Genomic DNA, 72089 nt, shown 5'->3' on the forward strand with positions numbered 1-72089 from the left:
CAGTTTACTTTAGGGATTTTGCCTTGGTTTTAGCTGAAAAAGGGGTATCTATCGGGACATTTAACATAGGTTGCTTTCCTCCCTTGCTTCTGAGGGTATATCCCAAAGCCTGGGAGCCTTGAGTCTCTTTTTCTGACATATACAAATCAGGGACTGATGAAACTGTTTCCGCAAAGTCCTACTTAGCCCATTGCATTGTGGACTTGGTGGTTTTAATTTTGTAGTTTCAATGTTTCCCCCTAAACAGAAAAACCTATATCTATACCCAGCTCTTCTCCCCTTCTTAAGCTCATGCACTGCTTTTAACCATCGTATCAGCCCCTGTTTTGAGGCATTATGTAATCCTACCTTTGGAATGCAGGGAACAGTTTGTGAGAGAAGAGGAGTTACGGCTTCCGCCGTGTCAATATGGATGTTCCTCTCCAGACTGCCTTAATTGCCGAATTCCAGCAAGGAGAAAAGAAAGAATATCAGGCTACAATCAGCTGAAAGCCGGTCTGCTTCCTCACAGTGCAGGTTAATCTGTTTCACCACTCGCTGCCGCCTCTGCCATCAGCGCCGTAACCGTCTTGTGCTTCGGGCTGCAGACCCGCCTGCTTTCTATCAGCTCGAGACCGTTTGTCTGTTAATTCGTAGCGGCGGCGGCGGCTGAATTACTACGATGTTCGCGGCCCATGTCGAAATGCACCAGGAGTAAGTGAGCGCATCCTCTGTAGTTCTCTGCCGATCAAACAACCAAATTTCCGCCGTAATTCACCGCTCTCGCCGTTTCTGCCTACATTCCACACAAACGAACACCCGAGCCTCCGGAGTCTCGCGACTAGCCTCGCCTGCTAGCCGCCATGTTCTCCCTCCCTAAATCTCATCAATACTTGCTTACATTTATCTACATTCTAATCTCTACCTCTCAAAAACTATATTAAGAAATCTACACCTCTACAAAAGGCTCTTCACTCAGTAAACCTTGTGAAGAACACCTTTACCAACGTTTATAAAACAAATTATTAAACACCTGAATGTGAAGTTCTCTCTTAAATACAGATGAAGGCACCAGTCTCTTTCTTCTTCACATAAATTCACTTCTGCTGAGCAGAACTCAAACAGACTTCCTTCTTCTCCGAAGCACCAAGGACAAACTGAACTATCTCTGGCTCTCCACCCAATCACATCACAGCATTTCTTCAACCATGTATTAAGAATGGTAATTATTGGTTGAGCCCTTGCTTTTTTTTTTATTACATTTTCTTATGCGGTCTTATGTGACTCTCACAGGATCGTAAACCGCCTTGTGGCAAGCCCAGCAACTTTCCTTGTGAGTCTTGTGAAAGGCTTGTATCTTGCAAGATCGCATGAGCCTCATACGGCAAGCCTCACTCCCTGACGCCTTAACTCTACTTTCTCAAGATTCACACGGGATTGTAGCATAATTGTAGGGAAATAGTAGTATATGGGAAGCACTAGCCTCTCCACTAAAAACCTTTGTTGTATAAATAATGTGCATACTGAAGTATGAGAAGGGACTACCCTCTCCTTTTTTTCAAATTACAACCATGTGTAGTAGGGCATGTGCAGGGACTAGCCTCTCCGCTGACAACCCTCTCTTGCATAAATGGGGGTACATAGTAGGGTGTGTTGTGGGACTGGCCTCTCCTTTCAGGCCTCTTTCTCAGATAATAGGTGTGAATAGTAGCTAGTGGGGAGGGACTGGCCACTCCTTTTAGACCTCTCTCTTTGATGATGGGTGTGCATAGTACGGTGTGAGGATGGAGTAAACTCTCCTTTGAGACCTCTCTCTCAGATTACAGGTGCGCATAGTTGTCAGTGGGGAGGGACAGCCCTCTCCTTCCAGACCCTTCCCTCAGATGACAGGTGTGCATGGTAGAGTGTGTGGAGAGAGACTGGCCTCTCTGCTGGGACCTTTTTTCCTAGATGATGGGTGTGCGTGATAGGGTGTGTGGATGGACTGGCCTTACCGTTCAGAGCTCTGTGTCAGATGACAAGTGCATATTGTAGTGTGTGGAAAATGGCAGGCCGGTCTTTTCACACCTCTTTCTCAGATGACAGGTATGCATATTAGGGCATAGGGAGGGACTGGCCTCTCCTGTGACACTTCTCTCTCAGATGATGGATGTGTGTATTAGGGAGTGAGGAGGGACTGGCTTCTCCTTTCAGACCTCTCTCTCAGTGGACAGGTTTATGTGGTAGGATATGTGGAGAGAGACTGGGCTCTCCGCTTAGACCCTTCTCCTGAATGACAGGTGTACGTAGTAGGGTGTGTGGATGGATTGGCGTTTCCTTTCAGATTTCTGTCTCAGATAACTGGTGTGCATAGTAGTGTGTGGAGAATGACAGGCCTTTCCTTTCAGAGCTCTCCCTCAGACAATGGGTATGCATAGTAGGATGTGTTCAGAGACTGGCCTCTCTGTTGACACCTTTCTCTGAGATGACGAGCGTGTGTAGTAGTGAGTGGAGAGGGACTATCACCCTTCTCTCTGATAATAGGTGTGCACAGTAGGGTTTGAGAAGAGTCTATACTCACAACTATTACCAAGCCGATGGGGGTAACTAGTACACTCTGATATACACCATCTACAGTAATGCTCCTTCCTATATTAGCAAGTGTGCATAATACAGTGCATTCAAAGGTCACCTACTCCTTTCTACTTTTCTCAACGCCACAAGAGTCTCGCAAGATCGTAACTTATTTATTTAGAATGAAGCTTCTAATCATCACAATACTTTTCTCTTACACGCTTTCCCTCAAAAACAAGGAACATAATATGCATTCCTACTATTAGAGTGTATTGGCAACTCACCTTCTACTTTTTACTATTCACTATCCCTCAAGAGTCCACAAGATCATAAAAGTGAGTTAAAAACAATATACTTTTATTTTCTTCACAGTAGTTATACCTTAGAAACCTCCTCTCTAAATCAAGGGGGACAGCATGCCTTTCTGCTGCCCTCTTATATAGCTTTTTTACTTCATTTCCACAACACATCCAATTTTTCACAGAAAACAATAATGGCAGCCATTCCATTTCTGACATTCCAGTAGGCAGCCAATCAGAGCGATTGCTTTCTGAAGACTGGAGGAAGCCTCTCGCTTCCCTGAGAGCGTGAAGACTCACTGGAAAAATGGGCCTCTTGGCCAATCACAGATCTTCATTTGTAGGTTGAGCCTAGCAAAGTGGCACATGCGGTGCTCAATGGGAGGCTTCTTGTGAGCACTCTAAACTTCCCCGTGTGGGTCTCACTCCTCCCACACATTTGATTGGTATTGGATTGGCCTTTGCGTGTGTCTTTCAATAATGAAAGCACGCAAATGGCCAAAGCTGGGTGCATGTCCCACCTCTTCTCCAAAGGTTCACTCACACAGCCTTTTTCTCTCTGGAGCGAGCAGCGGCACGCAGGGTTGCAGCTGCACTCCTCCCTCGTCGTGGATCAGGTTACTAATTAAACACAGCACGATCGCATTCACTTTCGCGGCCGCGTTAGTTTAATTTCCTGTTGCTTTGCTCCCGCCCCCCCACCAGTTGTCCATGTTCACAATGCTCCCAGCCCCTCCCGTTGTCCTCATTCCCTTTCTTCCTAATGGCGACAGCTTTTTTTATTTATTATGTCTCTCACACGCTGATACCTAATAGGTTTAATTCCTGAGCAGAGGAGGTTAGACCGCAATTTAGTTTATATTACTTCTTACTTCTTACTTGACCCTTTCATTTCCGGTTAACTTTATTTTCCCACTTTATGAGGAGGTACTAAGACACGTTTACACAGAGGTCTTCCATACCTAAACGTGATTTGTTTAAACAACATTTTTGTTAGTTCCTGTTGTAACGTTTCGACTTGAATTTGGATCCAGTTGCTAGAGAACGCAATGGAACTAGAGGGAACAACATGGTTAATCGCAATGTGTATTGGAGTACCTTTGTTCTTGTCCCTTAACATCAATTTTATTTTTGTTTGAAAAAAAGCCAAAGAACATTAGAAGTGGACTGAGCATGGTGTACTTATTATGGATTTTATTTCACATTTTACTTTTAGTAACAGTAAAAACAGATCATCATTGCATAACGTGCAACTGGCTTCACGCTAATATTCGAGCGCGCAGCCTTCTGTGTGTTAGTAGTGGGGTTCCCCACACGTTGTTACTTTTAGCCTCCCCTTCTCCGTCTATGCTATATTTAGATTGTGGGACAGTAGAGAAGAATAAAAAGCTGTACTCTAGACTGGGCCAGAGACTCCTCTCTCTTTCTCAGTACATCACGTCGGGGACAGCTGCCCGCTAGACTGCACCAGAGATAGCTCTCTCTCTCAGTGTACTGGGGTAGCTCAGACGTGGGTCCCAGAGCCTCCACACCACTGGAGTCAAGCTAGCCGGGCTGATGAGAGGTGTTACCTCGAAACCGGTCCGATCCTCGGATGCTTGATTCCGGTCTGGGAAAGATATGGCTGTTGTAGTTCGGACTGGACTGTTTCCATGGGACACAGGGTCAGAGCTGATTTGCATAAAGCCATTATCTGACCCAGGGTGGTGTGGAGTGCAAAAAACGATGGATTTAGGCCCAGATCCTTGTACTGGGGTGAATGTAAGACATTGATCTACATTCTGTCCATCAAATTGTTTTTTGTAATTTTCTCCCTGAGTGTACTGGGGTAGCTCAGACGTGGGTCCCAGAGCCTCCACACCACTGGAGTCCAGCTAGCCGGGCTGATGAGAGGTGTTACCTCGAAACCGGTCCGGTCCTCGGATGCTTGATTCCGGTCTGGGAAAGATATGGCTGTTGTAGTTCGGACTGGACTGTTCCCATGGGGCACAGGGTCAGAGCTGATTTGCATAAAGCCATTATCTGACCCAGGGTGGTGTGGAGTGAAAAAAACGATGGATTTAGGCCCAGATCCTTGTACTGGGGTGAATGTAAGACATTGATCTACATTCTGTCCATCAAATTGTTTTTTGTTTTTTGTAATTTTCTCTCTCTCAGTACATCACGGACAGCTGCACTCTAGACTGTCCCAGAGACAGCTCTCTCTCTCTCTCAGTACATCATGGACAGCTGCATTCTAGACTGCACCAGAGACAGCTCTCTCTCTCTCAGTACATCACATGACGTACAGCTGTACTCAAGCCTGTGCCAGAGACAGCTCTCCCTATCTCTCACAGTACATCACGTCACGGACAACTGTACTCTAGACTACACCAGAGACAGCTCTCTCTCAGTACATCACGGACAGCTGCACTCTAGACTGCACTTTCAAGAGTAAGCCAGAATTTTGAGCGGCATGGCTAAATACTTATAAGGCCCCAAATGCGAGACCTATTGGCTATGCCAATGCTTGTTTAGTTTATACTCTTGCGGGATGCCCACATGACTCACACAAAGCCAACTGCCAAAATAATATACAATTATTTTTGACCCTTAATATCTCAAGAATTACTGAACAGATTTATACCAAATCACAAAAGGCACAATCTGCGGGCCAAGATCTAGCCTCCTGCCGAACATAATGTAATTCCCTTCACAGATTTTGATGTAGCCTCGCCTAAAGAAACCTATGGAAAATGCATGGGGATTTTGTGTTTTAGAAATCCCTACTTTCTCTGCCCACGCTTGATGGTTCACACCAAAACTTTCTATGCACAAACTAGTTAGAAGATAGAATCTTTTTGGAACGTTTCGTGGAAATTCCTCAAATGGTGTCAACGTTTTTAACAACACAAATAACCCTTCCTAACTATAACTACCTAGTGGTATCGCCACTAGGTTTTTTAGAAGTTGCTGCCTCCAAATCATGAGGGTAGGTCTCATGTTTAAATGCAAAGTTCCAACAATTACAGACACTCTTGGGATTGCCAGAGTTATAAATTTTTTCTATGCAGACGTGTTTCAGCAATATGCCTTCCTCAGTGATTAAAATGTATATAGAAGTCGCACATAATTCAATTAATTAAAAAAGTGAATACTTCATTCTCATTGGTACTTTAAAACAAGCATTGGCATAGCCATTAGGTCTCGCCTTTGGGACCTTTTAGGTGATTAGCCATGCAGCACATGCATACACAGGAGGAAAGACACTGAAAAAACCATACTAATATGCTAAAAGCAAAAACAAAAAACAAGGAAATGCCATATTTAGAATGTTGAGTTGAGCCTCCGTCCCTATACCACACATGTATCATCCCCTATAGCTTTGTCAGTCTTAGCCACCTCGAATAAATTATCTACCTGTCTGGCCATCAAGGCTCTGTTCCCGACATACACCTGAACCTTCCTTGTATTATTTTATGCATTAAACTCAGTTTATGTGACCGTAATAGAAAACAGAATGGGCCAGATGCATCAAGCATCCATTTTGCGATTCCTTATTAGCGAAAAATAAGGAATCGCTAATAAGGAATAGCAAAATGGAATGCACCAAGCAATCACTATAAAAATAGCGATTCCTTAGAATTCCTTAATTGCGACTCGCAAATTGCGAGTCGCAATTAATGAATACCTCCCCATTAATTCCTATGGGCCTAGAGGCCCATAGGAATGAATGGGAAGACAATCTCAATTTGCGAATCGCAATTAGCGATTCGCAAATTGAGATTGCGAGTTCAAGGGTGCAGGGGTGTCCAAAGGACACCCTGTTACACCCCTGAATGTGATCTGTGCACATATGTTGCGCACACACATGCCCTTAGGGCATGTATGTGCGCAACATGAAACTTTGAAAAATGCACAAAAGTGCATTTTTCAAAGTTTTTGCAAATTACCATGAAGTTGTACTTCATGGTAATTTGCGTGCCCTATTAGCGAATTCGCTATTTTTGATACTTTCATGCATTGCATTTAAGGAATCTCAATTTGAGATTCCTTAAATGCAAACAATCGCATTTTAGCGAATTCTCTATTTGCGATTTTTGCATTTGGGATGATGCATCCCAAATGCAAAAATTGCACTCGCAAAGGGCCAGATTCTGAGAATCTGGCCCTTTTGCGAGCGCATTTCGCTTGATGCATCTGGCTCAATATGTTTCATGCTAAAAACTAGAGGTGACCGACAGGTGGCAGTAGTCCTTAATGTTCTGTTGGATGTCTCGACCAGGGCATTTTCCATTACTTTGCCAATCATTCAAATGACAACATTAGGATGATGTCATGATGATGCAGTACTTGAAAATGGCGAACTACCACATGGACTTGAAACTTCGTAGCACTATAAATTGTACTTTTATAATCGACCTCTGACAGCTATCTGAAGCGGCTTGGATTTTCAATTACATAAAGCCGTCAGACGAAGGTACTGTACCCATTGGGCTATCTTACTGGCCTGGTAATTACAAGCACCTGAGGATGGCAAAAAGGAGGCGGGAGGGGAGAGAGAAATACACAAGCATTGGCATAGCCAATAGGTCTCGGTTTTGGGACCTTATAAGTATTTAGTTATGCAGCACAATGTCCTTGGTGCAATAAATCAACTGTTGCATGGCTTAAAACGTATAAGGTCCCAAAGGCGAGGAGACCTATTGGCTATGCCAATGCTTGACGAGTCGAAATTTGCCATGATGCTAGATGTGACATGAAATGTCAAGCATGGCTTCTCGTTTATAGGTATTCTAATGTGTACACTTTTCTATCAAAATCGAAACTGTGTATCAATATCGCTGTGTAGTCAGTTTAAACACGCCATGTGTTGAGTTTGGCAACATTGGTATAACTTCTAATGTCAATAAGAATCATTTGAATTTGCTGGCAGAGAGGCGGACAGTTTGAGGTAATGAAAGTACAGGGGACCTGAGAGAAAGAGATGAAAATGTAAGTGGTAAGAGCTTAAGAAATGAGGCTTGGTGATGAAAGAGACAGTAGAGAAAGAAGGAAGCAAGAAGGACAAAAGAATAAGTGTTAAGCAGCTATATAAAAAGAGAGTGTTGTAAATAGGAGCCCGGTGCCTGGTATCATTTAGGTTGCTTTATTCAAGGTATTCAAGTCTTCAAGATGTTAAGATAAGATATAGGGAAGACCCACCACCATGGCCCAGCAAAGAGAATAATAATCAAGAAACAATGGAAGAGAGGCCAGGAAAGAGAGAGCGACAACAACATGTTGAAGGACCCCTGCAGAAGTGGGGAGAAAGGATCAGAGAAAAGGGGAGAGACAGCAGAGATAGACAGAAAACAGAGAGAGAACATCTAAAAGAGAGAGCGAAAGAGAGCAAGAAACAGAATGACCATGAGGGGAAACTGAGGGAAAATAAAAAGACAAAGGTTATGAAGCTGAACTTGAAAGAGCTGAAGGGAATTCTGGAAAATGTAGTGAGGAGCTGCTGGAATAAGAAACCGAATATTAGAATAGGAAAGTGCAGAGGGAGAGGGACCTAAAGGGAGATGGGAGAGGGTGTTTACCAACAAAAGTTCATTTCATAGGCCCGGGCTGGGCAGCATCGCTGTCTGAGCGCGGGTGAGTTACGTTATTAATATTAGCAGAGGCAGCTGAAACATTAAAGAGGAAGGACATAAAAGGACATAAAAGTGGGAGGAGTTTAAAATGAATGCCTAGCTTGACTGCCCCTGGTCAGTGAAGTTCTGCAGATTGCTCTCCACTCCTTCTCTTGATAATTACCTATCTCGCCTGAAGTCAGCCTGCTCACACACAATTATTGAAATGTAGAGGTTTCATAAAAATGCAACATGGTGCTTGATTTAAGGCGGTGGGATCCATCGGCACTCATGTTTTGGGACCGGCTCTTATCAGACATTTACTGAGAGCAAGAGAGTGGAAAACACACAAGGCGGGGGTGGCCGAGGCAGAAGAGAAAGACGAAAAAAAGGTAACAAAGGGAGAAGTCAGGACCCCCAAGAATTGGACAAGGGGGCGGGAGTGTCTGGTGGATGATTAGAGAGGCATGTGGTGGATTCAAGACTAGGCATTCAGCGCTAACATTTAATAGCCGCGGGGTTCTGAGCACCACCTCTAGTTCTTTTACAAATAATAACACTCCCTGAGATCACCGGTTTATGTACAGAGAGCTAAGACGGGGATTGGCGTGGGCTGAAGGTACCCTGCCAGAATCAGCAGAGCAGAAAGCGGCTGAGGATCCATACAATTAGGCCATCCCTACATAAGCAGAAGACTCCTACCTGGGGTGCAGCTGGGCTGGAGTGGAGGAACCGTAGATCCCCAGAGGCCGGCAACAATCTCTGCACAACGGTGCATCCCCAGCAGACGCTGCTGTGGGTAACACTGTGCAGAACCTACTGGGGACATTTGCAGACGGGTGACATAACCCTGCTGTGCTGGGGAGCACGTGTGGAAAGGCTGGCCACACAAGGAAGAGCACGGAGACTGTGATCAAAGACAAGCACAGCAGGAGGTTGATGCGCGACCCGGCCGGGAATCTGCTGTCTCACGCGGCGAAGCGTGTGATGAACATAGAAAAGGGCACAATGCCCACAGTGTACGCGTGAGCGGCCACGCTCAGAAATAAAAAAAAAAGGAAAATAAAAGAAGCCGCATGCCAGCTGGGGGTAGGGGAAAGCATTCACAAGCCTTAAAGAAGCCGCAACAGCTGTGCACGACGCGCGCTCTTGTGCACGTTCTAGCAAGCTGATCACCGGCAAAGTAGCATTTCTCAGAGTTACTAAATGTCTCGGCCGAGACTAGTGCATGCGCTGGATCAGGCAAAGACCTAAAAACAGAGGAATGTCAGAGGGAAGGTCAGTCTGTCATGGCGTCAGTCACAGTAAAGCTGCGACACTTACAGTTTGCTCCCAGTAAAAGCTTCGCAAGTTAAACGTCTTTCCTCAGGACCTCAGCAACTCACAAATTTCACAGTAATAAAGAGTGGGTGCCTTTTAATCTAGAAGGACGTGGAAATGTAGCGAACGCTAGATGATGAGCACTGCCTTTGTGCCATGAAGCAGACAATTTATCTGAGGCGAATCAACTGCAGAGCTGCTTTTTTATGCAATCGGTAGTGCAGCAGGTGGTGTGACACCAGGCTCAAGCATATTATGAGCTCAATGTTCCCGTATTATGCTTTACTTTACTGTGCAGCCAGTGGACGAGGTTGAGAGATGCTTTCACTTTGTACCATGGCACCACTGGTGTGCTACAGCCCTCTCTTTCATGGGCCTCCCAGCCATTTTACAGAGCCGTGAGGCCTGCGAGAGGCCCTCCCTCCCATGGGCATCACAGCCATGGTTGGACACTCACAAGAGGTGGCACCCTCCTATGAGATAAGTAGCACTGGGACATGGCTATGAAGCCTATGGGTACTCTCTCAGGGGGTGTAGTTAACAATAGTGCAGCAGGTGCAGTGGCACCAGGGCTCTTTCTTGCATCACGGTCCATGGCAACATTACGATGGCACTGGTTCCTTCTCCCATGCACCGCACAGCAATGATCCAGTACTGCTGTGCAGCTCACGGAAGGCCTACCCTCCCCTAGGCCTCACTGTCATTGTCCAATGCTGAGAGGCAGCACAGATTCATGAATTCCATGCTTAGGGCAAGAGGCAACAACTGAAGGGCATACCTATCAATAGTGTAGAAAGTGCAATGGGACCGTGTTCTTGTGGGGTTATGTGTCCAATGCACCCAAATTATGGCTGTATTTTACTGCTCAGTCAGTGACCAGAGGGTAATGGGGAGTCACAATTTGCCTTCTTTGCACGACAGCTGTCCTGTTCTCCTACACCTTGCAGCCACGATCCTGTTCTACGATGTCCAAATGCCATTCTCTCCCTTGGGCCTTATGTTTTTTTACTATATGTGTTGTGTTTTAAACTTAACATAATTCAGGTGAGTAAAGAGCCTACACACAAAAAAGATTGTCCTACGTCTCTTAGCATGTGCGTGCAGGATACTGATGAGAGGATTTATGTTAAAACAAATTACAAAGTATTAATGTCATCCTAAGGCAGCACAATAATGGCACGGAAAGATAAGGGGGCCTTTTGAAATTTGCAATTATATCCATGGTGCGAGAGGTTTTCTCTTGTGTCATTTTATATTTTGAATTATCCCGCCCCTCATTACCTCACAGTATCTCCTCCCTTTATGAGGCAGAACTGGAAATAGTATCATGCACTCCTCTCGAAACAATCAGTTAACGAGGAGTAAATAATATACATCTTTGTGAGACCTGCACCTAGCTTTTCCATCCAATGTGACAAATGTAATCTATTTAATACAGATTTAAAATATATGGACTTATTTCATTTGTATATTTATCTTTTTGTCCATGTTGTTACTGATATCCACGTTAGGTCTCTTCAGGGATGCCAAATAAGATCAATAGTCCGTGATGTAACTTTCAAACTTTCAAAGCTCCTCCACTAGGGCGCAGTGCGAGAAGCAGAAACACAAAATGCAAATACTACCATTTTATGTTTCTGCTACGCGCACTGCGAGAAAGCAGAAGTGTTTGGTTGGGGGCGGGGGGGTCTGCTTTAGGGAAGAGGAGGACTGCCTTGCCCACTGCTAAGGGCCCTGACTGTTTGGTTTGCCCTCCAGGGCTGACCAAACCAGTCATGCACACTCTGGCCTTTCTCCATGTAGGCACCAATGCACCCTACACGGAGAAAATGGCCTCCCCATAGGCGCCTGGCTGGTCGGCTGACATTGCAGCGTTGTGATTGACTTAGGGGAGGGAGGCTGCCTGCTTCCTGTTCCTGCTAGAGGCAGGAAACAAGGAGAGCAGGTCAGGAGCAGAGATGACGCGAGACCTGGGTAGGTAAGTTTATTTTATTTTTAAACTACCCCCTTCCCCCGCGCGAACCCCGCAAGACCTCCCACCCGCGAGTCATGCTGGCCACAATTGGATTTTACTTGCAAATTAGAGGGGCCTCACAACTTCCCTTTCGCCCAGGGCCCCAGAAGTTCTAGGACCGGCCCTGCTTGCTAATATGCCCCATAGTCCCCGAGCAGAAATGTAGTCTCTTCTACGCCCCTGGCACTCTGACTTCTAGGCTACGGGGGACAACTGGATTGAATATGTTTGGAGTCCCGACATACAGATGAGCACAATCCAACTGCAGAATGGGCAGATCGTTTTTCTGCGAGGCTCGAAACGGCCGGGCGAGCTTCCTGGTAACCTCTAGTATATTAAACCGCTGCGGTCCTCACGGAAGCAGACGAAAGGTACATTTGCTCAGACTGACGAGGGCACCTGGTTGCTCTAACCGCCCGATTCATGAAGGCTAAATCGGCTCGCAAAGGGCCGGATTCTGAGAATCCGGCCCTTTGCGAGTGCGATTTTTGCATTTGGGATTCAGCATCCCAAATGCAAAAATCGCTAATTGCGATGTCGCAAATGTGCGAGGAATTACATTTAAGGAATCTCTATTAGAGATTCCTTAAATGCAATTCAACATCCAATTTACATTTGCGAATTCGCAATTTCTTGCCGCAATTTACCGCGAGGTCAGACCTCGCGGTAAATTGCGAAAACTCAGAAAAATGCATTTAAAAGCATTTTTCTGAGTTGCATGTTACACACACACATGTCCTTTGGACATGTGTGTGTGCAACACCTGTGTGAAATTTCATTTGAGGGGTGCTACAGGGTGTCCTGTGGACACCCCTGGCACCCTTCAAATCGCAATCTTATTTGCGATTAGCAAATTGCTAATCGCAAATAAGGAATACTCCCCATTCATTCCTATGGGCCTTTTGGCCCATAGGAATGAATGGCGAGTTATTCCTTATTTGCGATTAGCAATTTGCTAATCGCAAATAAGGAATCAGTAGGAATCGCATTTTATTATGCGATTCCTACATGATTACCGTTTTGCGAGTCCTTAATAGCGAATCGCTATGATTCGCTATTAGGGGCTCGCAAAACGGCCCGTTCATGAATCAGGCTGCATTTTGTCATCCTACGGATTTTAACTCGAACCTAATCTCTGTGCCATATGATTTGCTTCGATTATTATTTAATTCCAATTGATACACAAAAAAGAAAAACAGTAGAAATAAAACAAGTTTAGTAATCTACTACGAATACATTTTTATCAAATATCTTCTTCGTTTTGAGGATATGCTCACAAAATCAATTCGAAATGTTGCCGCGCAAGCTTCAAGTTCATGTTCTTTCATTTCACTTTAGAAGATCGTGGTCACTGTCATTGACTGTCCTGTTAAATAATTTGTAAAATGAGCGCCCTCTAGAGCTCAAAATTGAGAATGCGCACAGAACCCATTATTTTACATCTGCGAATCCAATTCCACTGGTGCGTATGCGAAGGAATGGGGCAGGTGATGGACTTCTAATGTAAGTAAAACCTGCACAGCCATGAAAAATCCAGGTGGCGCTTTTTTTATACTTCAGAAAAAGGGAGTGTGGAGTCAGCTGTTTCCACTGTACTTCGGAGGCATTAAGGATAGTCAGTCACGGGTGTCAGTGGGCCTTCATGGTGAGTGAACCCGCGAGTGGGTTAATGAATGAGTAAGCAAATGGGATGGCAAATGAGCCTTTGAAGAACTTTGTAGGCGAGTGACTGAATAGGAAACTAAGTGAGTGAGTTAGTGGGGGCAAATAAATCAATGGATGAGTAAGTGCATATAAGAGTGATTGAGTGTTTCAGTCAGTTTGTCATTGTGTTGCAAAAGAGTGTGCACGTGTGCGTGGTTTGCTTGTGAGAGAGTGTACATTAGCAAGTGAATGAGTGATGGAGAGTGGCGTTGCCGAGGGAGGCTGGAAAACACACAAGATGATGGACAGAATGTTGCACAATATCTAAACATTCTCCCCCAGTCACAGATCTGGGTTTAATCCATCGGTCTTTTGCTCACCAGGCCACCCCAGTTCAGACATGACCTTATGCCAATCAGGGTATGCCCAGACGTGGGTCCCGTGCTCACTAAGTCACTGGAGACGGCCGATAGCCAGAAACCGGTCCTAGGATGCTTGATTCCGGTCCAGGGAAGGCATGGCTTTGCAGTTCGGGCTGGACTGTTCCCATGAGGGACAGAGTCAAGACTGATTTGCATATGGCTATGTCTGAACTGGGGTGGCTTGGTGAGTAAAATAACGATGGATTAAACGCAGATCTGTGACTGGGGGTGAATGTTTTGCCATTGTAAAACATTGCGTCCATCATCTTGTATGTTTTTCTGTTCGCCCTATGTGGGAAGGGTATGCCCAGACGTGGGTCCCGTGCTCACTAAGCCACTGGACTCAAACTAGCCTGGCTGAAGACGGCTGATAGCCAGAAACCAGTCCTAGGATGCTTGATTCCGGTCCAGGGAAGACATGGCTTGGCAGTTCGGGCTGGACTGTTCCGATGAGGAACAGGGTCAAGACTGATTTGCATATGGCCATATCTGAACTGGGGTGGCTTGGTGAGCAAAATAACGATGGATTAAACCCAGATCTGTGACTGGGGGTGAATGTTTTGCCATTGTGCAACATTCTGTCCATCTTCGGTTACAGCGCCCCTTAGGGCACATGAGAGTCAGTAGTTATAAGATGACAACGCTCTGAGGGAAGGGGTGAGTGCATCGTGCAGCTCAACATATCCTAATAATGTTGCGTGGGCATCTCTTCTCTATGTGCTGGGTAAACGTGAGTTTGGTGTAATTACTCCGCACATTGTTCCACACACTTGCCTGTTTGCCTCTAATTTACAGGGTAGCGGGCTTGTTACAGCAGGTCATCAATAGACTTTTTTTAAATCATCTTTATTGGCATTTATAAAATTTTGTACAATACAGACCATGTATGTTTGCAACATCGACAGTAGGTACCTGTTCCAGACATTGGAGATATTTAAAATCTAATCCATTAAACTTCTGTATTAAACCAGGCCATCAATAGACTTAGCCTCATGTTCTACTCTTCGGTAACTACACATCCCATCCATTCTCACCCAGGATTCATACTTGGGCCCGATTCATACTTGGGCCTGCTAAGCCTCCAGCTCATCAAGAGATAGATGTGGTCTACTTCCTCGTCCACAAATATCTACTCCCCAAGAAACACAAGCTCATCCTTAATGTCTGCTATCCAGTGCTTAATTTGTAATAAAAAAAAAGTGAGTGACAGGGCACTTGTCAGGGAGCCACTGCTGCTTCTACCACCCATTGCCCCTGCCTGCACTGCCAATGACTTTACCAACACAACCGGGCCAACATTGGCAATTTCTCCACACTACTAAAGGCCGCAAAGCCTACTGACCAGGAGTCACTATGTAATCAGGCAAAAAGTATCAAACAGTGGCTCAAAGCGGCCAGTGACAGCATCACCCCCTTTAAGAAAATTAAGCTTAAGCCCCCTCACCATGCACAACGCTGGTTCTCTAACGACCTGAAACTTAAAAACTTGCCTTAAGGCAAGCAGAACGTCGCAGGAGACAGGACTATTTTCCAGGAAAAAAGGCCATCTATATAACCCAGCTAAAAGAACATAAAAATTCCATCCTTCAGACCAAGGATGCCTATTTCTTCTCTAAAATATTGAACTCAGCTAATAAGTCCAAGGACATTTTTCCTATAGTTGACAAGCTCGCACAACCGGACAGAGTGATGGTGAAACCTGCCCCCTCACAATCCCTTTATGACTACCTCAACTCTTACTTTATTTAGAAAATTGCCAATATTAAAGCGAGTATCCCTACCCTCACCCACTCTTCAGCCACTGGTCCGATCTCATGTCAAAACCCACTCCTCCTTGAACAAATTCCCTTAATCTAAAGGGATGAATTCCTTGCCTTGCTCAAAAAAGTCAGATCTGGCTCCCCAACCGACTGTTGCCCTCCTCATATCTTTTTTAGGAGGCTTTCAGCATCTGTCCAGACCATCCTCTTTCTTTTCTGAATAACTCTCTTAAACAAGGCATTATCCCCGACTCACTCAAATGCGCAGAAATTGTCCCGATCTTGAAGAAACCCAACTCCGACCCTCTGGTCCTTACCAACTTTCACTTCATCTACTTACTCCCTTATCTAGGCAAAATTCTAGAGGCCCACGTTGCTAACGGCCTTAGTTCATTTATTGAACACTCCCACTTCTTCGACCACCAACAGGCAGAATTTAGACCTGCACACTCTACGGAGACAGTTATCTAGCAGTCATGTACGAGCCTAGGAGAGGGGCCGACAAAGGCCTCACCCAGGCCCTGGTACTTTTGGACTAATCAGCTGCTTTTGACATGGCCAATCATGTCTCCTGATCGACTGTGTCAGCAATCCAGGGTCTGGTGTTGAAGTGGATGGCTTATTTCCTCTGCAACAGATCTCAGGCAGTCCGCATAGCCAACTTCTCCTCTAAGAAAATGAAACCTACCTGTGGGGTCCTCCAGGCTCCTCCCTCTCGCCCCTTCTCTTCAATCTGTATTTGCTACGATTGATCTGCTCCCTGCGCAAAAGAAAAGTCGAAACCTTTAACTACGCTGATGACCTTCAGCTGGTGTTTGACATTGACTCCTCCACCTCCGCAGTATCCAATGTTCAATCCACCATGAGCTTTATTAGTGAGTGGATGTATGCAAATCAATTGAAATTAAACCCTGATAAAACCGAGCTGATCCTCACTGGAGGAACTGCCAAACCGTGAAACTCCAGCTTCTGGCCCCCACTGCTGGGCAGCCCTTCATGCCCAGCAGGCTCCGTAAAGAGCTTAGGAAACATAATCAGGAACAATCTGTCAATGAAAGCCCAGATCAGCTCAGTGGTCTCCACTTGCTTTTTCCATCCACGCAGAAACTGCAAGATCAGCAGATTCTTGACCACTGAGGCCTTGACTCTGGTCACCTTAGCCATGGTAATCTCCCGAGCGGATTATGGCAACTCTCTCTATGTTGGCATTCCTGTTTATCAACTCCATCACCTGCAGTTGGTACAAAACCAAGGGGCGAGGCCAATCTATCATCAAGCCTCCATTGGCTTCCAGTGGCCGAACGTTGTGCTTTCAAGCTGGGCTGCACCATTTTTAAAGCCTTTACCGGGAACAGCCCAGCTTTCATCTCACCAAGGATTCAGTGCTCCTATCTAAATCTGATCACTATCACCGCCTACAAACGGAAAAAACATGGAGGACTTAGCTTCTCAGTCTTGGCTCCACAATTTTTGAACTCGCTCCCCATAGGGCTTAGGTCTGCGACTTCCTATACTCAGTTCAGAACCCATCTAAGACTTTGCTATTTTCCCAGTCATATGAGTAGGCTAACTACCCTGTTGACGCCGCCTCCCCACCTGCCCTTAGCACCATGAAACCGCCTGATGGTCGCGTGCTTTACAAGACCCTTTAACATAGCATAACCCAACTACTAACCATCTGACTCTATAAGTATGACAATTCAGAATATCCCAATGCTATAAGAATGGCTTGGGCAGTAGGTTTTAGTCATTTTAACATACATTGAATTAATAAACAACTGTTACTTTGCTCATATCTAAATTAGACAAACAGTTCCACCATGTGGCAGAAACTCATAAGTGAACGTGCTAACAATTAATTGCTGGTGCCGAGCACCAAAACCACTGACTCAAATTAAGCACTGCTTCTATCCCTTCAGTAAGACACTGTGAGCCAGATGCATCAAAGAGTTTTTTCCCATTTTGTGTCTGTGAGAAAATTTGTTCAGACATATGGCCCTGTATTCTTTGATTATGTGCACTCTGAAATTAGAAGTGGACAAGCCTACAAATTACCAGGGAAAAGCCGAGACAGCACCAACCCAAATGCTTTGCTCTAACAGCCCATGTGCACGCTGAGACCAGACATTTTTGACATGTAAACCATACAACAAACATCATGTAAAATATGATAAAGTCTCTTCAAAATAATTTTTACAAATGACACGTGGAAGCTGTGACATTATTACATCACATTTTCCTACCAATAGGAAGGTGCACCAAGATAGAAGTCCATGTTCAATCTGACTGTTCCATCATCTTCTTTAATAAGTAATATACACGTTAAAATACAGCCAACACATTTCGTCTGTGTGACAAAGGAACTTCATCAGGGCTTTATAAAAAAGATGATGGAACACTCAGATTGAACATGGATTTCTTTCCTGGCTTATGATCTGGTTTACAGTGGCACCCAACAGCGGCAAGTGCTGGAAGAATTGTGCACGGGTGGGATACCAACTTTGATGCGGCTGGGGTTTGAGGTGCAGCACTAACAGTCCGCCTCTGTATGTTCTGTGTCATTACGTCAAATGATAGCACTGCAGTGAGAAGGACTAATTAAAAGTAATAGTTTTTTTTAACATGGGCTCCCAACCTGGAGATAGTGCCATTTATAAACTAATAGGCAAGACAGCTGTTATGTGAACCCAGTATGTGGACAGGATTCTTATGGAAGCAACAACAATATAGTCTATTAAATAAAACACAATAGGGTTTTGTACAGCTGGTATTCTAAACTCACATATCTGAAAGTGCTTTCATATATGATATTGAAGTAAAAGGAGGATCTATGAAATACAATATTTGCCTAAAATCACACAGTTTGGTTAAGCAGGGTAGCCGCAATTTGTCCATGTTTTTTGGTTTCACTTTGTTAAAAAAAAAATAGCCACTGAATGGGCAGCTAAGTATCTTCCTTTTGTACCTCAGATGTTAATGCTTTGTTTTTACCTCTTTGTGCGCGAGGGCAGAGCAGGGGTGCCAGGCAGAAGCCACCTGAAAGTTCACCTCGTCATGGGCTACAGTTCCAAGAGGACCCAGAGCTGAGCTAAAGCCAGGCTACAGGATCGAGCCTGGCTCGAGCTGTCAGTGGCTCACCCACCTGTAACTTAAAAGGCCAGAGGTTTAGTCATATATTGGACTGTAATACTAAAGTTTTTCATTTAAATTATAATTTCACAGCTTTCATTGCACTTTATTTTAAAAGGACATGACATCCTGAGCCAACAGAATTGGGAGTCGAACATGCAGACGTCAGGTCACACCAGCCAAAAGATGGGTGCCCTGCCAACACTAATCTTTTCATGCCCACTGGAGTCTGACTTGGTTTCCCTGGGGAATCTGTGTGAAAAAACGCCTTCCCTGGCCATGCAGGTCTCAGGGCACTCTTAAAATGATGCTGAGCTGTTACAACATAAAGGATGTGGACAGGCGTTTTTTTCCCGTGTCACGTCATTTCTAGCCTTTATAAAGGGCTGCAAACCTTTGGGAAGCACGAGAGTTCAGAACCTGCCACTGCAAAGGGGCCCCGGGAGCAAGTGTGGAGGAAGGCTCAAGTTTCAGCAGCAGCACCCACAGAAAGGAGGGGCAGGAAGGCAAGGACCCGAAGATGCCAAGGAGCAGCCTCTGCAGCCGCGTGCACTTGACTTTCACCTTCCTCTTCCTTCTGGGAGAGACCACTGCATTCCCCAACTCTTCTCCCCTGCTCATGAACCCAGGGTGGTCAAACCCGGACAGGCTGATGCACCTGTACACCGCCACAGGCAAAAACAGCTTCCACCTGCAGATCAACCGCGATGGGCACGTGGACGGGACGCCCCTTCAAACCATTTACAGTAAGTGTTCCAGCTCGAGCATAGTCGTGCTGCGCTACACAGCGCTAACTATCTGATTTGGGGGTTTCGCAGCACTGAGGCCTGCTTACATACGGCTGCACGCGTGCCGCTGTATGTTTGCCCTATTTCTAGATGACGTGGGTGTGCAATGGTACAGGTTAGCACCGACCAGCTAGCTACAGGTGACGATCAGTGACCATGTCTACTTTGAACTTGCCAGTGCAAATGTTAAAGTTGTAGCGGAGAGTACCGGTGAGTAGGTACAAACGCCAGTGCAGTATTGTCCCTGCGCCAATGGCACCTCGTATAATATAACGCCTTGTGTTCTTGTAAATTCCACTGGTACCATTTAGTAACATTGGTAGGATGAATAGCCAGGATAGCCCCACTTGGGGTTAAAGCTATCTGTTTCAGACTGCGCGCTCACTTCTGCGGCTGATGAGTTAAAGGTGACTGGGGAACAAGTAGCAGACTTTAGATATTTCACGTGCACCAGTTGGGCTTAGACCCTTGAAGTTCGCGGGGAGGCTTGGCAAGCAGACTTTTAGCGGACTTTTCAGAGGAGAGCGGAGGGCATGTGTAGAACGGATGCCAATATATATTACGGTAACATCGACGATTGGCGGGCCACAATTTTGGTTCTACATATAACACGGCATGGCTGATGTATTTTATATGACTCTTTTTTAGCAAACAGCATGGTGCCACTAAAAAGTGTGTAGGGGGGAGTAAAAAAGAGTCTATAATTGTAGTCGATCGTACGTCATTCCACTGTACCTTTAATTCCTGATATGATTGTAAATGAATCAAGTATCGGAGTGACTTTCTTCTATGTGCTTTACAAAACCCCGCAGATAAAATAAACGAGGCGCAGGGAAGTTTGGTGCGCAGAATCACACATCTTGTGTGATGGGAAGTGGGGAATAGGAGCCAGACCCCGGTCACCCCGCTGGCTGCCGTGCTATCACAGGAGGCTCGAGGGTGCCGGGGCGTTGATTGTGACAATTATTAAAGGGTGCCGCACGCAGATGATGGTGGTACCCGGACCGTCTTATGCAGCGCGCGGTGCGCCGGTAATCTGCTTCTTTTTATCGATGCTGATGAGGGATAGTTAGGAAAAGTTTTGTCCCGGTGCTGACACTGTGCGTGAATGAATACTGTTTTGTTATTCTGCATGAAAGGGGATACGTGACACACTTGCGTAAGGCTTACGTTAAAAAAAACAGAAACCTACGTCATTTACTATTTTGTACACGTGTTTCTGGGGGATTTCTGTGTTGTACAGGTCTAATTTTGTGCAACTCATTTAGCTGTCCGCGACTCTATTATACCCAAGGGTTCACAGCCTATTTAACTTTCGTCCCATGACGCGAGTCCCGCCCTTTGCTCTCATTATAAAGGCGGATTGTAAATAAACTCAACACAGCTCATTGCATCGACCACAGAAGGCTAAAAAGGACCCGCCGAGATTCAGACGTGTGGCTGCAGATTGGGCTGTAGGTTGCACACCGCTGTCTGCTGCAAAAGCTTAACTTGATGAGTTCTTTTATCAGCAACGGTACTACAATAGCGCAGACCTCACCAACCCACGAGCAATGAACCAGCTACGCCCGCTCCTCATACAGATTTAAACTGAGTTTTCACAACAGGAAACAATGCTACTGTGGCCCCGAGGAGCATGCGCTGTTTGTGCCGGGTGGCTCCAAATAGTAGTGGTTTCTGGGACGGTCATCAGTGCTGTGTCTACAATATACTCATGCTCGTGTCTCATGCCATCCAGACCGCCTCGGGGCAGGGGGAGTGGCCACAGTTACAATAAGGCGGGATGTGTTTGTTCAGGCACATTGTTTTAAGCAACCTTTAACATATCAGAACCAGTGAATAGTACATAAAGTGCGTTAATTCCATAATATGTGCTAAATACAATTGACGGATCAATAGGTAGTGTAGATTATAAAATATGAAACAATCTGCCTAAAATCGGATACCACGCATCTACCTTGTCCCGGCAATGGAAGCTTTGTTCTTTCAAGACCAGCCAATCATTACATAAAAAAAAACCACATGAAATGTACACTTGACATTTTGCCACGCAAAAGCTTACAACGAAACACGGCACAAAATGATAATTAAGGGTTACAATTTTATGGTCTTTATTTTTTAAACATTTGTTTTTTCGAAAAACATATTTCCTTTATTTTTTCATGTTTTTGTTATAGTATAAATGGAGCACACAACACATATTTTTACATGTTTACGTTGCTCAGGAATAAGTAGTTTGGAGCCTTCAGCAAAACAGGTTGTTACCCTCTTTAAACTTAATTGGTACCCTACTCAGTGGCATTCATTTTCTCAGCATATGAAGAATAACATATTGACTTGTCCGCGCTTTAAAATGGCAACTAAAGGCGGGAGATCCTTTTCAATTCAAGCCCCACAAATGTGGAATAAACTACCTGAGGCCCTTCGTAAAGAAACTAACCTCTTCCTTTTTAGGAAATCTTTGAAGACACTTTTATTCAGAGATGCCTTTGGATCTCTTTGATTTAGGCTGATATAATCCGAATTCCTTGCTTACTTATTAATCTCTTGTTGCTGTATCTGTCAGAAGCGCCTAGAGACCTGACGATGATTTGGCGCTATACAAAATCCAGATAACAATAACAATAACAATAACAATAACTTAGCCCTGCACAGATTTAAATGTATGCAAGTAGCTTACACAGAGATGTTTGCAATTTCAGTAGAATCCACACCAGTGGAAGAAAGTGGAATATAAATAAATAGCAAGTACAAATATGCCTGCCTGCAGGTACTTTGACATTTTGCAAATTATGAATGATGATCTGTGTATTCTGAACAATGGAGATTTACGGCTAATGATCCTTCTAGATATTTCTGCAACATTTTACTCTATTAACCAGGATATCCGCATTTATACACTAATGATATGGTCCATGGATCTTGAAGGCAAGATACAGGATTAGTTTGAATCCTATCTAACCTATTCTCAGCGGAGTCAAAAGTAATAGCTCCTTTACTAACCCCACTCTTGTACCACAGAGAGTTACTTAGGGATCTGTTTTGCCCATTGCACTCTTTAAATCTTTATCTGATCCTCTGGGTGACATCTTCAAACAGTATCATTCCATACCACAAGTAAGCCGATGACACACAGCTCTGGTGAAGGGTTCCACCACAGCAAATATTACTCTAGCAGTGCTGACACATGGCAGCATTCAATCTTGAACGACCACTCGTCATCTCAAATTCAACCTTAACAAACCTGAGTTGTTTCTCATTTTAACACAGGCTTACTCTAGTCCAGATACTGCTAGATTCCGCAAACATCTCAGACTGCAACACAACCAATGTGCATAGGCCAGTGGGCATCCTGAGATTTAAGGGGTCCCTCAAGCCTTGAAGGGGACTCCCATTCAGCCCAAGGTCAATGAATAGCTTTGAGATATGGTATACTCAGGGGCCCCTCTTGACAATCTGCATGGGAGCCCCATCATTTTTTGTTACGCCACTGCCAACCGAGGAAGTGCTAAAGGATTGGGAGTCACTTTAATACCTGAATTCCTCTCCACAAGCAGATTAACAACTTGGCCAGCCCTGCCAGGCCTCAATTGAAACTAGTCCATGGGGTTAAACCTTTCTTACCTGAACACTATGTCGAGGATGTTGTCGAAGCCTTGGCACCATTGAGACATAACTATGGGAATGCATTCTCTCCACCATCCAAACATTCGCTTTGTTTCTCCCAAAGCCTCACTGCATGCAGCAGCACACTGATCTTGGAGATTGGCTGCTGTGATCAAACGACTCCTTCCTGTGCTATTCTACGTAAGCTGGCTCCCCGCGGATTGCAAAACAGAACTGCTGAGAGGCTTTCTTGCTTAATGCGAAAACATTCACACACTGAATATTTCCTCTGTCTGTCCTACAAGCTGAAGTTCTCAGGAGGTACTTGCCAACTTTGCAGCTCAGACACTACTTCTTGAAGTACCTGTCATCAACAATAATGTACCCCAAATCACTCTGTCTCTGAGCAGGCACCCAAAGCCTGGAGCTCCGGTCTGCCTGTTAACCACAACCACTCCACCACCTCCCTATCTGTTTGGAAACAGAACTAGAAGTTACTTTGTCTTGATCAATCCCCGCCCCTCCATCTTCACACTTGTACCTGCATTTTTACAGAAGTCAACCAAGTAGTTGCATTTTGTTTTGCATTATACATGGCGAAAATTCTTTGATTGTACTTTGCATGATGATTCTGTGTCTTTGAACTAATCACTGTTGGATTGATACCTATAAGAGAGTGGGTTCTAAACCCATAAATACTCACTCGATGCTTTTTTCCTTAGGACCTTCTAGTTTTTGGACCTCTACAGCAAGTCTCCCTAATGGAGTCTCACTTACTGTAAGCTTCTGTTGTAAGTTGCCTTGAGCCGTAAGCACCAGGGCCCACGTTTAAAATAAGGGCCGCTGCTGCACAGCTGGATTAAGAGGCTGTGAGCTAGTTATATGTGAATTTGTGTGTGGGTACACGTGCAGGCTGAGTGAAGGTGACCGTCTGACTTCGTCTAATATCTGGGCAGAAGTAGCACTTTTGCACGTGGGACCAAGGTTAAATTGTTCATGACACCCTGAGGATTTATAATTCAATTGGGAATCGAATGAGCAATGCCCCTCTTTCTTTTTAGCTAAGGTTTAAATCTGCAGTGTTTTAACTGTATTTACACTTTCAGTAAAATGTGCTTAACATGCCTTTTTGGATTGAAACAATGCAGAACAACCATTATTGTGAAATGTGAATGTTCCTATATGTTCACGAGACACAAAATACATATTCAGAATTATTTGCATCTATATGGGTTCATTTATGCATTTCGAAATTGGCAATATTTCCCTCAGCTGGCCTTAATGAGACTCAGATACTGACCTACCTTCCTCTACAAAGTTAATCAGCCTTCTGGCCATCTGTCAGTTCTAACAATAAACCCATCCTGGAGTTGTTTATCTGCCTCTGACAAGCCAGAGAAGGATGCCCTGAAACACCAAGTGAGAGCAGGAGGACCCCGGCACCAACCCCCAAAGGGGTTCCCTTTGAAGTCTCGGAGGGGGTTAGATAAGGCAGCGAGAAGCAGGAATTAGAGGAGAGCTCTTTCACAATCTTGGGTGATATGACATTTTGAAAACTCCTTGAATGCTGTTCAAAGGATTGGACAGCCAAGAGGCTACTCCCAAGAAGTGTCAGTAAGGGGTGTGGGGGGGTGTGGGGGGGGGGGGAGTGGCATCCCGGAATTGTGTAGGGACTCCTACCTTCTAGAATTATCCACTTTTATTTTGAAACTTGTGCACAAGAGAAGAGATTTGTGTAAGAGAAAGAAAAGGAATACGTAGGATGACCGGCTTGCTGGTGAACCCTTGTTTGGCGTACAAGGATGCTGGGATTGTTCTTCCTGGACTTCTGCTGCACTCTGCATTGGAAGCAAGCTGAAATGGCTTCCTTTCTCCCTCTTGGGGTCAGTATAGGGAAGTCGTCCTGCCCTGGACCCCAAAGGTAAGGGGTTCATTTGGACTCCTGTGGAATGGGGTTCTGGCTGTGGGTGCTCTAAAATTAGGCTGGGATGCCCACCTTTGACCCCTACTGGACACACAGGAACCCTGCAAGTGGCAAGGAGGCCTGTGCGCTTTTCGAGGGCAAGCAAGAAGACTAGGGGACACCATCACATGTTGAGGGATTTTTCCATCTCCAATGACAAGTTATGTTGGTTCCACTAAATGTCCCTGCAAGATATGAAGGGCTGTTGCACTGAAAGTAAATGTGGGTGCCCCCACACACCAGAGGTGAAATATCCTGGTAGTTACAACGGAAACTGAGTAACTTCTGATTGCCCTGGAACCCTATGACCCAGATTTTTCAAAATAACCTGTCTTTTGTACATATTTGTGAACTAATTTTATGTTCATTTGAATGTACTTTTGGACCTTCATTATTTTACAGCCAAAGTTATCCTATCTTGTACATTGTCATTTTTGTAAAGTGCTCTGATGCACTTGGCCATTTTATGTGCTATTTAAAAATACACTCTCAATATATAAATATGTTTTATTTGTATTAAAGTGGGTTTTAAATGGGCGTATCTCTTCCTGAAGGGAGGGATTACATTCTGGAATTTGGTTTCAGGAACAAAAGACGCAGGTTAATGAAGTGCCCGCCTTCAAAGTGAGTTTAGGTGTTTGCCGACACTTTGGGCGGGTGAGGAGAGGGCATTGGTTTGCCCTGCCATGGTCTGAGAGGCCTGGGAAAGTGGGTCTGTGAGGCAATGACTCTTCATTACCTCGATTTGTTTTTGAAGGGCATCTTGAATGGTACTTCTAGTTGGCATTCGATCTGGGATGCATATGTTATCGACTTATGAATGTGGTAATTGAAATTTCTGGTCATTCGCAATGCTTAATTTGAGCCGGTGGTTTCCAGTGCTCGGCACCAGCACTTGTGACAGCTGCCACATGTTGGCTATGTTTGTATAATTTAAAGAGGAGTAGACCAGCAATCATTTATTAATTCAATATGCATTAAAAACAACTAATGCCTGCCGCCCAAGCTATTTTTATAGCTTTGGGGGCCTGGAATAGTCTGAATTGTCACGCTTGTAGCAGTGTGCTGGTAAGTAGTTGTGTAGGTACTGTCATTGGCAACACTGGCTGTGGCAATGGGTGGTGCAAGCTGCAGAGGCCTCCCGACTAGAGCCTTGGCACTTATTTTTTGTTACAAATTAAGCATTGGTTATTTGTTTATGTGTATCGAAATTCCATGGTACACACCCGGATTGAAGCTCGTGCCTCTCTAAAAGGCAAACAGACCTGCCGATATTGATCATATAGAGGGCCCTCATGAGTAACTAAGCGAGTCAGCAGGTAAGGCACACATTTTCCAATAACATAGTTAATGTACTTGTATTTCATGTGAAACCGCACTATCATCAGAAATGAACAGTCTTAGTGGGAAGACATGGAGGCTGGGGCTCTGCATATATAAGTGTAACATGCATAATATAAAGCGTATTTAAATGTTGAATACGTAACACTGGGTAGGCTTCTTATGCTATAGGGCTTAACCCTATTGGGCCCCTTCAATAATAATTGTTAATTAAAGTGGTTGAATAAAGAGGCACAGTTAGGAAATCATTTAATGCTTCACACATCAGCATTTATTATGATTTCCCCTAACTTTACGATTACCATAAAATGCACGTTAACACAGAGTACCATACCTAGCACTTATACACCTACATAATATTAATGCAGAACTGACCAATGTCGTTGTTGTAGCTTTCATTTAAACATATCTTGCTTCGTGTTAGCTTGGCCACATACTGTTTATGTTGCATTAACCACCCATGTATGTGAGTTTAGCATGGTTTTATTTTGGAGGCTACTTTGTTCATTATGTATGTTTTAATTATGATTTGTGTTTTTCTGTTTATAACTTTCATTTTGCATAGGTTGGTTACTCCTAAATACATTGAAAAGATACCGCACTGTTAGGTTTTAGAGTGCTTGGTTCACCTCTGAGTAACCTAACACTGTGTAGGCAGTGTAGTATTCCCGGTCCTGATGAATCACCACATGATTTCTTACACCTAAGGCAAAGAAGCATGTTGACCATTCACTCTTAGCCACCTCTGACCATTAAATCAGCGGTGGCGCTTTCTATGTTTTTAATTGAGACCAGTGGGCTCGCAGAATACATTTGTTTTGGAGCACCACCTTGCCTTCTTTTAACCTTCCAACCAGCACCTCACTACACACTTTCCCCACACCTACACCACAAGGCCCCTTACCTCACCAAACAGCTTGGGAAATAGATCTTTGACCCTCATAGGGTGCCCATCAGCCATTGCAGCGCCAGCCTGATGAGGAGCAAGACCTATGATGAAGCATGAAACCCAACCGGTTGTGTGAGGGCCCCACTTCCCAATTCGGGAGACACCCTGTCCCCACTTTAGGGTGGGGTGTTGACCAACTCACCCTCCTTTTCCTCCTCCTACCCCCATAGGAACTGCATACTCCTTCTCCTATATGTAGCTTTCATTTAAAGGCCGAAATGCTGACCTTAGGCTGAATTTCTGAATTGGTAGGGTGGAATTTTTGTCAGACATGCAGAGTTTGCCCCTCAGTTACCTCCATGTACCAATGGTGCTTGTAATGACCCTTCTAACTGATTCCCATTTTACCACCCTCAGAAGGTTGAAAGGAGGAGCCTGTTGCCCATCTGTGATGCAAACCTGTGGCCTTGAGAGTACCTACGTGGTGCCAGGAGGGACATAGAGCCAGTGGCGAACCCACCTTGACGAATGTGTGACTACAGAGGGTCGCTTCATTCCCGCGCCAGTTTGAGCAGGTTTCGCTTTGAAACTCAATCCAAATTGGAGTGGTATTACAGGACCTTTATAAGGTTATAAATAACAGGTCTAGTAATCGATATACATATTGAGGAAAGGGAGTAAGACGAAGGATCTAATAGTCTTGATAAAAGCAGGGAGAGACACAATATCCGGCTGAAACATGTCAACTTCTTTGCAGAATGGAGGGGTGAATGGTGCATAATTCACTTTCTTCACCACCCTCCTTTGGTAAGGAGATACCTTTTAGATCTAACAATGGAATCCGCAAATAAAATAGATATTGGGATATCCCTTAGTTAGTTTTAACTTATTGTCTGCACATATATCTTTCTTTAGATCATGTCCTTTTCTTTATGTTTGTATTGTCTTCCCCACCCTATTGCTCCACCTAATTCATTGGTCTGTGCAGAGGTGTTTGTAGCAGCCCTATGATGAAGCAGGCCACAAACATTTGTGGGTGAGGACAGTTTTTTCAAAGCATTGCACTTTGCCATTTCTTTATTTCTCATGAAAAGCGATCTGCACATCCTTACGTCTCTGTAAGTGATTAACCTTGAGGCTACACAAAGATTTCTGTTGCTAGAAAACGCACTCCTTTCTTAGTGGGAGCTCTTATCGGGAGAGAGGTCCAGTGTCCTTGGCACTAATACTTACGTTCCTGGCAAGCAGGACATATTTAGAGGTGCAACGAAACCCCAAAAGATTCCATTAACTAGGTAAAAAATGTTCTTCAGTGATTGCCGTACATTATTCTTTGCTTGCTAATAAACAGATTACCAAGACAATTCACCCCTTCTTAGAAGGAGAGTTAACCTCCACCAACTTTCTATCTCTAATCATTTTCTTGCTATTTAAGAAAGGTAATGGTGGACACACTGAACTGAAAACCTACTGACATACCAGTGTGCAGCCTTACGCTGATGACGTCAAGATGTCTATTTAGAATCATGGGCAGAGATTGTTGTCAGGAGGCCTGAAGCCTCGGTCCATGCTGGTCTTCTCTTACAAAGCTGACCCACACTTTAGTCCTTGGCATCTTAGGTGGGCACCTGGAGTGAGCTCAGGGGGTCTGGGACCTCCCTTGTGAATATCCATCACTTCATGTCCAATAGGGAAGAGGAAACTAGGCAAGAAGAATGAGACCGTATACGCTACATCTGACACACCTCAAATGTTGTTGCATCAGGAAACATTGGCCAAATGAAGTATGTTTTTAGGATCGCCATAAACCAGAAAGGGCAATTTTAAGAGAGTCTGTAGCATGAAAGGAGAGTTCTAAGACTGGCTTAAGCCAAGACAGCACACCTCAAACAATAAATCAATCACCCAATCAATCAATGAATCAATAACTCAATCAGTTGATTTGTAGAGCACTTCTTGTCACTCGTGAGGGTATTCAGGCACTGGTAGGGAACGTCTCATAAATAAAGGCTAGCCATTGCCGTCAGCCAAAAGAAAAATTCCTTTGCCAGAGGATAAAACCATGTTTAGCCCCTTGCCTATAAATACAGAGTGCTACCAATGCAGCACTGTACTGAAGTCCAGACACAATGGGGCAGTGGAGAGTTGTTCTTTCTGATACATGATGCATTCTTTGCGGAATGCACTGCGCTTTCTCAATAGTTCTATCGATTTCTGGTGGGACTGAGGTTTGGCTGTATTTTTAGGGGCCGGTCAGCCCTCCAGAGAGGGTGGGATGTATGACGTTACAACGCATACTTTAACAACGCATACCATTACAACGCAATTTTTACAACGCAGGATCCTTTACAACGAATGCCTTTACCATGCATGACATTACATCGCAGATGCTATTACAACGCATGCCATTACAACGTTAGTATAGGTAAGAATATCATTTAAAAAAAAAAGGAATTAATAAATATTTAATTAATTTTATTTATTAAATTAATTTTTTATTATTGTATTTGTAAATATATATATATATATATTATTTAAAAATAGTGTAGGAGTTTTAAAATAATATTCTAACTACAGGGGGGAGTAATAGTAGGGTAAGTGCAGGATAATGTAGGGGTAAAAATTACTATTCTAACTCCAGGGGGGTGTAATAGTAGGGTAATTACTGGATAGTGTAGGGGTAAAAATTACTTTATTTTTATTTTTTAAGAACTTTTTTTAATAAATATTAAAATTACTTAAATTAATTTATTTAATTTATTTAAAGTACTATTTTTAAAACTGAACCCTTAAAATACCCCTGTACCCCAAAACCCAAACCTATCCCTAAACCCTAAAGCTACCCCTGTACCCCATAACCCAAACCTAGCCCTGAACCCTAAAAATACCCCTGTACCCCATAACCCAAACCTAGCCCTGAACCCTAAAAATACCCATGTACCCCAAAACCCAAACCTAGCCCTGAACCCTAAAAATACCCCTGTACCCCAAAACCCATACCTAGCCCTGAACCCTAAAAATACCCCTGTACCTCATAACCCAAAACTGTATCTGAACCCTTAAAATACCCAAACACCCCGAAACATATACCTAAGTACCCCAAAACATATACTCCTATACTCATACTTACTTTTTAAAATTACTTAAATTAATTTATTTAATTTATTTTTAATATTTATTAAATTAATTAAATACATTTTAAAAAATTAAATAAATGTTTAAAAAAAAGATAAACTTACCTATACTTACGTTGTAATGGCATGCATTGTAATAGCATCTGCGATGTAACGTCATGCGTTGTAAAGGTATTCGTTGTAATGGATCCTGCGTTGTAGTAGTTGCGTTGTAAAAGTAGTTTGTTGTAATAGTTGCGTTGTAACGGTTGTTTACCGAGAGGGTGCAGCCTGCTGCAGCAACTGGGCAAGGTGTGGTGCAGTCACATTAAATTAAAGAAAGCTCATCTTGAGCCTCTTGATTTCAATCTTCACGGTCAGATCTATAAATGCCTCCTATCTTGCTTGGTTTATTGAATTGTAAAATATATTTAGCGCTAACTACCCCTATGTCAGCTGTGGTTAACCCTGTAATGAATTCACCAGACGTTTCACTCCATCAGTTAATTGTGATTCCTCATGCAAAACCGTTGTTGGGAATTCCTATAACCACCACGATTTCTATCTCATGCCCCTATATTTTGATGACATGTTTCCAACCATTACAGCGGAATAGGGGGTGGGATATGCTGTATCTGCTCAGATCAAGGTCTTATGAAGCATTTGCTTTGAACAGAAGTAATTCATTGACAAAGCTCACAAAGTTACTAGGAATGCTCTTATTCAAGGTGTAATGGTCATGGCACCGCTTCAAAAACTGGCAGCTGCCAGCCTGGCCACCTCTTTCACTCCTTCCTCATTAGAAGGCTGAGGATGACGGTGTGGTGGGGCTGCTGCTTGAACATCTGTCTGCACTGCTGTTGCCACTGGATATGGGGTTGGAAAGGAGGCTCGGTTAGGGCAGACCCACTCACATCATGTTCATCAACTTATGCCACTCAGGACCCAAGGTTTATTGAAAGTTGGCTGCGTGATGTGAGGCCGCATATAAAGTCCTGTTTTTATTACTAACACCATTGTTCTCAGACACCATCGTGACATGCTGCATATGTAGACCTGAGCTGTGTTAGACATGGCTATTATATAGTAAAGTCAACTCATACATAGCCCTATTAGTCCTCATTGAAGCGCAACACTAGTGGTCAGGCAATCAAATGTGGTTTAAACAGTGTGTGTAATAACTCAGTTATACAGCATGACCCTCTCACACTGACCTATGAGATATCTGCTGTGGGTCTTCTCCATCACCCAGTACTGTACCGGTCCACGGCAACAAACCACCCATCACCAACTGAAGAGGCATCGAATAACTGAAGAGATCTGATGCATACTGCTGCCCAACAAATGTAGCTTGCTATCCATGTAGGCAGGTGCTTCAGTGCCCTACATGTGGGCAGTAAGCATTATATAAATATTACAATGCTAGTTGAAGCGAATGTCAATATAGTGATTGACCGCTTGCATTACTGCAGTTTATAGTTTTCACAACTACACCTGTGACAATTCAGCAGACTTCTGGGATACTGAATCTTATACTGCCTGAAATTTGCTCATAAGTAACACGCCTCTGACATTTAATTTTATACATAGATTTATAGGGCAGCTCTTTTGTGTCATTGTAAATGATACCACTGACATACCAATTAGTCTTGACCCCAACACCAAAGACACAGTCTTACGTCATCAGCTAACCAGCTAATTAGGTTACGCCAGCTTCGGGTAGGTCGACCATTTTGACGCAAACTCATGCTTATAAGTCTTTGTAAATATGGGTTTGCGTCAAAATGCATGGGTGGGTACACAAGATCATCCAGGTTCCAAACATGTAATGCCTACCCGACATGAGGTAATGCAACCAAGCACTATGTGCTGCTTTGGGTTCCCTTTTTTCGCAAAGCCACACAAATAGGCCTTTGCGTAGCTCTGTAACTCCCAAAACAGGATTCTGCTGGGTCTGCCCCAAAAAGTGACACACCCAGGACACAAAATCTTAGTAAATCTGGGTCCAGGTCGTATAATTCTTCAAATAGTCATCCTCTGATATATTCTTGCACCCTCCACTGCCCCTGAACCCTTCTGCCAGTTATACATCTCTCCATCTGTCTCAATGGAAGGATGACTCCTTGTCTTTATTTACTGCAATGCAGTATGTTCCTCACCTGTAAAATAGAATTACTGTTCTTCAAAAACCTTAGAGTGATTGAAGCCGGCTAAAGGAAGTCAGCAGTGGACTCAATGAGTCCGGATGCCAGCCTTTGAAGGGCCAGGCATGCTGCTTGTGAGACTCATCTGAGGTCCGAGGGTACCTTGAGGTTTGGGCTGTTGTTAACAGACTGGTGAACACTGGTATTTTGAAAAGTGTCATATGTACAGCATAATGCCAAATCTTTCATGTACGCCTGATGCAGGAGTAACTCTCCCCAGAGCTGCCTGCGCTATGTGGCAACACCACTGTGCTGAGCAGTTTTCCTCAAATTATTTAAGATAGCACTATAATAACAAGCATTTACAATGCAATGGTTTCGCCTTTGGAAAAGTTCGAGCTATTGGCATTGCTCATGACATTTTTTTTTTTTACTTATAAATAAATGGCATTGTTATTTACATTGCCAACGGCTGACACTACAGGTGCAGGCACACCCGTCCAATGGCAGAAGTACTGAGGCTGCCATGAATCTAGAGTTCTGTACTGCCATTTACCAACCTGTGTTGAGAGTTGAGAGGTTAGATTTCTAAAAGTGAAAGTTGAAATCGCATTGCACTTAGAGCAGCAGGGTGTCCGGCAGCTTTAGCCTGGGAGCCGCCCCCTCTCACCCCTCAGCGCCAGTACACATAGTGACGCAAACACATTGTACTACTGGAAAGGGAGGGCTTGGAGTTATTAAAGAAATGGATATGCCCAAGACTATCAAAGATGTGTGAAGTTCCAATATCTAGGCCCCTCACCGTCCGAAACCGCGGCGGCTCCCACGGCACTCAGCGTCTCCGAGGATAATCGCCTCGTATGGGCCGGCCCACAAGGCCCCGGTCACCGACTCAGCCTCTCTACGTCAGGGGCGGACCGGCTCTGAGGGCCGCTTCAGCTCCCTTCCCAGGCTCTAGGCGGTCTCAGGAGGTGTCCTCCCCGCCGGGGCCCCGACCAACAGAGGGCCCTGTGGTACCATGCACCAGTCTCTGGGGGCCCCGATTGCAGCGGGCTCCCGTGTCAGGCCTCCTTCTCACGCAGGGCGGCCGCGAACCCCAGCCGCAGGCACGGCCCCCCGCTGGCTTTCCTCACCTCTGCAGGGCCCCAGGCAGCGCAGGCTCTGATCCGCTCAAGCTCACACGCGGTGGCAGAAGGCCCTGATGCCAGCGGGTCCCCTGTCACTCATCCGCCGCCTGTCGCAGATACAACCTCAGTCCCGGGCCACAGCTCCCGGAGGCCCCGTCTTCAAGTCGTGCAGAGTGCACCCTCCTCCGCTGGGCACAGCTCACCCAGGACCCGATCCGCTGCCTACACGCGCCACACCCAGGGGGGCCCGATGTCAGTGGGCCTCCCGGTTCTTGTTCGCCCGCAACTCGTGACCACAGGCCCAGACCCCAACCTCAAGTAGGAGCGGCCCCGCTCCCGGGGAGACAGGCCGTCCCCTCCGCTCCGGGCCAGGCAATAACCAGCAGGTTTGTCCAACCCGGGGCCCCGGTGGCTAGGGGTCCCCGGTGCAGCTCTGGTGTCACAGTCACAGCGGGAGGCCCCGATGGCAGTGGGTCCTCCCACATCAGGATAGCTCCGTCCCACGGGGTTAGGCCTCAATCCCCGGCCTCGGGTACTCGCGGCTCCGCCCCCGGACAGACCGGGCCAAGTTCTCAGCTGATCTCAGCAGGTGCAGGATATCCATCAGTCCTGGAAGGGGTGAGGGGGTCCCGGGCGGGGGACAGGAATTCAGGGAGCCCGGTGGAAAGGCACGGACAGCGGGAGGGGGGGCAGGAAAGACATGGAAGCGGGGGGCGGTAAAGACACGGACAGCGGGGGGAGGGTGGGAAAGACACGGACAGCGGGAGGGGGGGGGACGCACTCACCTGGACTTCTTCCGGCGGCCGTGGTCGGCATGAAATGAGGAAAACAAACACCCCAAAAAAAAAACGAAACTCCGCCCACCGCCCAATGACGATGCAAAAAGGGTGGAGAGGGAAAAAAATGCAGGAACGCCCACGAATCTGGTCCGGCCATGACGGACAGATCTCTGTACCAATGGCTAGCCTCCATTTATGGAGTTAGCCAATGGAACAGGGGGCGGATTCAAGTCCCCCATACTGAAAACTAAAGATTTCTCCTGGGGGCGGAGCTAGGAGCTCTGTGCCCCAGGCGAAACCTAAAAAGCACCCATTGGCTGAATGCTAAATTATGTACGTTCTATCTTATATGTGTCTGCACTATCTCTCATGTGAAATAGCGCATTTACCGATTGCAATATGCATTAGCCCAGGTATGTATTGTTTTTATAGGCTACATATTTCTGCATAACCCTTTTTCTTCTAGGCCCAGGAAGCTAGGTTTATACCTGCAATGCATACATGCATGCAGTACTTGTTTGCATCATATTTGCATGGGAGAACGTTGTGCTTAGAAGTTGTTTCATTCAGAGTAAGGAGCATAGTGTGGCAAAAGGGTTGGCAAGCAGTTTGTCACTTGAACAAAGCATTAACAAACTTTAATGTTAAATAAATGATTCTTAATCTACGTCATTTTGTTCCAGGTGCGTTGGTGATAAAATCTGAAGATGCTGGCTTCGTGGTGATCAGCGGTGTGAAAAGTGGACGCTACCTCTGCATGGATATTGGGGGAAACATTTTTGGCTCTGTAAGTGTTCTTAAATGAGTTAAAATAATTCAAAAAACACACATTTAGACTTTTCCCAGAAATATTCTTTTAAGCATTCAACTAAATTAAAGTGTTTCTGTATTACATAGGAGAAATGTATGGAAAGTTGCACCGTGCCAACCTTAAACAGACTGGCAATTGTGGTGCCAGAATCATTTAGTCATCGTTTCGGAATGGCATTTTGCTAAACATACAATATAGCAATAACTTCAAATAAGGGCACGGATTTAAAGAATTTCTGGACAAGGCACACAACACTACTTTTCAAAAAGGAATGCTGCTTTATTTTCGAAATTAGTATTAGCCAACCATGGGTTTGGGGTAAGAATACTACATGGTAAAAGGCAACTCGAAGACAATGAAGAAAATGCCATATCGCAAGAGGAATAAAGGAAGATGTGGTTAGAAGGGTTTGGGATTAGGGCAGCAATATTTTTAGGTCTGGCCGGACCGTGACGCTCTCTGCAGCGCGTACTGTTTACAGCACACAGAGAGTAGGCTTTGAGTCAACGCCCTGCAACCACTGACTTGTTTGGCTCAGCCCCATTCTTTCAATGTTTTCAGATAACATTTATAGTATCTTGAACCAGCCCATATAATTATTTTAGTTGCACCGTCGTGCTATTTGCTCTTTGGTGTATCATTCTGCCTCAGTGTCTTTGTTGCAATTCATAATGAACTATTTTACATCTGAATAGTATACTCAACCATATAACTTTATCTCATTCAATTCTATATCTCAAACATGCATTGTTGACAGAAAGCAATTCATTTTTTTTTCATGGCAAGGGGGTTTTTCAAATGCTTTTCTTAAGAGTAGAGTACGAGCCTCATGCTTAAGATGACTACCGTATTTGGTTGTACCTTTGCAAATCAGGAAAGCCTGACTCTAAGATGGCAACTTAAATTCTTACCAGTTCCAACATCTAGAGCTGAAATCTCTGGAGCGTTTTGGGTGGCCATCTCGGAATCAGCCTATGGATTTTCAGATGTGCAAAGGGTAAACCCACCAACTTGTCCGAGGCTCTTCATTTTTTAGATTTCTATTTTAATGTGTTCACCATTATTTGAACCTGCTCTGAGATTGGCACTTATCATAGACCCTATGCTGTATGCAGTACTATGGTTTCTGTAAACAAAGCAACATTCAATCAGATGTATCAGAACAAATGGGGCCCATTTTCCAGACCCTTTCCTCCTCTATAACGGATTCTAACTTTAAAAGATACATTGGTTCACTTTTTGGCAAAACAAATACATTGCTAGGAATGTCAGAGGACGGGAATGCAAAAGTGCTATTGCTTTAATGGTCCTATTACAGGAACAATGTTTTGGCATCACTAGTGACTGCATTTAGCATGCCTGGCTGGTCCACAGATAAGATTAAGTGTGCCCAGCAGATACAAATTTTCCTGCCACAGCTCAAATACAAATTCGGCGCATCCAGCAACTACTTTGAGGCTGTTGATGTGCCACTGAACATGTCGAGATTGAACATGCCCAAGTGCTACACCCCTTAAGACGGCTAACCTGTGACCAGGTTCAAATTTAGTGCACCCGGCAGGTTTGACAGTGTCAACGGGACTAGCTTATAACTAGAAACGCAATCCAGATCTATGTACTTAGACAATGCTTGTTTTTACCTGAGTGTGTTTAAAACTGGGAGAATCGTTTTTATAGGTGCAGCATCACAGTGACCTATGGTCACAGCTAATGGGATGGATGGAATACCCATGCTTCTTAAGTAATGCCAGTTTTTTAAAGTGCCATTGAATGTTTCTCTTCACTATATTGTAGATTGTGATTAACTTTTGCCTTCTTCTGCTTTCAGCATTACTTCAGTCATGAAGACTGTGTGTTCAAACAGGAGAACCTTGAAAATGGATTTGATGTGTACCACTCACCCAAACACAACTATCTGGTCAGTCTGGGGAAGTCCAAGCGCGCTTTTCAAGCTGGAATGAACCCCCCTCCTTATTCCCAGTTTTTGAGCAGAAGAAATGAAATTCCCTTAACTCGATTTAACACACCTGAACCCCACAGGCACACCAGGAATGCTGACGTTGACCCTTTCGATCCTCATCAGATGATTATTCCTCAGAGGAAGATGCCAATCGGAGGTCCACCCCTGCTGAGACTACAAGCTCTCTGGGCCAATTTGCCTCAAGATCCCCTAAGAATCAACCACAATGATGTAGTGGATCCAGATGACCCACATGCCATGATGGATACCAGGAAGCAAGCTAGCCCAAGGTTTTATCTTACAGGGCAGTAAGCCAAGGACACAATGGGAAAAAGATGAAATGGAGATATCACCTGCACTTGAGAAGCTTTAATTTTAATGTAATATTCAGATGAACTATTAAAAATCTAGAGGAAAAACCATACGCTCAACATATTGTTTGAGTAGTTGCTGCAGCACTGTACTACTTGAAATGATCTTCTTTATGAAGGAAACAACCCCCTCTTAGCAGTGTCTATTTTATGAAATGCTCACAGCGGTCTTCTGCCTGGTGCTACCACATGGAGGCGCTTCTGCGGTCACAGTCTGTGGCCTTCATCAGGATACCCAAAGACCTCATCAAAGATGGAACACTGTTGTCCACTGTGGTCCATTTATGAGTCCTTGGGTGGTAGATCAAGAGGCGCACTTTCTATTTCAGAGACACAATAATGCTGTAGCTTGTGGCTCTGGGAAATAAAAATAGAGACCCCACTAAGAATGGGGTTTGATCTCGAAGTTATGTCAACCCACAGTGTCTCAGTTAGCCATGGTCCTTTGTAGTTGAAATGAAGCGGTTACTTATTCTTTATCTTGCACATTTCAGTTCAACAATATTCGAAACGCAAACGGAATATACTTTCTTTCTAACAATAAGGTGGCATAGAAAACCATAGCAATTTTCAACTCTATTGAACTTTAATGTGGCATGATAGGAACCATTTTTTCCCCACAGTTATCAAGTAACTATAATTATATTAACATTTCCAGAAGCAAAAAGCATTCATTTTAGTTGAAACATTTTGAATACGATTAGCTTCTTACGTATTTTAAAAAGAAGATAAAAGGGCTGAAACATTATCGAGCATATGTGTAGCTTGCTAGGAAGCGACCAAAGATACTATAGAAATGTGTTGGTGTATAAATGTTGCCACCTACGTCACTAATAGTCTAATTTAATTTTGTTCTACTGTGGATAGAGCAGTAGCTCTAATATATGTGGTGTGTGTGTTCGTGTACAAAAATAATGGATATTTCACTATATGGCATCACTGAAACACATTTGGAACTGGAGTTCCAAAAATGGTTCTGGTAGTCAAAGCATTCTCGAGGCGCGGTTCTAAAGTTGTCTAAGTCAATATATAACGCTCTTCAACTCTGGCCCCATCTGCCTCACAATTACCCCTAATCCCCAAATAGGTAAGACAATAATTAAAATATTTTGGCATCTCAAATAAATAACTAAATGCATAAATAACCCAAAGAATACGTCTTCAAAATATGTCGCAATTAAATATTTTATTTGGTGATAAATTATCACGCTTTAAATAAAACGGATTATACTTCTGGCCAGACTTTGACAACTTGTCTAAACGGAGGGGAATATAAAATTTATGAAGGTCTAACTTGTTGATATTCATAGGAGAAAACTAGCAAAATATTTTGCATTGGGCTAAAAAGTGTTCATGTGTAGAATTGGGCAGTGTAGATCCGTAAACAGTCTGCAAGTCAATATGGCTACTGTGGCTCCTCTTTTAGTTGATATATTCACAAATGTGGAGGATTCTGGGTATAAAACATGGAATCCTACAAGAGAGGGAGGAAAAGCAACAGTGCTATTACATGAAATGCCTCTTTAAATGGGAAATGTGCCCCATTTTCTAGCGTCATTTTTGTTGAACATCAGAGTTATATTTTAAGACCTATCTTCACACCTTTACATTTCTGGGCGTACAGATACACAAATAGGGGCATGGCTAGACAGTTTCACTGTGAGAATGTAAAGAGAAAAATAGTTCACTTGTTGAAGAGCACCCGACAGTTCTTCAAATGTGCAAGTGTGTAGAAGAGACATGCCCCATTTATTGAAAAAAGGTAGTCCCTTTCATTTTTCAATTTATTTTTACATATTCTTAGGGCCCAACACACGCAAATTTTACTAAGTGGGGCTTTCTCTAGTACTTATGGATTACTTCCGAGAGCCAAGAGTAAACAATGAATACTTCTACTTACTCCTGGAATTCAGGAGTACCCCAAGAGTATCACGAGAGTAAGTTGGACATACCTCAAAATCTTTGTAAACCAGGCCCTGCTTGTCTTTTATGTTCTGCATAACATCACTATTTTAGAAAAAATGTAACTAATGTGTCAAACGTTTTTCATGGCAAAGGGAAAACAAAAGCTCCATTAGTATGGCGGGTCAGAAAGTCTGATGAGCTGGGGATGTTTTGCTGGATCAATGTAAGGTATAGATGGCCAAGCTTGATATAAGCATTTAAAACCCGTTAGATCAACGTAGTGGATTTGATCTTTCAAAGGGACCTACTGGATCACTTCAGTAAGAGAATGGCATAGCCAACCATACATGAAGCTGCTAGGCAAAGATACCATTTGAAAATTAGTTGATCAGAGGAATTGGTGCAATTTTTCCACAAGAGCTAGACAATAGAGAGGCACACACACAGCATGAACAAATTAAATATATGTTTTTCAAGAGGCAATATTGTGTCAAAGGCAGGTCATCAATACCTTTACAGAGCAGCTTTAAAATTAGGCAATTTTCATATTTTTGCATAGCACTTTCGAAAAATTGAAAGCATCTTTTGGCGCACCGACAGGGATGATTCAAAAGGCATATTCAAGACAAACGCTAATTTGCTGCAATTTATTGACAGTTGTGTTGAGTTTGCTGTACTACCCAGATCACAATAGGATTTTCTTAGGATTTGCGAGTGTGTGTACTCATGTTTTTTACTATGTATAAACGATGTCCATGCAAGTACTAGGTGTAGAAGTTTTCTAATGTATATTGAACATGGGATTTGTTGTTAAATGTTTCATGTAGAAAGAAATGTTGAAATTGTCGAAAAACACATTTATTATAAACCTTTAGCAAGAACTGAATCCGCCAAGAGGCCACTGCTTTCCAATGAGAAGCCAAGGCATTTTATTAGTGTAAAAGTTCAGTGTAGAATATCATGGACAACTAGAGTCTTCACGTGAAGCTAGCAAGCATATATTATTCTTTCCTTTCAGAGATTTCAATATTCCTGATTTGTACTCCTGACCGTCAGGCAATTTAAGCCTATTGCCCTTTGCTTAGGGCACTAACAAGTGCCTCTTGCCCGACCTGCAGTTATGGGCTAGAACAGCAAGGGCACATCAAGGAGAAAAATGGCGATTAAAAGTGGTTCACATCTGTAGGCGTTTTGGGCAATGAGGCCGTTTGCAGCAGCTTCCCACATCTCACCAGAGGCAGACAGACAAGCACAATGTCCCATCCTGCTCCATGTTTCTAATTCAGTCTCTCACTGAACTTAGAATATAGGTGAACAACAGCAGATACTGCTATCAGTGTAAGCATTCTGATTGGCTTAGACAAATTCCGCACCTAGGGCCAGATGCAGGAGCCCTAATACCGGTCGGTAACGGCCGAATTCGGCCGTTACCGACCGGTATTAGGGTTTCCAGATGTAGGGGGCCTATATTTTACCGATTCTGTAAAGTTACCGAATCGGTAAAATACCGAATCGGTATATTTACCTATTCGGAAAAACCACATGTAGGTGGCACTCCTAAGAGTGCCACAGGCGCTTAAAAATCGGTATTTTACCACCCAATACTATTGGGTGGTAAAATACCGAATTCAGGTGTGCATGCACATCTGTGCATGCACACCTGTGCAATGTGACACACAGACATGCCCTTAGGGCATGTCTGTGTGCCACATTGCACACAAGTCCAGAATTGGGGTGCTAGAGGGTGTCAAAGCGACACCCCCTGTACCCTTGCAGGATTCGGTATTTACAGATTCTGTAAATACCGAATCTGTATTTCACATTGATTCCTATGGGCTTCAAGGCCCATAGGAACACGGGTAAATACAGATTCGGTATTTACAGAATCGGTAAATACGGACTCTTACAGATTCGGTAATTTTTTACCTACATCTGCCTCCTTCCAATTTACCGACTTTTAAATACCGATTCGGTATGACTCGGTATTTAAAAGTCGGTAAATCGGATTTACCTACATCTGGCCCTTAGTGTTCTATTACGACTAACATAACAGAACCTCATGCTAAACCCTTCCATGTGGACGCTTTCATGCAACAAGTACATTCAGCTATCTGTCCAGGAGAGGTCTACACAGTTTTGTTTAGAATATTTTGCAATGCTATACTACAATATGGGTGATGCCTACATGCAATGATTTTTAATTTATCAAATGCAAACTTATATATGACTCAGATGCCTTGAATGTAACACTTTTCCTATTCCTTCCTTTTCCTGTTTTCACATCGACCAGTTAGAAATGGTTTCCAGTGGATCCAGTTGTTAGAAAGTGGGCTTTTTTTCATCTAGTGAACATCTATGAAGAAAATTACTGGTGACTCTAGATATATTTTGCAACTTGTTACTCGTACCTAAGCAGTTGATTGTATGCAAGCAACAAAAGTTACCATGTTTTTTTTCTCTGGGGTATATAGCCCAATTTCCCGAAAAATACTGGATCCAGTGGAAACCATTTGCAACTGGTAAAATTATTTTCCTTTGATCGAGTTCATGTAATGTGGAGTTACCCTCCTGAAGATATACTGTAACAAAAATTCTTTATTGTATCAAACAATATGTCATTTATATATTTAAGTATTCATGTGTTTGAAAGAAAGATGCTTTTCAAGAAATAGCACATCCAACATTTTGCCATCATCAGTGTAAACATGTAAAATGACACAGTGCAACAATTGTAGCACAATGGTAGAAATTTAGCATGATCGATGCATCAATTTCAAAATACTTAGTAAACTTCTTGTGGTATCCACTTTCAAGGCAAACAGCGGGTTTTGATTTTCTAATCTAGAAGGTTCCTTTCCAGTTGTGACAGTAACAAATACAGACTTCAGAATCCGTTAAAAAATACGCCATGACGGACAACTGGTTGAATGTGTTTTTGAGATCATGTTTGTAAATTGGTGTTGATAACCACCAGTCCAAAGAAAAGTGTTATTTTGTTTTAAATATTTATTTATTTATTTGACTCATTACATAATTGCCCACTATTTATAGATATTTATAAACATGCATTCCAACCGATTTTGTGCAAATAAATATCTTCTTTTGTCATTGTCGTCTTTCTGTTTTTCTTGTTTTTTCTTCAACAAGATGTGCCTATTACTATTTAGTTTATAACCCACACATTTAAAATCTGGAATATATGCAATACTTGTGGCAATGCATTCCTGTCAGGCAGTGCTGAATTTGAACTGGTGGTTGGTGTTGGGCACCACAGTCATTTTATCAAAGGGACCCGGACTTGATGGTCCTGATGAAAACCGGTAAAATCCAGAAATCCCCAAAGCAAAAACCACCCTATTTTGATGTTCAAGAATTTACACCATGATGACTGCCATTATCTGCTGAGGCTATAGAGATGGTCATCCTGGAGAGGGCTCTCAAACTTGTGTTCTGCTCCTACCAGGTTTTGTGAGGTACTACACCGACTTACCCCTTGGCTGCCACAAGTGGAGAAGTGTGGCTCAATGGTTAGAGTGGCAGACCTTGATGCAGAGCTCTGGCCCGGGACCAGGGTTCGATTCCCACCTCGGCGGGTCTCAGGCTCAAAATTCCTCGGACCTGATATTCTCGCCTCAGTGCCTATTCCAATCATGGGTCCCACGCTGCAACTCTGGGCAATAGCTAGCTTAATCTCCACAACGGCCCCAACAGCGCTAGGATGCCTGGCTTCACACTGGGGGTGCCCAGGAGTGGACACTTCACAGGGAAAGCCAGGAAGGGTTCCACAGCGGTATGAGTAATAGCGCCACAAAAACGCTTGGTAGCAGTGCGCTCTACAAATACTTTACATTTACATTTACAAGTGCTGATGGCCTTTACATACAATGGGGTGATCCAAAAATAACCCAAAGGACCTGGATAACTTGTGATACGTAACTACTATGGTCCAACCGGAGAGACCTTAAAAAAAGGGAAAAGGCTAAACCAGTTACCTTACCCAACATTTCATTTATCAATCACAACCTCCTCTGCTCTGAGGAAGGAAGTAAACTAGTGCTTCTGTCAATATGGGAGAGCATATGTAACAATATCAACTCTTATCACACACAAAATGGTAAATGCATGAATTTGTTTATATACAAAAATCATGAGTATCAATACATTATTTTCACTAGGTCGCTCCTGATAGAAAAAGAGAGAGAAAATGGTACTCCAAAAAAAGTGCCTGTGAGTGTAATTGCAATAGAGAAGGAAAGGAGAAAATAGATCTCCTACATATATTGTAATTATTACAGAGAAGCCTGTCCGTTACATTTATATTACAGCAAAAATATTATCTCAGTTGACAGAAGCAATATTTACTCCCTTCTTCAGTTTTGATAGCCTAGTACAGTAGATATTCTGCACATGGGAGCCAGAAGATAAATATGCTGGTGGCAGGACGAGTTCTGTTCCCACTGTCTGGTGGTATGGCTTGACCACAGAGCAATACTTAAGATGCATTGCCAGTCTCTTTGGCCAGGAGCTCTGCAACACCCACTGTCAGAAACTAGGTTGTTGGTTGACTGAAATATGAGACCTAGGCAGGCAGCAACTGCAATCCAAGTCAGGGTAAGAAGGAGTCAAACCCTAAATTAATCTGTGCTCACCCTCCGGTAGCTTGGCACTTAACAATCAAGCTTAACTGTACAGGCAATATGTAATGTATTTGTGCAACACGTCAAACAGTAAAACATGAAAACACCACACAAAAAGATGTCACACCAGGTTAGAAAAGTAGAACTTTATTTAACAAGTAAAATAAGATAAAAACAACGAAAATCCAATAAGTAGTACTTGGAATATTGAAATTCGAAGTTTTTAGGTAAAAACACCACCAAGAAGCAAAAAGCACAATTTGGGATATCTAGTCATGCTGGATAGGAACGAAGTCAAAAGTTCAAGCCGACTGTGATGAACCTGGGCCAGATACAGGGATCCAGATAGGCCTGCTGAACCAACGTATCTTAATCCTGGTTGCAGAGCACTTGCGTGGATCTATGTCAAAGATACATAGTACTGCTGAGACGATGCGTCAGTTCAGAAATGCAGTGAGACTGTGATGCAAGGTCTTGGTGCATCACTGTAGAGGATCCTGTCGATGGGGCTTGTGATGCGAAGTCCGTTGTCAAGGATGTGAGGCTCAGTAGAGGCGATGCATCGATACCGATGAGAGCTAAAGCTGCGATGTGGAGATTCGTCATCGTAGTCGAGGTTGCTGTTGTGAGGGACGCGAGGAGCTTGCACCAGGTAAAGCTTTGCACAGTGGCAGTTCAGAAGGCAATGCATACGTCCCAGAGGCAGGAGGCTGTAGTAATGCAAGTCTTTTGTGATGGTTCAATTGATGCAAAAGCGGCTATGCATCAGTTCTGCTTGAAGAAACTACACTCAGCAGAGGAGATGCGTTGGTTCTGCTCGGGTTGCATTGCTCAGCAGAGGATGTGTCGGTTACACTGGAGATGCACCTTGGGCCACTTCCAAGGGTCCAGCACTGGGGTGACATATCTTGGCATGGTTGAATCACAGATGGTCAGGTGAAGAAGCATTTGGTTGGAACTCTTTTATGTCCCTGAGACTTCAGATCAGGAGGCAGGCCAGGTAGCCCTTGGAGTCACTCTGGGTTTCGGGGTCAAGTGATGCAGGCCTTCTCACCCAGGCAGGAGGGCAGCAGGTCTGCCCAGCAAAGCTGGAGTCCAGCACAGCAGTAGTCCAGCAGAGTGGCAGTCCTTCAGGAGCACAGCATCCCTTCTTCCTGACAGAGTATCCACAGGTTCAGAAGTGTACGGTAGTAGTGAGGTCTGAGGTCCAGTACTTATACCCAGTGATGTCTTTGGAGTGGGGAGACTTCAAATGTAGGTCTTTGAAGTGCACATAGGTCCTCCCTTCCTGCCCTGGCTCCAGACTCACAATAGGCGGGAATGCAGCCTTTTGGTTGGGGACAGGACACAGCCTATTCAGGTGTAAGTGAGGCTGAGTCGAGCTCCACCCTCCCTTCCTGCCAGGATGGCCCATCAAGTCACACCTAAGCTCCCATTGTGTCTGGCTGTCACCCTCCCCAAGCACATATCAGAAACAGACAGGAGGCACCAAATGGCTAAAGAAGGAAAATGCCAACTTTCCAAAAGTTGAGTAAAGGTGCCGTACACATGAGGGTATCAAAGACTTTCCGGCAAGTCTTTGTATAGATCACCAATCTGGGCTGCTCCTTCAAAGTCAGCTCTGTTAAGGGGGCAACAATGGTGCCATATTGCTTAAAGAATCTTCAGAAATACTTGGTAAGGCCCAGGAATGCTCTTACCTCTGTCTGAGTTTTAAGTAGTTGCCAGGCCATAATAGCCTTAATCTTGGCCTGAAGGGGCTGCACCTAGAAAACACCTACCAGATGACCAATGTACACCATGGAACCCTGCATAATCTGACACTTACTGGCCTTGATGGCTGGGCCTGCCTGTTGCAGGGCCTGAAGCACTTCTTGGAGGTGATGCAGTTCTGCTTCCCAGCTGTAACTGTAGACAGCAATGTTCTCTAAGTAGTCAGCACAAAAGGCATCCTTACCAGCCAGGACCCTGTTAACTAACCTTTGAAAGGTAGCAGGGGCATTCTGCAAGTCAAAGGGCATCACCCAAAATTGGAAGTGGCCCTCTGAGGTTGAGTATGGAGACCTCTCTTTGGCCCCTTCAGTCAGAACGATTTGCCAATGCCCTGATCAAATCAAAGGTACTGTGGAGAAAGTTGGCAGCACCCAGCCTGTCAATGAGCTAATCAGCTCTGGGTATAGGATGTGCCGCAGTCCTGGTGACGAAATTGAGTCACCAGTAGTCCACACAGAACCTGAGTTTTGAGTGGCCCCAGGTAGGGCAGCCTTTGGTACCAGCACCAGAGGACTGGATCGAGGACTATTGGAGGGCTCAATCACTGCTAACAACAGCATCTTGCAGACCTCATCCTTGATACTGGCCCTCACCCTATCTGGCATCCTGTACATTTTGGGCCTCATTTATGTGGCCTTGCATCAGTTTTGCGCTTCCGATGCGTCACTTTTTGTGACGCATCGGTGGCATACAATATGTCTTCTGTTGAGCACTATTTACAAAGTGACACATCTAAGCAGATGCGTCACTTTGTAAACCCCTGCACTACATTATACCTGCATCAGGTATAATGTATGCAGGGGGTGTTCCCCCGCAAAAAGCCTTGTATAAGTGACGCAGTGAAATCTATGAGATTTCACTGAGTCAATTCTAGGACACCGTTGTGTCAAAATCTTGCGCCTGCCTCACAACAGGGGGAAGACTGAAGCAGGCCCTTTCACATGGGGCATGAGGTATGTCGCAAGGAGTGCACACTGAGAAGTGACGCATCGCTGCTTTAACGCAGCGATGCGTCATTTCTCATAAATGAGGCCCTTTGTTCTTTACAGGTAAACTGTCTCCAGTGTCAATATAATGGACGCAAAGATGTGTGAGTCTAGGGGTTAGGAGAAAAGAGAGGTAAACTGCGCCAGTAACAGGTAAAAGATGCTCTGCTGCACTGGGGTATGGGAAGCAGAGAGATTGACACCTTCCACTAACCCATAGTGTTCCTGGGAAGAGATGAGGGCAAAGGGGAAGCTCACTCTCCTCTTTCACTCCCTCATCTGTCACCAGTATTCTCACTTGAAGTAAGGCTTAAGTCAGTTTGCATGGAGCACCATTAGGGCCTTCCTAGAGGTCTGGAGGTCGACCAAGTGGGTGGACTCACCCTTTTGCTCCTTTACTTCATACAGGCCAGTCCTGCAGCCCTGGAGAGCCCAGGGCTCTACTGCCTCCATGACCCATATTTTCCAGCCAGGCTGAAACTCCACCAGATTGGCATTTTGGTCATACCAAAGTTTAATGACTTCTTGACTGGCCTCCAAATTACTTTTTTCTTTTTTCCAGAAGCAATGCGTCCGGCTGTCGAGAGCCAGTATGTAGCAGACCACATTGTTGGGGGTTTCCTGGGAGCTTTCTCCCAACCCTCCCTGACAAGGCTCAGAGGTCTCCTAACAGGGTGGCCATAGAGGAGTTCAAATGGGCTAAACTGTGGTCCTTTCTGTGACATCTCCCTATAGGCAAAGAGAAGGCATGGCAGGAGGATGTCCCACTTATGCCTCATGGGCTCAAGCAGGTCTATAATCATGCCCTTCAAGGTCTTGTTGAATCTTTCCACAAGACCATTGGTTTGGATGGGGGATATGGTTAACCTGTAAGTTAATCCACATTCATCCCACATGGGCTTAATGTATGCGAACATGAAGTTAGTGCCTCCGTTTGATACTACCTCCTTTGAGAAACCCACACAGGTAAAGATCTCCATTAGAGCTATAGCCATCATCACTGCTGGACTCCGCCTGTCTAGTCTTGATGTCCAGCTGCTTTAGGCTCCTCTCATGAGCCAGTAACATATTTTTCTCCTCCAAGGCCCTTTCAGCCTTCTTCACCTCCACTTTAAAATTATCCACCTGCAACTTGAATTCTCTCTTCACCCTCATCTCCGCCAGTTCCTCTGGAGACAGAACATAGGAAGAGAAAATACTCCCTGCCCTGGCAGGCACCTCCAATTCAGGGGTCAATTCGTCCCATTCTACTGCAGGTGGTTTCTTAGAAAGGCCATCCTCCATCGAATCCTCCTCTCCTGTGACCTCACCCAGTACGGAGTGAACTTCTGCCCAGGCCCTCAGCAACTTTTGCGATTCTACCTTCCCGGGGGTACTCTTAGCAGGTAGGCCAATCTCCTTACAGAAGTTCTTGAGCTGGCCATCGTGCATCTCTCGATTTTGGCCAGCTCAAATTCCATTCCTGTAGGGGAAGTTATGAATCCAGCTGCCAGAGACATGACTGTGAGGAAAAATCAAAAATGCTAATCAGGGAGAATCTAAAATTCAAATTGGTCTTTGATGCGGAATAGTAGTGTACACCAGATCACTGTATGGCACTGCACAAACACAAGGTAGAAATTGGGTTGTTGGTTGACTGGGGTATACACCCATGTCAAGCAGCAACCCCAGTCCTAGTCACTGGAAGAAGGCACACCCTAAATTAATCTGAGCTCTGGTAGCTTGGCATCGAGCAGTCAGACTTCACTTTAGAGGCAATGTGGAAAGTAATTTTGCAACACTTCAAACAGTAAAACAGTGAAAACACCACACAAAAAGATTTTACACCAAGACAGAAAATAGAACTTAATTTATTAAATGAAACAAGACCAACGTGACAAAAGTCCAATAAGTAGATCTTGAGATTTCCACTTTTTTTGGTAAAAATAGCACCTAGAAGCAAAAAGCGCTATTTCGGATATCTGGTCACGCCAGATAAAGACAAAATAAAAAGTTTAGGCTGACCATGATAGAGTGCGTGCCAGATACGGGGACCCAGTTAGGGTCGCTGAAACAAAGTGCCTTAATTCTGGTTGCTGAGAGCTTGAGTTTTACCGTGTCGAAGATGAGATGCGCAGCCGAGGTGATGCGTTGGTTCCTAGATTTGGTGAGGCTTCTATGCGAGGTCATGGTGCATCGCCATCGAAGATTCTGTCAATGAGGCTTGCAATGTGAAGTCTGGTGTTGAGGATGCAAGGCCCAGCAGAGAGCTAGCTCCTCCCTCCCATCCTGCCAGGATGGCCCATCAAGTCCCATTGTGTGTGGCTGTCTAAGGAGAGTACGCAAAGCCCAGCTGTCACCCTCCACAAACATGTATCAGAGTCCGGGAGCAGGCACCAAAAAGCTAAAGTAAGAAAATCAGTAGAATAAAAAACTCCCCTTAGAACCAATGTGTCTCACAATAGGTTAGATCACTCAACCACACCGACAATCAGTTCTTCCCACCTCCAATTGGCGTTGCACTGTTTTTAACTCATACACCAAGGAAGAAGTTTACATAAAGCTTTAATATCATAAAAAGCACATGAGCGTAGCCAACATATATCCTCATAGTGCATATATGAAACTTATATTGGTTAAAAGCAATATTATCTGTTAAAAACAATCCCTTTTTTAACCCTTCAGCAATGTCAGTGTCACAGCCCGAGCAGTGTACAAGAGTTTAGTACTAATAGCCCCTACAAACACCTTTGGGTGTACTTAGGATTGAGGAGAACCAGTGCCCCATTGAGAGATCATGCTGTGAAGGTAGTGTGCCAAGATATCAGGACTGGGGAAAGCCTGAGGAATAAGCGATTATATCACTATCCCAAGTGAGGACTTGATGTGGTATGACGTTCATACAAGTCTGAGCGCAGTTCTTGGTCCATTTGAAAGGGTGAGTCCTAGGAACAACAGAAGGCTATACCCCCATTTATAGAGGCCATGCAATTCCAATGAGTGAGGAAATATAAGTCGGCCTCAATATATACAACCATAATATTGTACAGCCTCTACGGTGTAATGTTACATTGAATGGATTGCCATTTTTTATCTGAGGGAGGTTCATACCCAAATACTTTGCCCTGAAGAAGGTGGTATAAAATCTATTTAAGTCCACCAAAATGCGCTGACTGATCTCATACGCTGAATCTGACTAGGAGGGATCATAGATGAAGAAAATTCACTTCATCAGTACTTGTGGTTGATTAGCAATAACGGATCAGCATTTGTAACAGATCTAGTAACACTGTCTCTAAGAGCGCTCCATTTGGTTAGTGCTTATTTAATTTGTAGAATTATTGTCTTTGTGTGACTTGTTGTGCCAACATTGCTGGGGGTTTTAAAAAGGGATTATTTTTTATTTGTAGTTCCCTTACTGTGAAGGGCCCCTCTCATTTGTTCTATAAATTAAGAAATACTAACTTTCTAAAAGTGCTACACAAACAAATGACAGACGGAATGCTGAATATCATACATTCAACCCCAGTCAAGAGATCTGGGTTAAATCCATTGTTCTTTTGTTCACCATGCCACCCCAGTTTAGACCCAGCCATATGCAAATCAGTCTTGACCCTGTGCCTCATGGGAACAGTCCAGACCAAACTGCCAAGCAAGGTCCTCCCTGGACCAGAAACAAGCATCCTGGGATCGGTTTCTGGGTATTACCCTTCAACAGCCAGGCTAGCTTGATTCCAGTGGCACAGTGAGCAAGGGACCCACGTCTGGGCATACCCATCCCACTTAGGGCTGTATTTTAAATGGTGACTCCAGAGACACTAGCCTTGAAGGGTTTATCTCTTCCTAATATGGAATTACACTTATAAAATGTAATCAAGTAATCCCAATGCTATCATCTGGGGGAGATAGGCATGCTAGTAGTAATACATGAATTTGAGGGTTTTTCACTAGCAGGGCCTGTAAAACTTAAAAAGTACATGTCCTGTCTTTCAAATACATTGCACCCTGCCCTCTGCATTGTCCACGGCCTACCTTAGCGGTTACTATTTGTATAAAAAAGGAAGGTTTGGGCTTGGCAACATGTTTATTTTAGCAGGTCAAAATGCCAGTGCAAACTGCTCACAGGCTCATGGCAGGTGGGAGCCATGGTCAGAGGGCTACTTAAGATGGTGGCACAACAAGTGCTGCAAGCCCACTAGTAGTATTTAATTTACAGGCCCTGGGCACATGTAGTGCACTGTACAAGAGACAAAATAGGAAAGTAAATATGCCAGTTGGGGAGAACCAACATTACTATGTGTACATGTTTATGGGAAAGGGCACTATAGCACTGGTTAGCAGAGGTAAAATGCAGAGTCCTAATGCCAGCAAAAATGATGTCAGAAAAAGTGGAGAAGGAAGGCAAAAAGTTGTAGGAAGACCACCCTTAGTCTGCCAGGTGTAACTCCCACCCGTATCAGAAAAAGTGGAAGAGGAAGGCAAAAGGTTGGGTGGCAGACAACCCTTAGACTATTAGGTCTAACACACACAAGCAGATGGTGCGGGAAGGGCCTGGGTGTGCATTAGAGTAGCAGGCTTGCTGACTGCTGCTCCTTCTGTAGCCCCCAGCGGCCCTGCTGAATGATAGGCAATTTGAACAACTCTCTGGTTTCCTCCACACCACTCCCAAAAACTCCCTTGCATGTGTTGAGGTGGCAGTTTCATAACAAAAATTGTGGCACTGGCCTTATTTTTTTTTTTTTTACTGGTAAAGTATTGCTATTGTTCCTTGTCTCTCTCGTTTTGTCTCTCTCTCCTTTCTTTTCAGTGTTTCAATCTTTTCGGGTCTCTCCTTCTCCCTGTCTTTCTCTCTTTCTCTCACTCTACTCCCTCTCAATCTCATCATTTCTCTCTGTCAATTTCTCTTTTTCCTTGCTCTATTCCTTGCAAAATTCTCACTCTTTTTCTCTCTTGCTTGGCCATGTGTTGTAATTCTTACTATTCCATTGTTTTACTTACATTTGACTCTTGTTTTTCATTCTATTTCTTTATCTCTCTTTGACGCACACACATTCATTAATTAGGCCCCTCTCTTTCTTATCCTTTTGTCGCTCCTTCCAATGTGAGATGTGTGGGATTTAACATTTAATTTGTCTCGAAAATTCAATAAGCAGCTTCCCACTCTCTCAATAAATATTCTCATATATATCTTGAGAAGTACAATAACGCACTATCTCTTTCAGTGACCATCTCTTTCAGTAACCATATCTTTCAGTAACCATCTCATGGCCTGGCACATCTCATAGACAAGAAAAACAAGCATTTGCAATGCAATCGGTCTTGCCTTTGGGACCTTATATTTATTTAGCTATGCAGCACATTAGCCTGGGTGCTGAAACATCTACTGTTCTTTAACATTGAGGGAAAGTAAGCACCAAACTGCGTGACATGCCTGGTATGAAACACATGAAGAGAAATACTGCCTTGCAGCGCGAAATGGTATAGTCCAAAGCTCTGTTTTTAATATAAAATCAGGGCCTTCGGTGGTCATCTCATTGAAAATACAAGATTTGAAAAAAATATTATTGTCTACGGGTGTTTGTGGAAGACAATATCTATGGACTGGAATCTAGAGAATGCTAAAGTGATATTGGTATTTGACTGACCTCTGCTGGTAGTTTTCTGTCGAGAAATTTAAATAGAGACAGTTGCCAGAAAAACTAAAAAAAGAAACTCCCTCAGCAGAAAGCAATTCTAGTATTTTACTGAGCTCTACTAGACTTTTTCTATCAAGACAGTTAAATAGAGGCAGTTGAACAAGCAGAAAGAAATTCTGGTATTTTACTGACCTCTACTGGTCGTTTTCTATCAAGACAGTCAAATAGAGGCAGTTGAACTGAAAAAAAGTCCCTCAGCTGAAGCATACAAGTCCTAGGGCTGATCTCCAGAACCCACAAAGTTCATACACATATAAGCATATACAAAGTAGCAGGTCTTCATTTTATTTTCAATCCGCATATTTATTGAATGGGAACAAGCCACCACACGAATTACAGAATTTTAACCAATGTATGAACAATCTTACATAAGTAATTTCAGAACACCATTGGTTTAAAAGTGCATTTACAAGCATAAAATCAGCATTTAACCTTTCAATTAAAAGCTAGATCGTTTTCTATGCAGATTAAAAGAAACCCTTAAAACGAATAAAATAATTTCTTCAGTCTTGTTCCTCATATTTGATTTAGCTAGTTGCATCAGTATTCTTAAATATTTCCTTTCATATACGTGTTTTTAAAGAAAAATGCGGGGTTCATTAGTGTCTTGCACGTTGTCATTGTGAGTGTTGACACAGTACTTAGCCACATTTCCTCAACCAGCGCCAAAACACGTTTTTTCTTAGCTCGAGTAGGGAAGGATATATTTAATAAACTTTCAGGTACATGTTTTTTCGCTGTGAGGTCTGTACTGTTGAGTCTCACGCTCACACGTGGGTGCTCCATCTGTTTTGACTATTGGTAAACCTTTATTGTGTAACTTGACAATCTCCATCCTCAGTTAGTTTAATTCCCTGAAAAGTATTATTATTATTATTATTATTATTATTGGGTTTAACGTGTAATGCGCGTTCACCACTCATGGCAAACATATTGTAATCTATACATACATAAAATAATACTTATAGAAGGGCTGAGGGGCAGCCGTCTTTCAGGCATTGCTTTCTTACAGTGTCATTCAAATGGTAGACCAGTCCCTCCCTCAGTGAGCATGCAATGTGGGCAAAGGGTCAGCCTACTTCAGCCTCTGGTTCTCCTCCTGCTGTCATCCACATTTTGGATGACAGCCATGACCCTGCAGAAAGGGCAAACTGTTGGACTTGGCCCTTTCTGCAGGGTCATCCCCAAACTTTTTGCTTTCCTCCTATTTTTGCTGAATTCGTTTTTGTTAGCCTTAGAACTTGTACACTTCTCCACTGCTGACCAGTGCTAAAGTGATTGCACTCTCTCCTTAAAACATGGTCAAATTGGCTTATACCCAATTGCCAGATTTAATTTACTTTTAAGATCCTAGTAAAGTGGCACTATCTGTGTCCAGGCCATGTAAGTTAAATGCTACTCTGGGGCCTGCAGAACTAATTGTGCATCCACTTAAGAAGCACTTTAAACGTGTCTTAGGCAATGATGGCTGGCAACAACAGGGATGGGGGTGGGGACAGGGGGATGCACGTGCAAAATATATCTTTTTTAAAGTACCTAATGCGACGTCCTCACTCCGGATCTCTTCTTGGTACTCCCTTGCCCAATTCTTGCACTAATTACATGCAGCATGTGTGCAGTGCCCTGATTGGAGGGAGCGGCCTCACTCGGTACTCCACAGCACAATGGAGGCCTGCACTTACTCTCAACCCAGCTGTCTTAAGACTGCTGGGTTGATGGGTTTAAAGTGTGCATGACGCCCAGAAATAAAGACATGCTCACTTTAAATAGTGTATACCAGCCCACCCTCCTCCCTGCTGCTGTCAGCCAGCAGTGGCCTTGCCCTGGCCTGATGCTCAGCTTGGTGAATGGTGAATACGAAGTTGACTATTTCACTCACACTTTTTTCACAGTATCTCTTTTTCCAATCAGCCTTCATTTTGCATCTTTTTCACTTTTTTGCCTCTCTCCAAATCTTCCTCCCTGTGCTGCTTTGTTTTATTTTTCATTTGCCTTCTGCTGGCTTTTATCTTTCACCTTCTTTCTCTTCCTTTGCTGTCTTTTAAGTATACAGTGCCATAAAAGTGAAGGGAAAAAAGCGGGCAGTAAAGAAGCAAAACGGTGCAGAATAAAGGACAAAAGAGAAAAAGGACAAGGAGGAAACATGCGGAAAACAGTCAACAAGAAAAGGAGGAAAAGGGGCAGAAAGGCAGGAACAAAATGACTGAAGAAGGAGGAGAGACAGGCGGGACACATTCCTGACCCCATTTTCGCAGGAGGGACCAACATCCACTTCAGCCACACCTCACAGCCCCTCTCGACAGATCACCACAGCGTACACTTCTCTTTCAACACCACCGCTGCACACAAACCCGCCTGCGCCCACCACAAAGGAATTGGAGCAAGGTCACAGAGGAGCCCCTCAACTCCACCCTCAACCACGATCCTCCCCCTGCCACGACCAATGCCAACTCTGTAGCCAAATACCTACATTGCTGGATCATCAGCGGCGCAGACAAGATTGTACGCTTTCACCACCCCGACAGACAATATCCCCTGAAGGCAACCTGATTCACCACCAACCTCCAAGAAGCCAGACGCTCCTGCAGACGACTCAAAAAATGTTGGAGAAACAGCAAAACCACCGAAGATCAACCACCTATAGGATAGCCATGACAGAATGCCACCAACTAATAAGAGCCACCAAGAGGCCCTTCATCCAGAATAAAATCCTCACCAACACCAGCAACTCAAAGGAACTCTTCAACGTCATCCAGCAGTACAACAAACCCCCCGGTGAAGCCACGAACATCACGCCGTCCCAGGACCTCTGCAACAAGCTCAGCTCCTACTTCCACCTGAAAATCAAGGCCCTCTACGACAACTTCAGCTAACAGACTCCAGAAAGTACCCTCCCCTCCAGCAATGGCAGCCGGCCCACCATTACCACCTGGACACCGGTCACCACTGAAGATACCACCAAAACCATGAAGAGCACCCACTCAGGAGCCCTCACAGTACCCCTGCCATCTGCACATCTTCTACAGAGCCTCTGCCGCCATAGCACCATCAACGCCACCTTAGAATCCGGCTTTTGCCCCGACGACTGGAAGCGGGCAGAGGTCAAGGCCCTCCCCAAGAATCCCTCGGCAGTCCCAACGGACTTGAAAAACCACCGGCCCATCTCTCTCCTCCCCTTCCCAGCCAAGGTCACAGAGAAATTGGTCAACGCCCAGCTGACCACCTTCATCGAAGAGAACGCCATCCTAGATGCTTCCCATTCTGGATTCCGCAGTAACCATAGCACTGAGACCACCCTCCTCGCTGCCACGGACGGCATACACTCGCTAATCGACCAGGGCCACACCGCGGCCCTCATACTGCTAGACCTCCCCCCAGCCTTTGACACATCTCCCACCACATTCTTGCAGTCCGACTTCACGATGCTGGCATACGGATAACCACCCTTGACCGGACCCGCTCCTTTCTCACCGGCAGAACCCAAAGGATCAGACTCCCACCCTTCCTCTCCAAACCCACAGAGATCAACTGCGGAGTACCCCATGGATCAATGCTCAGCCCCACGCTCTTCAACATCTACATGGCCCCCCTCGCCACCATCGTCAGACAGCACTCTGCTAACCAGTACTAAAGTGCATGTCCTTCTCCCCTCAACATGATGGCATTGGTGTATTTTATGAGCACAGCAAGTCCCTTGTGAAGTGTTATACCATATACCCAGAGCCTGTACTACAAATGCTACTATTGGGCCTGGAGCATTAATTGTGCCACCCACAGAAGTAGCCTTTCAAACCTGTCTCAGTTCTGCAACCACAGTGCCTGTGTGTGCTGTTTACTGTCATTACAACTTGGCATTTAAAACTGCTTGCCAAGCCTTAAAGTCCCCTTCCATTACATATAAGTCACCCCTAAGGTGGGCCTAAGTAACCTTAAGGGCAGGGTGCTATGTAAGTAAAAGATAGGACATGTACTTTTATGTTTTGCATATCCTGGTAGTGACAAACAGCCTATTTATTTTTTCACTACTTTGAGGCCTACCCTCTCATAAGCCAGCATTGGGATCAGAGAGAAGTAGCTTTTTCATGTTTCATATCTCTGGAATGGCAATGATAAATCCTCCTGACTGGTGAAGTTGGAAAGTGGACATTACTCTGCACTTACTAAACTATGTGCCTGACAGCCTGTCTCCAGTACACGCCTGGTGTGGGTCATAGCTTCACTTTGTGCACTCCCCTCAGACAACCACAAACACAGGAAGGTGAGGCTCATATGCATTCTGAGTACTCATCTGCATTCATCTACATTCTGATGGGTATTCTTATTCATGATGAACGAGAGGAGCTGACACACTTCAACAAGAAGCGTCCTGTCCATGCACAAAGCACTGATTTACCCCTATGGATAGCCTAGCAGACAGGACTGGGTTGAAAGGAATCCTTATGCAGTTCAGAGAGCTGCTTTGAAGTCACCCCCTACATCAAAGGCACTTTTCGGTATAAGTACTGGGTCTCTGACCCCCTAAAATTAGACACTTCTGGCTCTTGAACTGAACCTCTATGGCACACAAAATACTTCCTGCAATTCTGCTGGTGCTGCTGGACTCTGCCTTCTGTGGGTCCTACCCTTGCCTGAGGTGTCCTCTCCAAGTTCTGGGCCTCAGCTGTTTTGCTACCAACCTGATGCACTGTCCCCTTTATGCCGATCAGAACCGACGCATCCCCCTTTCGGCACTGATGCAGAAGCTGTTCGACAACAACGGCTCTGCCGCCTATGCGGCCTGACGACAAAAATATGCGCGACTCGACAACGATGCATTGCATCACCTCAGCGAAATTCGACCCGAATACATGGACAAGATTGATCATTGTGCCCTCAGCATTGCGGCTTTGCACCATCCAAGATACTTTCTCAGCGGGCCCTGTAGCCGGCCTGCCCTCCATTGGGGTCAAATTTTTCAAAACACAAGAGCAACCCATATGTCCATGCAAATTGGGTATTAAGTATTAACTTATGACAAGTATTCACATGGAATTCATTTTACAAACAGTTTCATATTACCACAGGTTCATTCTATGTTGACATAAACTGGAGAGAATGATAATGGGACAGAACACATCTGCCAAGAGTTATTTTATACATAGATTTAGAAGACATAACAAATTATTTCTTTCAACTTAATTCAGAAAAATCAAGTTTTTTTATTTGATTGTGAGGCACAAAGAAATTGTAAAAAAAGAGGGGATTACTTTTTAACTCTAAACATATATTTGTTACAGCGCATTTGATTTTGGGAGTGATCTTCTTGAAAAAAGGAAAGGAGAGTGATAAAAGAACTCCAAGTGACATAACCATAACGGTGTACAACTGTTACCACGCATTTTTTACCACGCACTACACTTACAACGCAGGCATTACCACGCATACCATTACAACCCATTGCGCTGGGGGGCGCTCTAGGATAGGGAATAAGTTTAATTTTATATCCAACACCTTCCCTAGTATCCACGGGGACTGGAGTTGGAATATAAAATTATACTTACCACTATCCAGCACCTCAAAGCGCTATGCGTTGTAATGGTATGCGTTGTAAATACCGCGTTGTAACGGTATGCGTGGTAATGGTATGCGTGGTAACGTCATACATCCAACCATAACCAAACATCTAGACATATGTGTGAATAAAGTGACTCTCAGTTAAAACAGGGTTATTGGTATTTATAAGGAAGCCCAATTGTTCTGTTCTCAATGCAAGGGAAGATCAACCAGATTATTCTCTGGTGCTTTCACTTAGACTATCCTTTTGATGTTGCCTCCATTGGGGTCAGCCTGAACTTTGGATTTGCATTTAATTTGTAAACATTCAGATTTCGACTGCTACTGATGGATTTTTGTCATTTTTATCTTGTTTTACTCAAATAAATATTCTCTAGTTTTTTTAACCAGTATGGAGCATTTTTGTGGTTTATTCATTGTGTTATGGTGTGTATATGTTGCACAAATACTTTATGGATTGCCTCTTTAGATAAGCCTGACTGCTAGTGTGTATCTAGCTTACCTTGCCTAGAGAGGTGGTTCCTGCCTGGCCTGGGTGCATACCTCAGCCAGCCATGAATCCTATTTCTGACAGCAGCACAACCACTTTAGTTACTGTGCTGCTTTGCATGAACAAAAGAGTACATTTTCCCCTTTAAACATTATACCAGTCATCAATAAGTATGCTATATTATCCGCCACAGTCTCCACTGCTGTTTCCACAGCTATTGTACACTTTCCGACGTTTCTCACATCCATCCATTTCAGGTTAATCTTAATTGAAACTATGTTAGTCTTGCTCTCAAGTGCAGTAGCATATAGCATTAAGTAATTCCATTGGCAATGGCTTCAGGGAATCTTTGTGACGCACTATCATTTCTGTACCCTGAGGGGCTGTCACAATCATGCACGGCAATATTTTGTAGCTTTTCATGACCTCAGAGGCTCTATACTTCTTTATGGTCAGAGTGTCAGCAATCAGGTCTGTCCAATCCGATCCACCACTGTGTGCCATATATGCAGACAATCAAGTTACTCTGTCCTATCAGCCCCATGGACAGCCGAAAGACAGTCTATGTCACCTATAAGATCACGCCTTGGGCGCGGCATTAAAGAAAAAGGGCAGAAGCAAGCCTTACAAGAGTTCAATCACGTTAAACAAATAGATGATAGGGTGAGCGACGATAAACCATGGAATTTAAACAGGCAGGAACAAACAGAGTAACTACTTAACATGGATAACGCAAGGACATTCCAAACCCAAACAAATAGTATGTGGCAGTGGTGGAGTAAAACATTGCACGTTTAGATCAGTTCAATCATAATAAACAACCAACCCTTGGAAACACATGCTGGCACCACAAGGACAGGGGGCCATGTCCGAAGGAAACCAGAGAACAATATCACAGTTCTCACGCCTGAATACATCTCCCGTGGAAGCACGAATGTATCTTAAACAGGGAAAATATTCTACAAATACTCCACTACATTCCAGAGCTAACACACCTCAAGACAGAAGCTCTAACACGAGTACAATTCAAGGCCAGGAGCAAAAATACTACAAGCGAATCAACAATAGCTCCATGGATAACCAGCACGTTAGCCCAAATGATCGGGCAAAAAGGACCCAATTTGCCAACTGGGGGATGAACGTGCATGATCCAGAAGAGGAAAAATACCCATGTAGGCTATCGGGACAACTCAGTGAAAGAACAACACAGATGCAGAGAAAGTCCATCCTAAAAGGTATAACTCCAGCAGCTCCCCCTAAAACATTTTCCAATTTGAGAATACATTTTACACCCACAAATTCTATAATAGGACGTAGAATTACTGAAAGAGTAAAAGTCAAACAGCGCCCAAATGACCGGGGCGGGGTGGTGATGAACCCAGTAGGATAGCAGGCAAACTCCTCCTAGCACAAAGGGACTAAATAGACCACCGAGCTGAATGGATAAGGCCTTAAAAGTAATATCCTGGAATATGTATGGGCTTAAAACAACGCTAAATAACAGGGCTGCCTTTTGATTTCTACAGACAGGGATCTAATATGTCTTCAGGATACCTGGCTTCTGTCACTATTGTTAATCCTAAAATTCGAGGAGTTACAATATCCAGCAAAAAAGCACAATTTGTTTCGAAGGCCACCTGGGGGGTTATCCTTATATGTGTAAGCCTCGGTATAAGAACACAGTCAGCAAAATCCCCGATGATTAAGGAGATGGTCCAGGCCGTGCATCTACGAGGCCTAAGAATGAATGGGTCTCCAAAAGTGATTTTATTGCTGAATGTATATTTCAATTGTAAGGGCAGCCCCCGAAACAGTAAGATTGGGGAACTGGTTGATACACTAGAAGAACTACTCAGTAGTTACCCAAACTGCTGGATAATAATGGCTGGTGACTTTAACACCCACAGCCTGGCAATAGAAAATGAAGTCACACTACCCAGGGACCGACCTGGTAACTCGCTAAATTCATTTTTAAATATTCACCGACTGAGGTCCACACAAGATGTACAAGACGTCACCCACGCCAGAATAAAACACCCCCTGCATAACCATGAATCAACTATTGATTATGTCTTAATGAGCAATGTTCTCTTTGAACAAGTGGTTGAGTTCTCAAAACCAGAGCAGCAGACTAGTGACCATCTTCATCAGCTCATGGCAATCTCTCTGCATGCACCCAGCCCCAAGTGCATAAACACCCTGGGTTCATCCAGCAGGCTAGAAATTCACACACTATTAAGATGACTAAAGTTCAAATAAAATCGACACTTCTGGTTTGGCAGCCTGGAAAACAATTGGCAATCTAACAGCGACCACACAGAGGGAAACATATTTTTATAATGGCTAAATGTGGTGTCGGAGTTGTACCATCTACTGTTGGGCAAGTCAGCAAATTCTCGGCTGGGGTCCAAAGAAAGGGTGTGTTGCCAACACCAACCAGACTGCACTAAGATCCTGAAAAGTAAGAGAACACTGAGACAAGCTAATCGTAATTATAAATGAACGGATGATGGAAAAATCGCTGAACGCTGGGTGAGCTCATGTCTCTCCAAACATTTGGAGCATCATCAATTTCTGGACGAAATACAATTGGGTTTTCGCCCTGCCCATGGGACCGAAACAGCTTTACTCACTGCTATGGAGGATCTTCGAATGCGTGCAGACAGAGGTCAGGCAGTGGCTTTGATTCTGCTTGACCTGTCTGCCGCATTCGACAGGGTAAATCATGGGATCCTCCTGGACAGACTAAGTGAAGCCGGGGTGGGAGGTGGGGCCCTGCGGTGGTTCCGCTCTTTCCTGCTTGATAGGAAGCAGGCGGTGTCCCTCCCCCTGTTTCGATCTGCTTTCTCCTCGGTGTCCCATGGGGTTCCCCAAGGTTCGGCGGTCAACCCGATTCTATTTAACGTTTATCTAAAACCCCTGATTACGTTGCTAAAATCTCACCGGCTTAAAGCCATTAACTACGCAGATGATACTCAACTCATCCTCTCCTGGGAGGTTGAGGAATTTATTCCTTTGGAGTCTTTCCATGATTGTCAGCGAGATACGGCTGGCTGGTTACATAACAACTCATTACAGTTCAATGTCACCAAAACTGAGGTACTGTTCTGTGCAGGAAGTCGGATTCCCTGCCCCTTCCCGGTTGATTTCTGGCCTCCAGAATCAGTTACAAAAACTCAGCCGGTTACCACTGTTCGCAACTTAGGTGTTATGATGGATAACAAACTGAGTATGGAAGCCCAGGTTGCAAAAACGGTGTCCACTTGTTCTGCCCTCATCCGGTCCCTACGTAAGATCTTACCACTACTTCCCTTACAGGCCTGGGCTTTACTAGTCAGGTGTACTATCTTAAGTCGCCTTGACTAATGTAATTCGTTGTTACTGGAGTCTCCAGGCTTTTTGTTAGACAGACTTCAAAGAATTCAGTCCGCTGCCGCTAAATTGGCCCTTGGCTGGCCCAGAAGGTCTTCGGCCACAGCGGCGATGGCTGAACTCTACTGGCACCCGTTAAGGCAGCGAGTGTCCTTTAAATCCCTCTGCCTCGTTTTCAAAGTCCTGCATGGATCTGGGCCCAGCTCCTTGCAAGCCAAGTTTGCCTGGTACACCCCACCCAGAGCACTTCATTCAGCTACGGCTCGTCTTGTGAGAGCGCCTAGATTTAAGAAGGCTAGGGCTGGGGGCAGATCTTTCGGAGTTGCTGCTGCTAAACTCTGGAATAGTCTGCCCCTGGACATCCGCCACACTGAAGAACTTCTTCTTTTCAGGAAACGTGTCAAAACCTGGCTGTTTCCGAAGGCTTAACTTGCTGGTCACTTTTTCCTCTGCTTCTCTCTCGTGCGGCCACCCCCGCAAAGTCTCAGCACCAGGATACCTGTAAGGTGATAGCTGTGCTATACAAATATTTTAAATAAATAAGTGTCACATAAACAAGTGGATCTCAGCCAGGAACAATCACAAGAGAAACATATGAGGCCAGATGCATCAAAGGGTTTTGCCCATTCTGTGTCTATGGGAAAATGGGTTCATGCATATGGCCCAAGGAATTTTAAAAAACAACACAAAGAATCCCAATGGCTACATGTCTACAGTCTTCTAATTCCAAGCAGACAGGCAGAATTTTGGCAATACAGCATCACACTGGCAGGGCATGGCCACGACCAACGTAACAGAAGGGCAAATTATCGCCGTTTTATAGGCAGGAAACTGCCGATAAAACAGCGATAATGGGCTTGATAATACACCTTGTTAATTCCCATAGAAGCCCAGGTTCTTGTGTTAACATGGACTTCTATGGGAATTAACAAGGGTGTATTATCAAGCCCATTATCGCCATTTTATTGGCAGTTTCCTGCGGATAAAACTGCGATAATTTTAACACCGGTCCTTGATAATATGCCCCAGAGTTTCAAGGCAGGCATGGATCAATCATTGAAAACATTGTACTGCAAACCGACCACCAGAACCCTTCCAGACAATCAATCACTTCCATCAAGCACTAGTCAGCAGAACGTCACCGGACTGAAAATTGGGGCAAGGCAAATAACTATTGAAGAAGCAAGCAAACCTGATGTGCACAAACGTGTGCTAACAATATTAAAGAACATCAGAAGTAAAGGTGTCTCGGGTCCCAACGGTCTACCAGGACAACTATTCAAAGAGGACTGTGAGATCTGGGCAACTACGTGTACCCTGCTATATCAGTTTTGCATAATCAATGCAACAATTCATGAAGACTCGAAAGATTCTCTACTACATTATATTCACAAAAAAGGTGGCACCGCAGACCCCACCAATTACAGGATGATAACTCTTTTGGATATTGAGAAAAAGCATATACAAGTCTCCTTTTACAAAAACGACATCACTGGGTTAATGACGAAGGAATACTACCAGAGTCCAATCAGGCTACTGGGCCGGAGCATTAACACTAGACAACATTCTAGCCCTACCCTACCTGGTCGAATAGGAAACCCAGGAAAAAACAGAATCCTCTTTTTGCCTGCTTCGTGGACTATTCAGCAGGGTTCGACTGCATTATCAGGAACTTACTTTGACAAAAACTACAAAACTGGGGGATCCCAAGTACGCTGCTGAATTCCATTATCGCTTTTTACACCAAAATCTTGGTATGTGTCAAATTAACCCAGAACGCAGCAACAAAGAAGGTGTACTCGGACAGAGGGCTGAAGCAAGGCTGAGTTTTGGCACCTCTGCTTTTTAATTTATATACTGCAGACCTTGAAATTCAATATCAAAAGCTAACCTGTTAGTGCCAAAAATTAGACAGACTAGATTGCTTTTAATACAGTACGCAGATGATATGGTGTTAATAGACCATACAAAGACGGGGCTGCAAAGAAAATTGGATGCATTAAGCATTTATAACAACGCCAATGAACTAACAGCCAACACTAATAAAACAAAGGTAGTGATCTTTGGAAAATATACCTACAAAATTTAAACATCATTGGAGATTGGCCAAGCTGAAAATAGTCAATACACACACATACAATTATTTGGGGGTCTGGAATATGAGCAATGGCAAGCCCACCATACCCGTTTTGTCTAAAGCTGCAAAAGCTAAGGCGGTGACATATGCCTTTGTGCAAACTTAACTCCGAATTATATAGTCCTTCTACTGAGCCAATCCGAAAGGTTATAAAAGCTAAGCACCTACCCTCAATCTCCTATAAGCAACTAGTCTTTTCTGGGGCACTTGTCAATATCATGGAGTCTGCCCACTGCTGTACTTTTAAACAGATTTTTCAAATTCCTGCCCACTCATGGAATGCCTTGGTACGGTTGAAGGTTCTACTATTGAGGAATATGTGCAGTGCCTCCAAACTCTGTGAAAGCAACCCTGAAAGAACTTTTATAAAAGGCAAAAATCCTAAGGCAGATTTTATACACACCGCCTGTACTAAACTAAATCTTGACGGGCCCGATTCACAGAACTAACTTAAGACAAAATCCTAAACTTACTACTTTTGGTATTCACAGAAGTTAGGATTTTGTCTTAAGTTTGTCTTAAGACGGACTTAAGACAGACTTAAGACTAAATCCTAACTTAAGTCTGTCTTAAGTCTGTCTTAGGACAAACTTAAGACAAAATCCTAACTTCTGTGAATACCAAAAGTAGCAAGTTTAGGATTTTGTCTTGAGTTAGTTCTGTAAATCGGGCCCGACGTGTCCAATTGTGGAAATTTTATCCAACAACCAGGTATTTTAGAAACATTATTAAGGAAACAAGTAAGATTTTTATCTAGGCAAGAAGATCTGGGGCTAATAGAGACTTCTAGAAGGAATATTCAGGTCCATCAGCTCCTACAAGGACACATTAAGCCAGCCGTATCTAAACTCTGCATTGAATAAACCATTTTTAAAACAAATGTTGTCAGTCAGACTTATGGTTTTACCAATAAAAGATAGAAAATGCATCACCTCTTGTAGACTGTGCCACTGGTATGAGGAATATTCGGCTCACCTAATCTGCACCTGCCCACATCGGATGTATGCATGTTGCACTTTATTAAAACCACTGTTTCTAAAATATGACATTATCACTTGCGCAGAACCAATGGCACTTCTTTTTAATCTGGAGACCCAAATGGAACTGGCAAGGCTAGCAAAATGTGCATGACAACTTCAAGGACTGAAAAGCAAAGACCCAGATCTGGTCTAAAGGCAGACCTAAAGTTAAATATTATGGTCATATATCAAACCTTAACACTTTTTATTTTTTCCTTGTTTAATTGTATTATTTCAAAATCAGCTAAATGAAATGACACGTTGATGTTTTAACTAAGAACTAATAAGGTTCCTGAATGGATATTCTGTACGGTTTTTATAACAATTTTTATTAATTGAAACAAATATATTAATTTATTCATTCATTCAGTCTATGTCTTCAATTGTTCAAGAGAGTGTGCATGCAGAATGCGGAAAAGCACTTTAAATCCCCCCTGTTGGCAGGCTGCAACAGCTTAGAAGCCATGCCAGTGACTTGACCAATTATTGTTTCGCACCAGATTCACTACAGGAAAGGAGGGCTATTACTATTATGCACTTTCAATCCACTATATTACTTTGCAAGCAGGGGTCACTTTGGAGGGGTTATATGCTTCTCTTTCATATAACACTTCCTTTACCAAGATCTGGCAATAGTCCTTAACTGCTAGACCTATCCCTCTCCCCAGTGCTGAACCTTTTTTTGCCCGTTTGGGATAGTTCACACTTATGACTAAATAACTTTTTTCCCAACATCCTTGGGATTCTAAAGGTACCCAGGGTTTGTGAATTCCCATGGAGAGACTGAGAAATAGGCAAAATATAGCTACATTTGAGTTTTGGGGGGAAATCGGAAAAGAGTGCTTCACATAATAAAGTGTCTGTTGTTTTCTCTAAAAATGGCATCGCCAAACAGTTTGTTGTGATAAAGTCCCCATCTTCCCAGCGTTCATGAACATGCAGAGCTGAATGAAAAAAAATTTTTTTTTACTCCAGTTTTGGCATTTGTCATTATTTTGTTTTGTGTGCTTTCAACCTACTTCCAGTTTGTGGTGGAAACTAGTGTTAAGCACATAGGTGATCCAAGAAAGCTATACCTTTGAAAAAAGTTGGCAAAATTCCAAATTTAGCAAAATGAGTATGAACTGGCATCTCCTCTGGGTGGGGAGCCAGTGGAGGTCTCTCAGGTGAGGGGCGATGCAGGTTCATTTAGGGAGGTCCAAGATGAGTCTCGTTGCAGCGTTCTGTATGGTCTGGCGTCTTCTCAGAAACTGGGTGGAGATGTCAGCGTAGAGAGCATTGTGGTAGTCTAGGCAGCTGATGATAAGTGCCAGAGTGATAGTCTTTCTCTGGTTAGTTAGGATCCATCTGAAGATTTTGCAGAGCATGCGAAGTGCATGGAAGCAGGAGGAGGCGACAACGTTGACTTGTCATTTCATGGCCTGTTCACTGTCAAGGATAATCCGTGCATGGTCCGTTACTGTGGGGGTTGGTCCAAGCTGAGTTGGCCAACAGCTGTGGTCACAGGCGGAGGTGTTGTTCCTAAGGATCAGTACTTCAGTTTTTTTGGAATTGAGTTTGAGGTAGTTGTCTCTCATCCAGTTGCCTACGTTGATCATGGCGTTAGAGAAGTTGGTTTTGCCGTTAGCGGGGTCATTGATGAGTGAGATGATAAGTTGAGTGTCATCTGCATAGGAGGTTATGTTGAGGCTGTGTTATCTGATGATGTCTGCGAGGGGGATCATGTAGGTCTTGAACAGGGTGGGGCTGAGGGATGATCCTTGGGGTACGTTGCATATGATGTCCTTGGGTGGGGAGTTGAAGGAGGGCAGCCAGATTCTCTATCTGTGTCCTGTGAAAAAGCAGCTGATGCACTTGAGGGTGTCCTGCTGTATGCCCATGTTGCAGGGTCAGTTGATGAGGGTTTGTGGGAGAAGGTGTCAGCCACCACCAGCCGCATCGATTCCGCCGCAAACCACACAAAGGAACTCTACAAAAAAGTCAAACAATTCTCCAACCCAACAGCCATAGAGAGCACCATCCACCCTTACCAAGAACTCTGTGACACCCTCCTCAACTACTTCCACAGCAAGATCACCAACATCTACAAAACCTTCAACATCCAACCCTGCACCCTCAACCCCAACGACCTATACCAAGAGCGAGCATCAGCCAAACCCTTACCACCGCCATGATCACCTCAGCCATCATTTCTTCCATCCAATCTGGGGCACCCACCAACTCCTGCCCGATCACACTGCGGAGAGGTCACAGAGGATAAGTGGCACAGTTTCTCTACAGTTTCTCGGCAGTTGAGGAGTATTCTGATGTAACCTGTGGCAGCAATTAGTACAGTTTCAGTTCTGTGGCTGGCACGGAATCCTGATTGTGACTCATCCAGTAAGTGGTTTTGTTCCTGAAATTTGGTTAGCTGCTGGCTGATGGCTTTCTTGAGTATTTTAGCAGGGTAGGGGAGCAGGGAGATCAGCCAGTCATTTTTGAGATCGCTTGGGTCAGGGGAGGGTTTATTTAGGAAGGGTCTGACATCTTGGTTTAGATCTGTCTGGGCTGGTTGCTGTGGAGAAGGAGGTGTTTAGGATGCTGGTGAGTTGTGTGCTTATTGCGTTTGTTGCCAGGTTGTAGAGGTGGTGGGGGCAGGAGTTGGTGGGTGCCCCAGATTGGATGGAAGAAATGATGGCTGAGGTGATCACGGCGGTGGTAAGGGTTTGGCTGATGCTCGCTCTTGGTATAGTTCGTTGGGGTTGAGGGTGCAGGGTTGGATGTTGAAGGTTTTGTAGATGTTGGTGATCTTGCTGTGGAAGTAGTTGAGGAGGGTGTCACAGAGTTCTTGGTAAGGGTGGATGGTGCTCTCTATGGCTGTTGGGTTGGAGAATTGTTTGACTTTTTTGTAGAGTTCCTTTGTGTGGTTGGCCGCGGAATCGATGCAGCTGGTGGTGGCTGTTTTCTTGGCTTCTTTTATGTGCCGGTGATAGTTGCTGAGGGCTGTTTTGTGAGCTGCTTTCTTTGCGGGGTTCTTGGTGATGCGCCATCATTTCTCAAGTTGGTGGCAGTTGCACTTGGTGGTCCTGAGTTTCAAAATGGACACAAGGGAGGGGCGTGGCTAGGCGCCGGCTAAGATGGCCGCCTGAACCGACTGCTCCGACCGACCGAGCCTCCAATGGTTAAAATCCGGCCTCAATCCGCCGAGTCCTGCACTTACACTGTGGTACCTCAATCCCCAAATGAAGCTGCACCGGCTGGTCTGACTCTCGCCCGGCTGCGCTTCCTCATTGCCGAGTGGCAGCCCTGAAAGCGGCAGCCCGGGAGCGAGCCCTGGATGAGAGCACGTAGCAGACGGTCTCCTTCACTAGGCAAGTGAGGCGACCGCTGAGCCTGTCCCCAGGCTAGGTCGCCCCCATGCTCCTCTGCCACCAGGATCACTGGCATACCACAAGGATCATCACTAATGCCCTACCCTCTTCAATGTCTACATGAGCCCCCTCGCAGCCATCGCACGCCAACACAACCTCAACATCATCTCCTACCCTGACGACACCCAACTGATCCTCTCCCTCACAAACGACCCCGCCACCGGCAGAACCAGCCTACACGAAGGGATGAAAGACATTGCCGAATGGATGAAGAACAGCCGCCTGAAACTGAACTCAGACAAGACGGAAGTCCTCATCCTGGGATCATCGCCCTCCGCCTGGGACGACTCCTGGTGGCCCCCTGCCCTGGGCACCGCTCCCAAGCCAATGGACCATGCTCGGAACCTGGGCTTCATCCTGGACTCCTCCCTCTCAATGACCAGACAAGTCAACGCCGTCTCGTCATCGTGTTTCAACACCCTGCGTATGCTCCGAAAGATCTTCCGATGGATCTCCACCGAAACCAGGAAGACGGTCACCCAGGCACTCGTCACCAGCCGACTGGACTACGGAAACACCCTCTACGCCGGAACCACAGCCAAACTTCAGAAAAACTCCAACGCATCCAGAACGCCTCTGCACGACTCATCCTGAACATCCCCCGACGCAGCCACATCTCCGGACACCTGAGAGACCTACACTGGCTCCCCGTTAGCAAGAGGATCACGTTCAGACTCCTCACCCACGCACACAAGGCTCTTCACGAACTGGGCCCCGGGTACCTCAACAACCGCCTGACCTTCTACACTCCCACCCGCCAGCTGCGATCCACCAGCCTCGCTCTCGCCGCCGTTCCACGCATCTGCAGAGCCACCACCGGAGGAAGATCCTTCTCCTACCTGGCAGCCAAGACATGGAACTCCCTCCCCATCCACCTCCGGCTGACCCAGGACCACCTATCCTTCAGGAAGCAACTCAAGACCTTGCTCTTCGAGCAGTAGCAGACCCCCCCAACATAGCCTTGAGACCCCTCCGGGTGAGTAGCGCGATATATAAATGCTATGATTGATTGATTGATTGATTGAAGTCCCCGGCTTAGAGGCCTAGACAGGAATGACCAGGCCCTGACGAGAGCGGTGATACATCGAGCGACACCACGGGGGAGACGGCGATACTGGCCGAGGCCCGCACCACACCGGGACACACCCGGCTGGCCCTACTGACCGAGAGACCTGGCCGCTACAAGGAGGAGCCGCCGCAAACTGAAGGTGGGCCCGGCCTGACGGCGTTGCGCAGCAGCGGGGCGGGGGAAGGCGGCTCGATCCAAAACAGAGCACAACATCAGACAACCTCCCAGCTACCAGTGAGTCCAAATCCCGGGAGACGCAGCACTATATGCAACTACAGGTTTGCGGGGGCTGAACTGGGCCTGCGCTGCTAGGCCGACCTGCGACCTGTGGCGGCCATACGGGGCGGGGCGGCCCTACGTGCTGTAGGTAGCTGCTGGACACTGTATTTCTGTGCTGACCTGCGGAGGCCAGCCAAGGGGGACCAAGCCCGACATTGTACCGCGACGACGGGGGGCTTTTGGAACCGGAACTAAGAGGGGCAGTACATGTCCCCAAGTAAAGCGTGCCACCAGAGCCAGGCCTTAAAGTGACCGGAGCACTGCCGCGGGGCCCTTCCGCGCCCGGCCTGACGGCATTGCACGGCGGCCCGGTGGGGGAAGGCAGCTCGATGTAGACCCGGAAGTATTGGCGCGTAGTACACAGACGAACACGGGATAAGCTTGAGATGAGATGACCGCATTGACGCTAGCAGCATAGCTCTTTCCGGTCGGCTAAGCGGGGCAGGCATGTGATTTGGTCACATGAACCGTACCCTCCGGTATTACCCGGCATGCGCTTTGGCAGTAACTCTGCTGAGTAAACTGAGAACAACTAGTGTACCCCTGGGTTCCTTCTTGTCCTGATGAAGACCCCAGCGTAAGGTGTGAATTGCACCTACTGTTGTAGTTTTGGGGTCGAAACATCGACGGCTATTATCTCACACCAGCTAACGCCACCCTTACATTGCTTATGAATTAGCAGCGTCTTGTGCATGAGGTTTTCTCAAACTTTTGAATATTAGTTATTCTATCCACTGGCTCAGGGATCTGAAGCCAGTTGAATGGTTGTATCCCAAATTCTGATATATTGTAATTGCACTTTGTTCCACTGGCACAATTCCTTCACACTAACAGTCCATCCCACTCCCATTCCCCTTTCCACCCCGGGGCACTATGATGTCTATATTGTTATTGTGTATCAACATAATGATCAAAGCCCATTGTGATTAAATGACAGTGCGCCTCATTCCTTGTATTGTATTTTGATTTATTGTTAATAATAGTTATTTGTACATTTTCTATTCGCTCACTGGGACCCCTTTATATTGTATCGATCCAAAACAGAGCACAACATCAGTCAACCTCCCAGCTACCGGTGAGTCCAACTCCCGGGAGACGCAGTACTATATGCAACTACAGGCTTGCCGGGGCTGAACTGGGCCTGCGGTGCTAGGCCGACCTGCGACCTGTGGAGGTCATCCAGGGCAGGGCGGCCCTACGTGTTGAAGGTAGCTGCCGGACACTGTACTTCTGCGCCGACCTGCAGATGCCAGCCAAGGGGGACTAAGCCCGACATTGTACCGCGACGGCAGGGGGCTCTGGAACCGGAACTAAGAGGGGCAATACACGTCCCCAAGTAAAGCACGCTTACAAAGCCAGGCTTTAAAGTGACCGGAGCACTGCCGAGGGGCCCTACCGCGCCGCCGCGCAGACCGCATCGAGGGATCCGGACTAAAGTGCGCAATTATGAGGCCCAAGCAGGGTACGTCCACTCAGACAAACAATCTCGATAAATATGAATTCCAGAAGGGCGCGCAGTGGACAGAGGTACAAGTGGGAGACCAACAGAGCCAAAAAGAACCGTCCCTGGCCAGCATCATGACGGCCATTCAATCACTGGGTGCAACCCTGGAAACAAAAATAGACAAGATGTCCATAGAAGTCAACCTCCTCCGCACGGACCTAAACAAAACGTCAGACAAGGCAGAAGCCAACGAGGCCGGACTTGCGGAGCTGCAGACATCGATGAAGCAATTAGAAAAGCGAGTGAACGACCTGGTCCATCAACACCGCCAGATGGTGCTCCGGCTGGAGGACCAAGAAGGAAGGGCCCGAAGAAGCAACATCCGCCTGGTAGGTGTGCCGGAAGATCTCGAGGGGCCCAGCACGGAACTCTTTGTAGAGGACTTGATCCTCAATCACCTAAAGCCCAAACTTCTATCAAAAATATTCACAGTCGAGCGAGCACACAGGGCACCCATTCCAAAGCCAAAACCAGGGGCACCACCGCGGACAATCATTGCAAAAATCCTCAATTACAGGGATAGAGACGCCGTCCTACAGGCAGCCAGACAGACTGGGGACTTACGATATGAGAATGCCACAATCCGTTTTTTTCCTGATTTCACCCTCCAAGTCCAACGGGAGAGGAGATCATTTGCAGGTGTCAAGGCAGCGCTAAGAGACAGAGGTATCAAG

The 72089-nt window shown here is 44.8% G+C and overlaps 1 protein-coding gene across 1 annotated transcript; it reads left to right on the top strand.

The window, feature by feature from the left end:
* Nucleotides 1-19137: 19137 nt before the first annotated feature.
* FGF23 (fibroblast growth factor 23) lies at nt 19138-41042 on the top strand. The gene is made up of 3 exons (XM_086921402.1): nt 19138-19460; nt 35148-35251; nt 37104-41042. The coding sequence occupies exons 1-3, from the start codon at nt 19235-19237 to the stop codon at nt 37545-37547; spliced, it is 774 nt and encodes a 257-aa protein (XP_086777528.1). The 5' UTR covers nt 19138-19234; the 3' UTR covers nt 37548-41042.
* The last annotated feature ends 31047 nt before the right edge of the window (nt 41043-72089 follow it).

The sequence above is a fragment of the Lissotriton vulgaris genome, chromosome 1_1, assembly GCF_964263255.1.
Source record: "Lissotriton vulgaris chromosome 1_1, aLisVul1.2, whole genome shotgun sequence".
Taxonomy (NCBI): Eukaryota; Metazoa; Chordata; class Amphibia; order Caudata; family Salamandridae; genus Lissotriton; species Lissotriton vulgaris.

Excerpts from the sequence above, each read along its gene's own strand:
- FGF23 (XM_086921402.1), top strand. The coding sequence starts at position 19,235 with ATGCCAAGGAGCAGCCTCTGCAGCCGCGTGCACTTGACTTTCACCTTC. Across the intron at positions 19,461-35,147 it reads GCCCCTTCAAACCATTTACA|GTGCGTTGGTGATAAAATCT; the intron begins GTAAGTGTTCCA and ends ATTTTGTTCCAG. Across the intron at positions 35,252-37,103 it reads GGGGAAACATTTTTGGCTCT|CATTACTTCAGTCATGAAGA; the intron begins GTAAGTGTTCTT and ends TTCTGCTTTCAG.